The sequence below is a fragment of the Strix aluco genome, chromosome 24, assembly GCF_031877795.1.
Source record: "Strix aluco isolate bStrAlu1 chromosome 24, bStrAlu1.hap1, whole genome shotgun sequence".
NCBI lineage: Eukaryota > Metazoa > Chordata > Aves > Strigiformes > Strigidae > Strix > Strix aluco.
This window is the reverse complement of record NC_133954.1, coordinates 6,129,148-6,200,640: the sequence shown is the minus strand read 5'-3', so window position 1 is coordinate 6,200,640 and position 71,493 is coordinate 6,129,148. Positions and strand designations below refer to the sequence as shown.

Here is a 71,493-nt window from a genome sequence, read left to right as displayed (position 1 = left end):
GAATTGGTGGAAAAGGAGGTTTTCAATGCCATGCTTTCTGTCAATATGGTGGGAAACACCAAGACCAACATGCTTCTCCACCCCATGTAGTCCCCAGGAGGGAATACCAAAACATTTCCTCTGAGGACAGTTCTATTTTTTTGATAGCTCTGGTCTGAAAATGCTATGGATTGGTCTAGAAGCCGTCGTGATTTCAGGAAACCTAAGCAGGTTGGTTTTCACGCTGTTGAACTTTTTTGGAGTGAAAAAAAAATCCTTTTTTGAGCAATTCTCCTGTTTAACTTTCAGCAGATGAGAAGTCATAATGAACTAGTCTTGAGTAGGAGTTGAATATGAAAAACAGACTCTTGCAGAGGAAGGAAAGAGATGAACTTAATGAACTTACCGGCTCAATCATATAAAATTGAGCAAGAGAGCAATGCCATTGGTTAGGTGACGGTTGTGTTGCTGTTCCCAAATGTCTTTTTTTTTTTTTTAAATTTCAACTATACTAACAAGTCTAATAAAAGATATGACTTTGCTCCCCATACTTTGCCCAGTTGATTATCTACAAATGCCAAATTTTGTATCATGTCCTCAGTAGATGCAAAATTAACTGGAGTTGCCCCCATTTGCAAGTGCAAATCTGTTGGAAAGGTTTTATAGTAACACACTGGGTTGGATAACATAGCATGGGGGAAAATGCTTTAAAAAAATCGTGTAGACTCACTCCCACAGAATGAAAATCCTTGCCCTCCTTGTTCCATTTACATTTTTACACTGTTATACTGATGCTGGTATTTTTGATATATTTTGCAGGATCTACTGAAGTGCTTTTTAATATACTCAGATGTTTAAGAACACTGAACATTTTCAGTTTTTTTCTTTTCTTTACTCAAACCTTTAGACATTATTAAAACAAAACAATGTGATATTTCTGAGGCAAATGCCAGGAATTTCAAAATTCCAGAAATGTAATTTCAATTTAGGGTGAAAAGTCAGAGCAGAGATTTGAGACTTTCACACCAGAAGACCCCTCTGGTCTGACTGTGACCATGGGAATTGCCCATAATTTGCTATAACGGCATTTGTGGTTGCTGGTCTGCTCAGAAGCAAACATGAGTGCTTTCCTCCATTTCTTCCACATGCTTGCATTTTCCCTGCATCCCAGCATTTGTTTAAAGAGAAGGGAAACAAGCTGGTTAAATGCATCAGCTGAGCTGTTTATGAGATGCTCAGATCCAGAATCATGTTAATACCCATTTATGCTCATGAAAACTCCAGCCCAATACAAGCTCTGGTCTTTTCCAGGCCTTCCCAGGTGACTGTTTTTGGGAACAGGATGAAGATGTCCATCCAGTTCCATCGTTGGGGGCCAGGAACATCAGGTATGAACCCCCCATTCTATCCACTTCTTCTACCCCATCTCTGTGGGGCAGCACACCATGGCACAGTGGGTCAGGATTAAATGAGCAGCTTGCAAAGAAAATTGATATGTTTTGTTATTTTTTCTTTCATTTCTGCCCTCACCAGAGGCCCTAGAGCTGTAGACAATGACACAGAGTTAAGAATAGAAACTTTTTAAACTCAGTTTTGGCCTTCACAGGAAAAAAAGATGGAAATATGGGGTGTCTGGGATCTCTTTATAGGAAAACATGTGGCAAAGATGACAGTAAAATATTGTTCACCAGGTGAATTATTAATGTTGACACGGGAGGGGATATTACATGGGAATTGGATATTACTGAAATAACTCCTGTTTCTTCCCCCACCCCATACCACAGCTCTCAGACGGTGGGGTTAGGCTGAGAGGCAGCAATATTTGCTGTTGGACAGTGACTCCAGAGCAAATAAGCTCATGATTTACAAGAGAATTTCCCCTTTCATTAACTCCCATCTCCAAAAGCTCAGCCTGTGCTGCCGGAGTCCAGCCGCTCTCTTCCTTTGTGAATCACGGCTGGTGACAGAAGTTTGCAAGGTTCGTGCTGGCCTGTGTGACAGCACTGATACCCCTGTGTCTTCAGCAGAGGATGGATAGATGTACCTGGGTCTCCTGTAATTGGATTTGGAGAAAACAGCAACACAACCCAGAGAGTGCCACTAAGTAAAGCCAGCTGAATTTTTCCATCTGCGGCTTTGTCATCATCTCTGTCTCCTGGGACACAGAAGATCATCATTTCATTGCCAGGGAAGTAATCTGGGGTAAGATATCCCTCTGACCTCGGCTGTATCTTCCTTCTTCATTTGTACAACAAAGCTCATGCTGCTGTGGTTATTTGTGAAGACCTAAGAGGTTTACTGCTGAAAGGTGTGTACTTTCAGCTAGGGATGATTATTTCTTGGTTGTTCATTACTATGTGGGCTGAAGATTTTTTTCTTAGAAGGTTTCTTTTGCCTTCTCCTTAGATGCACAGTGCCATTTGCTTTCTGACCGATGCTGGCAAAACTGTCTGTAGAATCATAGAATGAATCATAGAATGGTTTGGGTTGGAAGGGATCTTAATGCCCATCCAGTCCCACCCCCTGCCACGGGCAGGGACACCTTCCACTAGAACAGGTTGCTCAAAGTCCCGTCCAACCTGGCCTTAAACCCTTCTGGGGAGGGGGCAGCCACAGCTTCTCTGGACAACCTGAAACTATAGCAGTACAGAACCAGAAAGGGCCAAATCCTGTCCCCTTGCACAGTGGGGGAATGTGCCTCTCTTGCATACCTCATCCTAAATTTGGGGCAGTGGCCTGGAGGTGCACAGATGTGCTGCCCAGTGCTGAGCATCCCGGAGAGATGCACTTGGAATTTTTTCTTTGCAGGCACCACCATCTAGTGCAGCGCGCTGGAACTTCACGTTTCACTTTGGATTTTATTCTGCAATTGCAATCAATCATTGGAGCTGGTGGAATGATTGGTGCTTAATAACTGAGGCACTGTGCGAAGCTGTTTATTCTTAACCATTGCAAACATTTCCCAAAGTGGGCATGATTTCTACAGCTGTGATCTACACTTGCTGCTGGATTCATTGTCTCTAAAAGGGATGGAGTTTGAAGTTGATCCTGTCTGCATGATGTAGGCAGACAGGATAGCCGTGAGCAAGGGTGAGGGAAAGGAAAAATCATCACCTCTTGGGAGGCTTGTGTGCAAACTGCACACCAAGAAAGTCAAAGGTGTGGACATTTCTCAAGAGAGTTGGTGAGAGGTGCACTGAGTCAGAACCTTCCACCTGGACAAGCCCTCTCCTTTGATGTTTGGTACTCTATTTACTCTTAAAAGCTCTCCATATTTCTACAATCTGGCTCATCTTTCATATGAATTGTTACAAGAAAGATGCAACACTGGCACGGTGATGCAGGAGGTCTTTGCTGCTGAGCCACCGCTGACTCCTTCTGTTCCTAGAGCCCTGTCACTGGATCAGTTGCAGGAAGTGAAACTGGAAGGTGCAAATGGAGACGTTCGTTAGAGCCTTTTCCTTTTTTGAGAAGTGTCTCAGTGTTTCAGTGGATCATGCCATGACTTTAACTAGGCAACATGACTTCAACCTTCAGATCTAATACCTGCAAGGGCTACAGACTAAGCTGGAGGACATGCTTTTCCTCCCAGAGTGCTGGCACTTCCCCCAAAATTAGGTAAAAAGGGAGCAAAGTTACCCGCCTACAGCTTAAGTAGTTTTATATTTTTGTTTGCTCTGTGATACTCCTCAAACACTGGATTGAAATGTAAGATCATTTTCCCAAATAAGAAGACAGAGAGGCTCCCAACCCCAGAGTTTGGGGAGAATTGTCCTGTAAAGCATGACCTAAAGCTGTGGCATGTGCCCTGTTCCTCTCCATCCCACAGCAGCCCGCTCATGGGCATGACCTGAGCATGGGGCAGCGATGGGCTGACAGGCTTTGGGGGAGTGAGCCATGGGGAGGAACACTCAAAGCCTGTTTACAGCATTGGTCCTTCGCTGTCGGGGGCAGCCCTCAACCCCTGCCATTTGCTCACCATCAAGCAGAAGTTTCAAGCAGTGGAAATAAAATGACATTATTCCAGGCAGAGCTGATTTCATGAAAAATGCATTTTCTTTCCACAGCTTCAGTGAAAAGATATTGGTTTCTGCCAGCTTTAATTAGAAGCCATCTATTCTCAAAACTTGGGGAGAACTGGCACGAGAGGGGAGTGAACATGAAAGGTTTGAGAGACTTCAAATCTCTTCCAGGGACTGAATTAACAGACTTTAAGTCTTTGCCTGCAAATGGAACTAAAGTAATGTTTCCTCCTCCTGAACATGCACTGAAAATAATCATATGAAAACAGGAAAATATTAATTTATTTATGATCTGAGCTCAGGAATTACTGCTTTGCTTTGCTTTTGCTTGAAATGCACAATTTTGTCCTGAAAGGTGAACTAAAGGAAATATGACTAAAACTATTACCCACCTTAAAAATAGGAGTAATGGTAACTGAAACAGAAAGTTGCATTCAACAAAAAAATAAATCTATTTACTTCAAAAGGCCTTCAAATTCTGTTTTTATCTGGTTTTCCCAATATTGTGTTGTGGCAGTCTTTGAAATGAAAGCACTGCAATGAGAAATCAAGACATTTCATTTTGTAAGCGTCAAGATGAAGAGTCTTGACTTTTCCAAAGTCTTTCTACCTGTTTTCTTTTGAGCTGAACTCAGCAAGTCTGCAAAAAGCTATGGGGCTCTCAGAAAGGACCTGACTTCTCTTTTTAAACCTTCCATTCAGCAGATGACTAAAGCCCCGTTTGCTGAAAGGTGGTGTGTTGATCACAGACCAAAGACTTACATAATTTTGATGGCATTGTCTTTGCTACCAAACAGCCCCAAATATATCTTTCTGAAAAATAAATGGTCTTGGAATAACTCAGTTTGGGTGCTCTTGAACTGCAATGAAGAGTCTGGTTCAACCTTTGAAACCAAATTAACCTTCCCCAGAGCAAGGCATTTATATTCTGGAATAGATATACTCACACACAGAGTTATTCTGCAATTACTACACACCTTAAATTTGGTCTCATTGTAACATGAACAAGTGCACAGAGGCAACAGGGTGTGCTGACTAACGAATACCAAGAGCATCCCCTGCTGCCTGGCCAAGACATGCACTCTGTGCACTGATCTTCATTCATTTCTGAATTTGATATTTCTCAAATAAAAATCAATCCCTGAATGAATGAGTGACAAAACAACATGACTGCCCAAAGGTTTTGTGCCTTGGGAACCCCAGTGAAAGCCCTATCAGGGGTTTTTACACCTGGTCTCTGCAGGAAGACAATGATTTAACAGAGGGGATGTGAATCATCATCAGAGGGCTTTACAAAAACTCTGAGTTTGCTTTTGAGTGGTTTTGTGTCAATTCCTTTTAAACTGGTTTGGAACAAGGTAAATGGAAATGTGCTGTTCAGACAGATTCATCCAGACAGCAGATCACACTGCGTGAACTAGACTGGTTTTGTAAAATTTGGGCAGAGGATAGAACATAGAAATGCTTTAGCTTCCTAAATACCCGAGTTACACCACCACGGAGCAGCCCGCCTGTGGAAAGTCAGCCAAAAATGAGGACATGCTGAAGATGAATTCCCCCACTGCCTGGGGCCATCCCTGTGTCAGGCAGTCCCTGGGTGCTGTAAATGATGATGTGTAATGATGAGTAAATGTAAATGTTGACAGGTCGAGCTCTGGAAGAGGATGGGTTGCATTGCTGTGTCCTGGTTTTGATTAATGGGTGTCAGCCCTGCATCTATCCTGCAGTTATCAGCAATTTTCCCCAAGAGGAGGAAACAAAGCAATCTTTGCCAAGGTTTGCTCAACCAAATCACACTTTTCTGTTTAAGGGTTTTTGCTGCTTGCAAACTTGTCTTTCTTGCATTTACAGCTCCTTCCCCACCAGGCCTCTGGGGATGGGAGTTGGTGCCCCAGCAGAAATGATAATTGCAAGGGTGGGTCTCCGAAGGGTTGGACTGATGCCATCATGGGAGATGCTTTCAGGAAGATGTTTTTAGGAGATGCTTGAGCCTTCTGTGCTGCCTCCATCTCCTGTGCTGCTTCTCCAGGTCAGCTGCGGCGGCTGCAGTGAGGATCGTGCCTGCTTGCTGGGCTCTGCTCTGCTGGTGCTGACCTTCACTAAGCCCTGGGTAAGTGAGGGCTTTCCTGGCCACTTTGTTAGAGACAAGAGCCTTGAAATGCTCTTCCATTCTTAAAAGGGTGAGCTGCCGCTGGGGGTATAACTGCTATCACATCTGGCTTCCAAGTGAAAATGAACAATGGCAAAGTTTTAGCTGGTTTGGGATTTGCTTCTGACCTTTCTCATGTGCCCTGGAGAGCTGCTTCCTCACTACCCTGACCAGCTTATGGGATCTGAGTCCTGGCTCGTTTTAGGCTAGCCACAAACCTCCCATCATCACATCCTGCCTGGCCAAAATCATGGCTAGATGCAGAGCCACGGCAGTGAAATGAGCAGTGCTTGTTTTGTTCTTCCATTAAAAGTTGATTTGTTGCTGTATTAAAACATGAATAACCGAGAAAGCAAAGATGGGACTCTTTCTCACTCGCTGTTATTAAAACTCTAAATCAGGTTGCTTATGGAGCCATCCCTGTTAACTTCGCAAAGGAAAGAGGGGAATTGGCCTCTTTTGTCTCTGATGGAGGATGCAAGCACTCTCAGCCATGCTAATAAAGCACCTGGATTTTCCTGAACCTGCCAGTTTGCAGTTTGCAATGTTCAAAGCCAGCACAACAGAGTAGAAAGAAGACTCAGAGACCCTCCTTCTAAGGGGCAGCTCTGCTGTAATTCAGACCAGCAGAGAGAAGGCAGTGGATAGGAAACCGGGCTGCGCCTTTGCCTTGCTGTGCTGCCCAGGGCTCCTTTACCTGTAAAACAAGTGATGGGCTTCTTAAGTGCAGATCTTTGTACTGCAGAAACCCACATTCAGGTTAGTTTTCTCTACCCATAAAAACCTAACCCAGAAATGTTGCTCTTGCTGAGACATGGCTGGAAGGACCTCAGGGAAGGTGGTGGGAGAAATGGGATCTTAATCTTCTATTTTGATTAGCTTGATCTAATTTTAAGTTTTTGTTTCAAATAAAAACAAACAAAAAATCCCAATGTTTTGCTTTTGCTTGCACTTTTTGTTGTAATTACACAAGGTTTATGTTTCTTCATTTGATTCTTCTAGCAGCCTTTTTTTTTTTTTCCCAGATATCACTCGCCAGCTTTGCTACAAATAGCTCTGGCTGACCTGAAAATGCTTTTCCACTGATCAGATAATTCATCTTAAATGCTCTGCCAAGTGAGAGCAGTGAGTCACTCATGTCTCTACAAACCTGGTACCAGCCTGCTTTGCCAGCTAGGCCAGCAAAACTCACACCCACAGACAGAGAGTGCTCAGCAGGTTTTTTTTTTTCCCCTCTGTGTCGTGGATGGAGTGACACACTTCACTCATAAGAGAGAAGTAGCAATATGTCTATTGATCTGAAACAGCGATTTAACAAAGTTTGATAGTAAATGCGACAGTGCTTTAACAAGATTCAATGGCAAGGTTCGCTTGATATTTACTGCATAGAGGACAGAGTCAGACAGAACTGTCAGGGACACCCTGCCATTGAGCCACGAGGTTCAAGAGTGGACCCCCTTGCTTTCTAAACTCCTTCTCAGAGAGGGGTCTAGGTGCAGCTGGATCCACTCCAAGTCCCAGACTTGGTCAACGGTTTATGTCTAAAGGATTATATATGTGCACAACCAATCCTTTATATCACTTAATTAGGATTTCAAAGTTTAGTATGCTATTAATCTCTTACTGAGAATCTGTTGTGGCGATGACTCTCTCTCGACCTCGAGCAGTAACCTTGAGAGGCGTCCCTACTCAAGGGGAGATCCTGGCGTGCAGCCCGCTGCCGTGCAGGAGAGCTCAGCGGGCCCTGGGCTGTCCACTATTTATGGATTAAGAGAACTGACTTCTAGTCATATCTATATACCAACTACAGAAGTTAATTTCTTCCAAATTTGGCTTGAGTGGGACATTGACCAGCATCGTGGTTAGGTGGGCATATTGTCCAACTTAGCCCTTGGCTATTGTATTGTTTTCTGTTTCCCCTGAATCCACTTTGAGTGGATGCAGCCATCACAACCAGACGCATCCATTATGACCCCCACTGGTGGTTATCATGAGGACAGGGCTATGGGAAGTACTGGTCAGGTTGAGGGTGAGGGGGGAGCACATCACCACACTCTCATGCCATTAAACCAGGGGAAACAGATCCCTTCTTCATCTTCTTGAATGAACTTTCTGTCCTTCTGTAGACAGAAGACCAGCAAAGACACCAGAGTAGAGAACTGGTGATGCATTCATTTGCAGATGGGAATGAGCAAGGATGTGCTTGCAGGGAACGTCTTCGTGCATGCGTACAGCTATGGCTCTGCCTTTCCTTTTGCAAACCAAAATAAGGTGGGGAGAGGATGGCAGGAGCTTCAGATGCTGTCAAGAGATCAGCTTCTTCAGCCCTGCTTCCCACTGCGCTTGGCAGGTCCTGGGGTCTGGGGAAGCAGAGAGGGAGGATCCCGTCTGGATGAGCCTGTGAGAACGATCATCACAGCACGCAGTCAGTAAGTGATGTCAGTAATGGGCTCATCACGGCAAGGGTGAGCGTTACTGTCCGGTCAGCTAAGAGTAAACTCTCAAAGCCTTTTCCTGCTGGGTCACGAAGCCCAGATTGCACAAATAGAGTTATTAATAACTGGTGCCAAAGAGAGTTGTTTTTCACTTCTTTGGGAAGTCTGACTACCAAGTAGGAAGGGTCAACTGCAGATGGAACAGAGCATTTCAATTTAGGTCTTGGGTCCTTCTCCTTCGGGTTTTAATTTGTAAAGGGTTTTTTGTAAATTTGCACACACAGTATTTGAAAAGACAGAGATGAGCTTGGAAAAAAGATCTATTGAGCCCAGTCTGCACTTTTTCCGCACTGAAAGCAGGCAAAACTCTCCTTCAGCTTTTCTGGGCCTTCCTTCTCACACAACATCTCAGGTATCATCTCAGGGAACCTGTTATGTCTTGCCACAGGAGCAAAGGGTTCATGGTAAGATCCTTTTCTGTCACATCTTAGACAATTTGAAAGGATCTGTTTAGCTTGGGCAGCTCCATAGAGAAACAATGCCTGTGCTGCTCAAGTCTGCCAAGGGAAAACTTTGTGCAGTTATTACTGTGTCGCTTTGCACTGACTTAAATTATATCCAAAAGGAATACAGAAATTTTATGTATTCTTCCCCCTCAGAAAGGGCAAGGATTTAAGATGAGGCTTGTTCTATCAGTGCAGGAACAGCTCCTCTCTGGAGTGGATATAATCTTACTGAAGAGTAAATACCATAATATGGTTGAGTTCCTGTCCCTGCTGCTTCTCAGACCGTTGAATAAACATTAACTAACTCATCCAACGTCCCTGAGGAGGGGAAAGGATTAGGCCCATTCAGCACACCAGGGAGCACAAACAAATTAAATGATGTGTTTCCAGCCACCATTCACCTCAGCTGGCCTCCAGAAAACTTCATCCCTTCCTTATCCATGGCTCTGATTTCCGAAAGGTCTAATGATGTCACAGGACACAGCCTTGGTATATCAATCTGTCCCCACAAAATACAGTGTTTCAAGGGAGCTTTACAGGTCTTCTTTAAGTCAAGTCACTTCATATCAGCTGCAGTTCCCTAAAATCCCACTGAGGAGATCTCTGCTGATTTGTGGAAATGGAAGTAAACAATTTTAGTCAAATGTAGTTGAAACAGGCGTGGTCTTGGGTTCACACTTGTCCTGCAGCTAACTTAACCCAAGATTCAGAGACATCTGGAAGAGCAGAGGCTGAGCACAACTCATGCCATAATGTTGGCTCAGCTCCCATTTGTGCATGGGTTGGGACTGAGCCTTGTCACGCCACCAGCACTGCCAGTGTCACAGCCTGGGGCAACCCGGCACTGGGGACAGGAAGCGGATGGGAGTGCAGCCCCTGTGACAGAGCTGTGAGATCACACCTCTGTGACGACAGCCCCAGGCAGCCTCATTATTGCACTCTAATTAATTCAAGCTGGGATTTGCTCTTGATACAAATGCAAACAAAAGTTTTCTACCTTCTGGCTTTGCAAAGTTAATCAGGGCTGGGAAATCCTGCTATGTCCTCATAGCATTTCAGGGGGGTTAGAGTTGGCTTTGCAAGCTGCTTGGGACTGTGGTGTGCCAGGAGCAGAGATGAGTCCCTCTCTCTGCCCAAACTATCTCATTTTCAGGCTGGAAATCTCCTAAGGATAAGCTTTTCCATGAGGGTAGCAGCATGTTCTCTTCCCCCTTCCCTTCCCTTCCCTTCCCTTCCCTTCCCTTCCCTTCCCTTCCCTTCCCTTCCCTTCCCTTCCCTTCCCTTCCCTTCCCTTCCCTTCCCTTCCCTTCCCTTCCCTTCCCTTCCCTTCCCTTCCCTTCCCTTCCCTTCCCTTCCCTTCCCTTCCCTTCCCTTCCCTTCCCTTCCCTTCCCTTCCCTTCCCTTCCCTTCCCTTCCCCCTTCTCTTCCCTTCCCTCTTCTCTTCTCTTCTCTTCTCTTCTCTTCTCTTCTCTTCTCTTCTCTTCTCTTCTCTTCTCTTCTCTTCTCTTCTCTTCTCTTCTCTTCTCTTCTCTTCTCTTCTCTTCTCTTCTCTTCTCTTCTCTTCTCTTCTCTTCTCTTCTCTTCTCTTCTCTTCTCTTCTCTTCTCTTCTCTTCTCTTCTCTTCTCTTCTCTTCTCTTCTCTTCTCTTCTCTTCTCTTCTCTTCTCTTCTCTTCTCTTCTCTTCTCAGCATGTCCATGGTGTAAATCCCTCTTTTCTTGACCTGCTCATTGTGCCCAAGAGGTTTTGAGTTTCCTGTGAATAGTATTTCCCTAAGAAAATGCTCCATCAGCATGGGGGATATCCCGATGGGACATGTCCTCATCAGTACACCCCAAACGTGACACTGTTCCCATGTGTCTCTGCTGCCTCTGCAGTCGTTGGTCAACCCAACCTGGGGAGCCCAGAGGGGAACTCAGCTCATCCTGAAGCAGACTCTTGCCACCAGGTCTTTATCCCTTGCTTGTGAGAGCTAAAAGAAATATCTTGTACCATGCTGAGGTCAAATAGAAATGGCACAGAGAGGTCCCCCCTGGGGAGCACCGAGGACAGTCTGTCCCATCTCACCTCCCCGTTTTGCGCCTTTGGCAGCAGGATAGCAATTATCTTTTAGATTGTTTTTTTTCTTGTTTTTTCAGTTCAGGCACTTGAGGAAGGACAATCAGGGTTGCCATAGCAATGAAAGGATGACTTCTTAATTTGTGGGATTCTTTCTCTTAATTGTTCCAAGAATTGTAATCCCATGAAAACTGCCTTATTTGGAGATTTCAGTTGGGAGCTGCACTGGCACTGAAGGAGAAGTTAAAAAGAAAGAAAGGTTGATGAAGACGTTTTTGGGCAAAAGAATGAAAAAATATATATTTCGGTGATTTTCCTGGCCTGTTTCATGTGCTGACAAGAACAAATGCCTGGTGTTATCCAGAAACAAGGGCCTGGATTGGGTCCTAAACTTGAATTATTCATGAGTAATTCAAAGTGCTTTCATAGACGTTCTCAGGAACAAGAGTATCAGGCAGAACTAATGCATGTAAGTCAAAATAAAATCGTGTAAAACTTAAGAGAGAACAAGTGTGATTTCAAGGGCTATTTAAATGGGGAGGTGCCAAAGGAAAATGTCGTTCTTCCATTGCATTTTTCATCCCCAAATCTCTAAGACTAAGACACAGGACAGAAGCACCATTTAATTTTGCATAGAATGAAAAAACACTGTGTCTTGCTCGGGGTCATGCAGCAAAGCAATGGCACACGGGGACAGAGCCGGAGGCCACTGCAATCCCTCCAGCTCGCTTTGCACGCCGAGCAGGTGCCATGCGAGTCACCGCTAATGCGAACATCTTCGAACCCCGGCTGATAAACACAGCCCCGCAGAGACGGCTGATAAATCTAACTTATTGCAGAGAAGCTGGGAATGTCAGAGCGAGCAGGACAGGCTCCGACTGCTGAAAAACACTACTGCAAATCCAATATTCCCTTTCTGTAATAAAATCTGTAGATGTAACTCGGTCTGCAGACTCTGGGCTGATTTGGGCTGAGAGTAATCTCTATGCCCCAGGGAAGCCTCTCCCCCCGTCACCATCCAGATTTGGAGGCTGGAGGCTTGGCTCTGCCACCACTGAGCTATTAATGTGCTATAACATTTCTGCAGGCAGAGGAGGAGGAGGAAGGCATCCTGAAGCATCCTTTCTGCTACTGGGGGATGCCAGGCACGGCTGGTGGAGAGATCTTCCCCCCAAAATAGTTCTTCCAGTGGAAAATGTTGATTCAACTCTTTGTCAATTTGATGTTTTTACCAGCACCTTTCTTTGGGGGCAGAGGTATCAAAATGGAGCATTTCATTGTCTTCCAACACCTTCCTTCAGAAGGTGATTCCTAATATGCAGCTATTCGAATATTTTTGGTTTTCTTTCAAGGACACTTTTTTCCTCTTTAATTGTTTTCATTGCTTTCATTTTATACCCCATTATAAATCCAAGCATAATATTAAATACATTGAAATCCAATCAAAATTTCAATTTTCTATATATATTAAAAAGCCATTTAACGGAGCCAAAGCTACTTTGGAAGGGATCGGATTTAATTTCAGGGGAAACATCAGCATTCAGCGTTATGTTCCCATTTGGAAAGGCAGACTCATTTAAGTAGCTGAGCTCTCTCTGCTCAGTGGAGCTCTGGATCCCCAACAGTTTGAAGATACTGGCAATAAGCAGTTAGGTGACAAGAGGGTCCAAAAAAGGTCAGGGAAAGGCTGAGAAATGGTGGGGCACTTGATGGACCATGGTCATCTTAAGCAAAGTCCTTTTTCCAGGTGTCATCATCATGGGCCAAGTGCTCCCCGCCTTCCTCTCCAAGTGCCTTCAGTTCTGCAAAGCCTACGGAGATGCAGCAAAATCAGTGTCCTGTGGAACAAAACACAGGGGGACACCAGTGGGGACATTTACCTGGTGCTCAATGCAACCACACAAATGATGTGCAGCTGGGCCGGGGAAGATGAACCACTCTCCCAGTTTGCAACCGTCATTGCTTTTTCTTTTCTTCTTTTTTCTTTTCCTGGTCAAGCCCAGAGGGAAAGATAAAAACAACAAATTGGCAGAAAATGGAGCAAACTCCAGTGCTAAGGAGAGCGCTCTGGCCCAGGGCAGTGGGGGCCGTGTGCTAAACCATACAAGGGGCCAAAGAATCCCCTTTTATTTCTAAAACAACCCATTGCTCTGCCTCTAAGGCCACTCCTGACTATCCCAGTGCAAACCCTTCGCCTGGGAAATGCTTCTGGGAGGGCTCGGGTGGGGCTGTGGAAGCAGAGGGGTTCACACAGGTTGGGGGGACCCCTCTCCATCTCTTCTCCCTCCCCGAATTAATCCGTTTCCCACGTGTTTCGGGGCTGGGATCCCTCACCCGGAGCGGTGCAGAGTGGCTTTGGGACACAAGAGGGCAGACACAGGCTGTGCAAACGGGAGAGGCTCCGGCTCGGCTCCCACTGGCCCTCAGCCACTGGCCCTGCCGCCCCCCGCCCCCGTTCCATCCCTGTAAGAGGGGGGGAAAGGGGCTTTCCTGGGGGACATATCTTCTGGGCTTGCCTGGCTCCTCTGCCCTTGTTTCTGAAGGAGATTTGAAGCAGCAAATCTGTGGGGGATATTCAGGGGCTGAGGTTGGGCTACGAGCTCCCAAAGCAGCTAATTCACCCCCCAGGGATGCAGTGCCCTGCCCTGGGTGACCCCAAGGATGGGGAGTGCAGGTCTCCTTAGCTGGGGTCTGCCATCTCGGGGACTTTTATTGCTCTGCCCAGGCTGCTTTGTCCTTACCAGGCACATCCACCTGCAGAGAGGCCGTTTACGTGGATGGTGAGAGGTGCCAACACCCCTTACCATCTGTTACAACCCGCCTCCCCCATCCTCACTGGTGTCACCCCATAGTGCAGCCCCAGGCACGACCAGAGCTCCTGTCCTCTGCTCCCGGGACACCCCGGTCGATGCCAGCTCCTGGGCACAACCTGAGCCACAGGCACTTGCTGGAGAGCATTTGTCCCCTTAGTTTGTCCCCAACCCCATGAGCAGTGGAGCAGAGCCTGGCAAGGCGCCGCCAGTGCCAGGCAGCACTGCTGGGCACGGCGTTTTTTTCTCCAGACTGCAGCCAAAGCACTCTACATAGTTAAATAATAAAAGGCAGCAGATGGTATATGGTATGAATTACCGAAAACAGGATTGTAAAGGCAGTGCGTGTGGTGAACAAATGAAAGCATTAACGCACCAGGCCAAATAACGCAGATGGGGGAAGAGGAGGGAGATTTGCAGATGGGTTGGTGATGGGTGGGAAAGGGAGCCCATTCCTGCCAGAAAATTTTAGGGGAGAATGGTCTTGCCTCTGCCCTGGGGAGATGGTGAGCGTGAGAGTAGACAGGCAGTCAGGTCTGGAGCCCAGGAACAAGGGTGCTGTGGCCACTGTCCTCAGCTGCTTTAATTCTGGTTGGGTCTGCTCAGTGCTGTCTTTTCACCCCTCCTGGAAAGGGCATGCCAACATGCAGGAGGTTTGTAAGACTCCACCTTGGCTGAATTTCTGCTTAATAAAGAAGGGACACAGCTCTGTTTAGCCCCAAGTGGGCTTGCATTGAGAGCCTGGCTTTCAGTCATGAGCAGAGACTCAGGAGGGACCATTTTTTGCATTCCAGGGCTGATGTGGAGTTGTACAGAGAGGAAAGCAGCCTCACATGGCAGTGCCTGCTCCCTCTCCACCCACCTCAGCTGTCCATGAAGACTAGCCGTGGTCTTGGTACAATCCTGAAGCCTTCTGGCTATGGAAGAAGAGTTGAGCTTTAGGGCAGCAACCTGATACACCAAAAGACCTACTGGTAAATTCAACACATGGCTGTACTGCAAGCTTTCTGGGTGACTGCTCTTGAGTCCCTTGGCCTCTCTCTGCCTCAGTTTCCCTAGTGTAAAATGGAGAGAATAGTGTTGAGCTGCACATAGTGGTGCTGGGATGAGTGGCTCAGCCTGAGAGCTGCTCCCACAGGATGCTCTAGGTTGGAGGATGCCACAGCTGGGCCAAATGTGCCTTTGGAAGTAGCACAAGCTGAAACTATCTTAGCTCTGGGTAAAAATCATCAGGGGATGGACAGGGTGGCTCATGGCTAGGGGATAAGGGACTCAGGGGTCTGTCAGTGGAGTTGAAGCACGTGAAGAGCTGAAGGGGCCAAACGGTGCAAAGGCTCTTTCAGGGTCTGCTCTCATGATAACAGCACTTGGGGTTTTAAAGACAAAAAACAGGCTCAAAGTCCTGGATAATCTTTGGGTTTGTCCTTGAGGTAACTTCACGGGTGGCTAAGAGTAGTTGGACATCGCACTGCAGACTGTGACAGGCTCTGTCCGTGCTTTGACCCTTTGCTTCCACCTTATTCAAGCTGGGAAGTCACCTCCTGGGTGCTGTTATGGTCCCTGGGACCCTCACCTACCGTAGTACAGAGACACAAACTATGTTTTTCTTCTGGATCTGAACAAAAGCAGGCAAATATACTGCTATGCACTGAGACAATACAGCGGGGAGTTACCCCAGTTCCTGCTCAGACTCCAGCACCTTTCATCGCCGGGCTGAACTCTGCTCATTCCCACCTCCTGCAGCGTGCAATAAGGATGTGCTCATGTATGGAGGCATCCTTACAGGATTTTGCAGTACCTCTTGGGTAGAAAACCTTTCCCAGTTTGTCTCCCCGCCCCCCTCCTCCTTCCAAACCTCCCGGCTGAATGCACATCTGGGAGCATCTTCCCCAAAGACATCCATCACAGATGCCTTTCAGCAGCAAATAAAACATCTGGAGATCCTGCTGGCTGAAAGTCTTCCGAGTCCTCGGTGGGTTGAGCCTGGAGCTGTTCGGCACAGCCCTCCCCGGCCCTCACCATGGCACGGCCGCTTACAGACTCACCCCCCAGGCAGGAGCCGGGGGTCTCCAGCTGCAGCCCCCTCTCCCTGCCCTCCCCTGGGCTCTCGCCCTGCTGCGGGCTCGGGATCGATATGTGACTCACGGCTCCCAGCGCTTCGCCCTGTTGAGAGTCCTGAAGGGAAGGGAAGCTCTGAGACAGGGGTAGAAGAGATGAGAGATGCTGCAGTCCCTCTCCTCCCGCTGCCTCTCCCCACCGAGTCTTGCCCTGTCTGATTTTTTGCTCTGAGCTGCTGTGTGACAGAAGAGGCTTCATGCTCTTGCTTTCTCCCCTGCTCGGTCTGCGTGTACGTGTGTGCATAGAGCTGAGCAGCAAATTTCCCCCCCTTTTCTTTTTTTTTTAGCCTTTCCCTTTCCCTCCCCCTTTTCTTCTCGTACTTCTCCTGCTGAATTAGCTGCCCACCTTTCTCTGAGAGAAGCCCTTGGAAATAACACTGGCAGCACAGGGTGGGTTTTTGGGGTGGTATTTCTTGGAGCCCTGCCCAAAATGGAGGGGTGAGGAGGAAGAGAGATGCCTGAACCCAGCAGCTCGCATCCCCGGAGCACAGGGAGCGTTGCCCGATCGGTCTGAAAGCCCCGCTGCTCCGCAAGGCATCAGCTCTGTGAAGCAGCATCCTTGGGCTTTACGCACTAGTTAACAGGCTGCGATCTGCCTCGACTTGTTTTAAGCTTGCTCTCTTGCTTAATCTCATCTCCGTTCAGCGCGTGTGTGTGTGCATGTGTGTGTGTGTAGGGGGAGGACTTTATTTCCATTGGCTCAGCTTTCGCTGCCCACCCACATCTCTTCCACATCACCTTGGTGTCTCCCTAAATAAAACCAGCCCTTCTTATCGCACCGAGGAAATCAAGAGCGAGAGTTTGAATGGATTTTATATAAATATTTACCCCTACGAAGCTACTGCTGAGCTTGTGGGATAAACTCGCAGCAGCTGGCCTGAGAGTCTTCTTTTCTCCCCGGCCTCTAAAAGGGTTTAATTACTTTCGAGAGGGGAGGGGAGAGATCTGGATCCCAGTTCCAGCTACAGACTGACCCAAAAAGCAGTGCCAGGATTTAACTAACGATCCCTCATGGATCTGAAGGACAGCACCAGCGAGGGCAGCATGGGCAGCCTGCAGCCTTCCAGCATCCAGATTTTTGCCAACACCTCCACGCTCCACGGGATCCGTCACGTCTTCGTCTACGGGCCAGTGACCATCCGGCGCCTGCTCTGGACCTTGGCCTTTGTGGGCTCGCTGGGTCTCCTCCTGGTTGAGAGTTCAGACCGGGTGGCTTTCTACTTCTCCTACCAGCACGTGACCAAAGTGGACGAGGTCGTGGCAAACAGCCTGGTCTTCCCTGCTGTCACCATCTGTAACCTCAACGAGTTTCGCTTTTCCCGGCTCACCACCAACGACCTGTACCACGCTGGGGAGCTCCTGGCTCTGCTTGACGTCAACCTGCAGATCCCCAACCCTCACCTGGCTGACCCGGCTGTCTTGGCCATCCTCCAAGAAAAGACCAACTTTAAGCAGTATAAACCAAAAGTTTTCAACATGCAGGAGTTCCTGGCACGGGTTGGCCACGACCTGAAGGATATGATGCTGTACTGCAAATTCAAAGGCCAAGAGTGCAACCATGAGGACTTCAAAACTGTGAGTATGAGCAGACACTCTGCTTTTCTCTTCTCTGGGTGTGTGGACGGTGGTGGTGTTCCAGGACCAGGACAGCATTGGAGGTCACTGGCCAACCTGTGTGGGCACGGTGTGATAAGTGAATGGTGTCTGCTGGGATCTGCCACGGCAGAAGAGGAGGAAGCAGCCTGTTGAGTTGAAGTTTGTTTGCTGGATGGAGTCCTAACAGGGGGTTATGCAGGGCCAGCCCTGCAAAGAGCTTGCAGCAGGTCCAGCCTCCAGCCTGCATAAGGCCCATGGCTCCCAGGTGGCTGCTTGGTGTCAGACCAGGGTGGCAGATGGGTCCTGCTGAGCATCAGAGGGGTCTTGGGAATCTCTTGCTATGGCCAGTGAATGTTAGCCAGCTGAAGAAAGTAGAGAGGGCTGGAAAGAGGCCAGCAAGAAAGGCAGGCGTTCGGGGATGGTCTGAGTGATGTCCATTAGCCAGTTGTATTTCCCCGGGTGTTTGTAGAATTGCTGAAATCGTGGAAGGGAAAATTTTTCTGCTTGTTCCTGGTGGTCATGGCTCATAAATCCTAGTTTGCTGCGTAGTGTGGGCAGCAGCTGGGTACCTTCCTAGTGCTGTGTTAGAGAGAAGGGGGGGGAAAAGAGGAGAAGAGGAAAAGAAATGAGGTTCAGCTCTGATCCCAGTCTGCTTTGAGGCTGGTGGGGAGGTGGAGCGAGCTGGGTAGCCTGAGGATGCTGAAGGAAGGAGATGCTGCTCAGTTTACAGTTTCTGGATGACACCCTGATGGCAGTGCAGGCTGGCCTGGGTAGTTTGGCTGGCAAAAAGTATCAGCTTAAAATAAAAATATAAAGTAGGTTACCTTGAAGAAGTGATGCCCCTGTGTGCTGCTGGGCCAGGTGAGGGTGCTGGGTTGGGCAAGGGGCTGCAGAGGCGTCTGTCGCCCAGGCTGGTGGTTTGAGTCATTCCCTGGCAGAGATGTGGGTGTGCGGGCTGGGGCCTGGGCTAGGTTGTACTTTGCTCTCAGGCCATGCTGGCCAGTCCCTTTGCACCGATTGAGCTGGCTGGGGGGTCGTGAATCCTGGAGCCAGTAACGCTACAGCTTTCAGATGGTTTCTCTGGGAGCGATGCTGCTTGTTCTACTCATGACTATATGTCCTGCAGATAGGCAGGTGTCATAACAGGTTTTGTGATAGTCTGGTTTGTCAGCAGGATCTTTGTCTATTTTTAGGAGAAGCAAATATTTTCTGTCTCTGCTGCTTTTGAATCGCCCAGCAAATGAATCCAACTGATTCATGTTACAAAGTCATTGCCATCAACTGGACTATGCTCTCTTTAAACGTCTGAGCAGGAACATATAATTTTATGTGTCTGTTATTGCCTGTGCATAACTCTGATGCCTTGCCCATTTCAAACTAGATATCCAGGCAAACTGCTCCTTTGCTTCCACTCCTTGGGCAGATCTGAGCAGCAATTGGGTCATGCGAGTTGTAGAAAGGTATCAAGAAAGTCACTAGAAGAGCTTGCTAAAGAAGAGCCACGTGTGACTAAGTCTGGAGAATGGGAAAGAAAAGGAGAAACAGATGCAAAAGTCTAGGGGACATAAGAGCTGGGGAGTGAGGACAGATCCCAACAGGATGGAGAGACTTCCCCTAACTGTAGCGAGGGTGTGGAGAGAGGGAGGTATTCTGCCCATGGGCTTCCCAATAATGCAATAAACACCAGTCCACAGCAAAAGCCTTAAAGCCAGCAAGCAAACAGCACATTCAAAATATCTGCAGGACTTAAAAAAGCAGGTCCTGTTCTCAGATAAGACAGGAGCTCTTGGCAGCTTTCCTGGGACATGGTGGACTGTCACCTCCCTGGTCATCTAGTTTTTCGAGGTAGCTGCTTCTGAAACAATGATTTTTAATTTTCCCCATGGGGGATACAGTAGTTTCCAGAAAGACCAAGCATTTCCTGTCTGCCAAATAAATCCTTGCTCTGCTAAAACAGGTTAGGGCCATCTAAAAACACATAGGATATTATGGACTGACAGTGCTTGTCCTTGTCAAAGTACTGTAGAGATTCAGAAACAGGGCAGTGAACTGCTTCAGTCCATTCTGCTAAACAGCTCCTACATGATCCAGGAGACAACATCTTCCCAGCATTGTCTGCTGTGCCTTTCTAACAGAGACAGGTGTTTCAGTCTCAGTGACTCCAGGTAATCCCTCAGGTTATGGAAATCCGGGGAGCAGCACTCAAAAGGGACACAACCACCCTGTTTTCCTTCCGGACTTCACCTCCAGAGATAAAAGGCAGCAAAAAGTGTCTGCTTGAAAGCTGAGTAGTTCTTTCCACGGGGAGCATGCTGTAACAGTCTTTGAATTGCCTCTGGGCTGAATCAGAACCTCATGTCCTGGATGAATTTTGTATTTAATCACCAACGACCTGTTGCAACTGCATATGGGCTCTGTGACAGCCCATCCATTCTGCTGTGTTACCAGTTGGAAAAAGAGGAGAGGCATCATCACTGAAGCCTGATTCCTTTCCTGTTGGGAAACAGAGGGTGTAAATCCCAGAGCAATTTTGTAATACGTCATCATGGTGAAGAACTCTGGCTCTTTTTCTGTACTCCCCAAATTAATGCATCTGGGAGGAGAAAAGGCAGGAGTTTTGCAGTAGGAGGCTGCATCAAAGCAGTTCACTCTGCAATAAGGTATTGCCAAAGAAGTTAGCGCAGTATTGCCAGCGGGTCAGCCATCCCTTTTGATGCATGATGTGTTGTGTGCAGTGTGTCCCCTGAAGAAAGCGCACGTTGCTTTTGCCACATGGGAAAGCAGGAGTTGGCATGGCAGTGTCTTGACACTTTGAAAACCTGACTTTACCCTCCTTCCTCCTCCACTTCCCTCTTTCAATTCTGTGTCGCTGCTTTATTAACAGGATTTGAGCTGTGCTTTCCTCACACTCTGTTCCTTCTCCCCAGGATAATGTCTAATGCCTCTCAGACAACATTTCCCTGTATTGTGGTCTGCTTAGAGGAGTGAGTCCCCTAAGCTTTTCTGCAGAGATACATCCAGAGGGAACAGCAAGGTCTTAGTATATGTGCTGATTCCTGATCTGGCATCGCAATGCACGGAGCAGCAGATAAGATAATGCAGACCTCTGCTGTAGGCAAAGCAATGAAGAATAGAAAATTGGCAGAACACGCTTTAGCAAACCCATTCCCTTAGAGTATTTGGAGGAGGGAAACCTGATAACAGCAGCAGCTGAGGAAATCCCCTCCTTTTTTTCTGCATTGCTCCTCCCAGGAGGTCTCGGTTGAAAATGACCTCACATATGGCGTTTTTCTGGAGGAGCTGTGTTCATGGTGCTCGACATGACATTAAGGTCTTCCCAAACTGCTGCTGCAGAGCGTGGTAAAGCTGTGGCTCATCAGCCCCAGACACACCGCTGTGATTTTCTGGGTAGCTCTGTGGGTGTGCTGGAGCAAAGCCTCTTTCCTGGGCCTGTTGGTGTTGCTCGTGGTCCTTTGCTGTTCTAGCATGGGGTGAACTGGACAACGGCAGGGGAGCCTTGCAGGAGTTTTTTGTGTGTGGTGCAGCAAACCTATGGGGCAACGGGGGAGAAAAGGCTGTGAAAACCCTTTCAGCCCATGGGACAAATTGCAGAATGACTGATGGGATGACCTGGGAGTAGACACCGAGAGTATGAGCAGCAGGGGGAATGGCCTATCTCAGTCTCACCTTGATGAAAAAATTAGCCCCAGCAGCCAAGCCCTGCCAGACATATTCAGACAATGGCAGCGGGTGTGTGTTGTGGTGTGTGAGCATGTTTTTCAGTCAGGTCATTTGCTAAATGGAATGTGTAGTGTGTGCTTCCTCACACATCCAATTCATTTCAGAGGTAACACAATAACTTAGCTTGTGCCTGCTATGCCTTCATTGCTGGATGTCTATTTATTTTCAGTGGCCATGACAATTGAAGGATATAACTAATTTATTTTCAATACACATTCTTACTGACAGGCGGTGTCCGCATAATGGAGAGTATCTCACGTGAATATTTCTATTTTGAGACACAAGTTTCAGTCAATCTATCTGTCTTTCTCCATGCATATTTTTTCTCCCATTTGTTCTAGTGTGCCCATGAGGCCAGTATTTAGTAAATAGCTTTTGCTTTTTAGACTAATTAGTCCATTCTCATCTCCTATTATACAACTCCCACTTTCCTCAAGAAAAAAGTATCAGGATGTGGCTGCTTGTTTTGGAAAAACATTACTTTTTTCTATTTAACAATTTTTCTGGAAAATCCTGACTTTTTCCAAAGTTTGCTTCAGAATCTGAGATGCCATAATGAGATCTGCAATTCTGTGATACCTTTTACACAAATAGATATTTCCTCCACTAGGAGACCAAATCTCTGTGCAGCCTTCCCAGTCTGCATTATAACATTTTGAGTTTGTATGTGCTGTTGAGTCTCAGTGCATGGGCGTAGGCACAGGAGGGAGTGCAGGGTTATCATGTCGCTGTTGGTGGTGTCTCAGTTGGGGGTCTAAAATGGGGTGGATTGTTGCTGGGTCATGTATCTGGCTGACATGCAAACCATGCCCTTGAGAAATGCAGACCCTCATTCTACCTAATGTTTGCCTGGACTAAGTTTCTCTGTCTCTTAAGAATTTAGCTGTAAAATGAGTGTGGTAGTGTGTCCCCATGGTGCTGATGGGGTTTGTATTTCCTTTATTTATTACAAAATGGTAGGGTAACGCTTTAAAATTCACCAGAAAGTTTCATGGGAAGATGCCAGTCGGAATGAACATCTGTTCATGAAAAGTGCTTCCTGGGTCTTGGAACAGTTACTGGAGTTAAAATCTAATGAAGAGAAGGCTGTAGAACCTCAGTGGGGGTCCTTTCAAGGCAAATCCAATTTTGAGTCCTTTAATACTGAAAATATTCACACTGGGTGAAACAATTCCCATAGGACAGAAACTTCAGAAGTGTGGCTGTTGGTCATTTACTTGGGACATCAGTGCTCCACATCTGAGACACTGGCCTGACTCAAGACATGAGCAGCACTGTGATAAAATCTTCCTTCTTTTAAAAGGTCTGTGTTTGGTTCTGGTTCAAGCTGTTTCTTGACCAGGCACACTCCCCTCCCTCGCTAGGGATTTGAGAAGGGAAATAATCTAAAGATCTGAGATATCTCAGAAATGAGCACAGCCAAAGTATCAGATACAGCTGGAGATCAGCGGGTATTGAGTGCAAAGGGAGATGAGGCACGGGGAGGGACCTGGAGGAGGAAAGACAAAGCACTTCTGTGCGTAAGAGCCAGATGTGGGCTCAGCCTTTCTTTACCCAGGGCCTCAGCTTACACCGTGCACCCGGCTGCTTCATTTGAAGGCAAGCAAGAACCACTCTCATCACGGTTATTCATCAGGAGGCCAAGCAGGAGCTCCTCTGTCCCCTAATCCATACCACACCTGCTGAGGGATTTGCACTCAAAACAGCATCTGGAGCTGAAGCAAAATGCAAATGCTGTCCTTGAGATGAGGAAGAAATGCTGAGCAAGAAGGATGTCATTAGAGTTGCAAAGACAGAGGAGATGTTTGAGGGCTGCAAGGCTTTATCAGAATTTTCTTGGGAATTGCATGAGGCTTTCCTTTGCATTGGAAATACCTCTGAGTCCAGCTTCTCACACCTCAGGTCTCCTACCCGTGAATGTCTCAGAGACACTGAGAACTAAAGTGCTAGAAAGCTGTGGAGAGGCAAGGTTGTAAACAACAGAGAACAAGGATGATAAATGTCTTTCAGTCACCATGTCCTGGTGTTTCCTTAGCCCGTGGCTCTCTGCATCAAACACATTTCATCTCACAGGGTGTCTCTGACAACTGGTCTTGGACAGAGGTCTCCTGGGTACAGCTTGCTGTCTGCAGTGAATGAAGGGTGAAACCACAGGAAGCATTCAAATCTACTCGTGCTCTTTCTGCATGAACCAGACTTAAATCTAGTCATGCCCAAAACTGTATGTGAAGGCCAGGTAAGACAAGGGACATATGAAAAAAACAGCATGGTTTCCATCTGGAGAGGTAAATTGGAACAGCATAGCTTGTCCTGACCTTCCATACACCTCATGCAAGTGCCCCTTAGAGACTTCTTGACAAATAGTAAATAACCTCCCAGATGTTCCCTCTTGCAGAATCTTTGTGCTTATCTGACTAAGTGCAGTGATGCCCTGTGAAAAACCATGATATGACTGCTGTAAACCACTCTGTGGGTTTAATCTAAACACTCCTTGCAAGGTCCTGACCACTACGGTTCAATGTCCATGATACCCATGGAAGGAAATGGGCAAAAATCGAATCCGGCAGTGATAAAGCGAAACAGGAGATATTCTCACTTGATTAAAAGAGAAAACAAGTCTGACTTCAGTGATGGCCCGAGCGGCCTCTTGAGGTCCCCTCCAACCTGAATTATTTTATGATTCTATAATAAAAAGCAGGTGCATACCTGCTAGCTCTTATCCCTTTTTGATGTTTTTTGGGAGTCTCATTTTTTCATGCTCAATTCACTGTCAGTCTTCAATGCAAGCATGAAAAATGAGACCCAATTTTGGAAGATGGTTACCTTCCCCTCTGTGAGCCTTGCATACAAGTTTGAGTTTGCATTACTGACCTAAGGAAAAAAACTGGCCTAAAATGCACAGCTGTTGACAACTCTGTCTGCACTGAGCATCTGAGGCATTCACAGCTCTGATTCCTTAAAGAGCCAGTCACAGCTTCTCTGAGCAAGCCCCTGTCCTTTTCTGTCTCCTGAAACCATTCCCATTTGCTTTAGTAGGAGACAACAGAGATTCCCTGAAAAAAAAAAATCTCAAATCCATCATTCGACTCCTCTTGTCTGAGAAAATGTGCCTCGCAGCTCGAGGAGCGCAGCCGGCTGCACAGCAGCGGGGACAGTGAGGTCATCTGAGGCATCTCCATCTCCTCTGGCAGAGCCTGGCGTCTGCAAGTCCCTCCTACGCCTTCACAAAAGCATTTGTTAAAGGAATTTATACCTGGGGTGCCAGCCAGGCTCAGCTTGGCTGGTGAAGCAGAATTATGCATTAATTGGCTGTCAGGGGGACGCATGGTCAGGGTGGGGGCAATAAAAGGCAATATATAGCTCAGATACCATGATAAGGTGGGCCCGAGCAGAGTGCCAGAGGGGTGTTTTGCTGCCACAGTTACACCAACTGTATACAGAACTCAAAAGAGATAGAAAGTGTTTTGCCTACTGGGCTGATGTGACCTTCATGCAGCTTTCCATAGGAAGAGCTCTGGAAAAACAGATCCATGAAAAACTTTCTTGCCTACAGGATGAGTACAGCTATGAGAGAGCTGGGGCTAGGGAGAGAACACAGGTCTTCCAAAGGGAGGAAAATGAACTGTGGCTATATTTGCAAGTTTCAGAAGTCAGTGGCTATTTTGTCACCTGCATCTGCTGAGACATTAAGAAAAAAAAGTCTTAAATGTATTCACTTTATTGGCGGATGAGCATAACCTGAACGGTCTTCTAGAAGCTCCTTGGGATTTCCAGACCTGCAAATAGTTGTGAGAAAACCTCTTAGGGATCACAAGCTCAACAAGCTAAGATGGAGAATGAGCTAGATGAGGTGGACATGTCTGACTCCATCTGCCATGGATTAATCTATGAGAGTGGCACCAGAAAAAAAAATTGCCCCTTGGAGGTAAATGAGACTGTGAGTCATTTAAACAGATTGACACCAGTATGCTCAGGGCCCATCAAGAAACAATTTCCATCTAGCCATGAATATTTACAACTGAAGCACATTCCATTATTTGAAGAAAAGCTGAATTGTTTTGATCATTTGTTATTGTTGCTGTTGAAGAAAGGATTTAGTCTGTGTGTTAAGTCAGGGACCGTGAAGTGAAGAAGTTTACAGTAATGGAAAATGCACATATATTTGCTCAGGGTGAGATAGATGAAAGGAGGTTTAATCTGCACTTGGTTAGATTTCCAAAGAGGAGCCCATTGCAGAGGAACCTGGGCCATGGGGGCTTTTTCACATGCAATAGAAGTTGCTCAGTTGTCTGCTCCTGTCAGATGAACCAGTCTTGCGCTCTGATTTCCTCAGAGACTGGAATTTGAAAAGAAAATCAGAAGTGAAAAAGACTGAGCCAAATTTAATCTACTCATCAGGTGCTTCTTCAGATCAGTTTAGTCCTGCACAAGAAGGTGATTCCAGGCTCCGCCCAAGTGGTGGGAGCTTCACACCAAGCCTTTGGGCTTCCCTTTCAGTCAGTCCAGAGGTTGCTCAGATCTCACTTCCAGTGTGAGTTTGTTGGGAAATGCTTTGTACTGAGGGAAACCAATAGTTCTGAGTCTGTCCTCCTTCCATATCTGAAAAAAAACCCCAGAAAACAGGTTGAGGGCCAAAAATTTTAGGGGGATGCAGGTTTAGCTGCTTTATAGATCTGAATCTTCATGATGCTGTTTCAACAATGTTGAAGACTGATATATAAATTAATGTAATGTAAAGATGGGCATGAAATTAAAAGAAGTAAAAATGTGTTTGCCTTTTTAAAGGTTTTGACATTACTGGAGGAGAAAATCAGAACAACCCATTTAGACATTTTCTTGTTTCATCCTTCATCCATGTTCTTTCCAAGCTTTCTGAAATCCCATGCTCATGCAGTGGAGGACAGTCATGCAAGGACTTCACTTTATGGGGCTGAGTCCCATAACAGTGATTCAAACTGTTTGTTCACCTGAATGTTTGAGGGAAATTAATCTTAGGCCAGGAGAAGAGAATAAATAAACCCAAGCAAATGCTCTCTGGTGACTTAACTGCATGTACTGTGAGCTGGATAATTTAAGGGCTCAAATCTCTGCCACCGTGACAGGTGACTTACTTCCCCCAGTGCAAGTAGAAAATGATGAGCTGAAACCCTGGTACAGAGGGAAGAGAGTGTAATTGTCATGTGGGATCACTCAGTGGCAGGCAAGTAAACATCATTGCAGTATGCCATAGGCAGGACTAAAAATAAAGGGCTAAACTAATCACAGAGGAGAGTTAATGACCAGTAGGAGGAATTAATGTAAGCTTAACCCTTAATTAGCTAAACTTTCAACACCACACTCCGCTGCTCCCTGGCACTAAAATGGATGGTATATATAGAGCCATCCATTAGAGGCTCTGCATTTCTCCCGCCGCCACCTGCTATGCTTTGGAAGAGCAGCATGTGTGATCCGTCTTTGCCTACCCTGCATGAAACGGCAGCGTCAGGAGCGCTGTTAACTCATCAGCAGTTTTCCAGTGATGGAGAAACCTGTGAGAGCTGAACAAGGATATCAGAGAGGCTTCGGTTTGACCTCAAATGCGTGATAACATTACATTTTGGGAGATGGGAGGGACTGTAAGCCATCTGGGAAGTGATGATTTATTTGAGGGGGGCCTTGGATTAGAACAGAATTTTTGTCACCAGATTTCTTGCTTTTTCTCTGAAAATATGAACGAGAAATGTTACTGTGAATTCTGCTAGGAACTGCAGTTTCTGTTCATCATAGTACTACTTTTCTCTGGACACACTGGTTGGATTATATCTCACAGAACGTAACATGTTGTCTCCTCTTTTGCTAGGGAGGTGATGGCTGGTTACAGCAGTCACACAGTCCTCATGTATTAATTTTTTTCTTTGAAGCATTTAATGTTTGGGGATTCTTCCTTTTTTGAATGGAAAGAAACATTTTTTTCCCAAAAGGTTTTGTGAAAACTGCTGCTGTGGTAGCTTCTCAAATAATATTCCCATCTATACCAATCTTTATGTAAAGTTTTCATGAGTAGCATGATGAGACAGGGTGTGGATTTCATGTCCTCATTAAGAGAAGGAGTTGCTGTGCCAGATGTTAAGCTTCATACTTGTTGATCCAACTGCATTTTTCATACTCCACCCTGGCAATGAATCCCACAGCCACCATCCCTTCTACAGATGCTCCAGGAACACTCTAAGTGGCCATTAACTAACGCTAAATTATGATGGAGCATCTCCTGAAATACATGCGACAACCACATGAATAACAAATTAATTTGTTTCTGTCAAGGCAATGACAACGGATTGCAGCTGAATTAACATGAGTGCTGTTTGCTGCTCTACACTAACTGCAACAAGTTCCTTGTAGGGTGCATGTAATTACAGGGACACAAATGACAGCGGAGGGATGCCGTGAGTGAGAAGATGCCATGGTATAGTTGGCTGTTAAGGATGAGCTGTGGGAGAAAGCAAGTCCTAGGCTGACAAACCAATCCTATTTCTATTGAACCCCAGTGGAGTTTGCCTCCTAAAAACATTAATGAGAGTGAGATGATGCTGTTAGTCCCCACAATTGCATCCATTCCTGGAAAAATCATTCTCTCTGCATTATCATTTGGTAGCACAAAAAGACTCTTAGAGGTCAGTCCTATGATGATGTCTCTGTACATCTGCATCTCTCCAGGGAAAAACAGATCAAGAGGGAAAGGATTTTTCTATGGTGTTCATGCATGATACTAGAAAAATGTGCAAGGGTCTCCTGTAGTGCATACAGGACTCTGAAGTTTCTAAAAACTGTTTCTTTGCTGGGTACGTTAGTGTTCAGAAACTCATGTTACATCTCTGCTTCTGTCAGCGCATCATGTCAGGTTGAGCTGTGGCTCCCAGCTCCTTGTTCTCAATCTGCATTGTGTAGCTTGAGGTGCTGTACAGGCTGTGAAGTGGATGGTTAAATGAGGCAGGAACAAAGAATAGGGGAGAGCAATAAAGGAAGAGGGAAGGTGAAACAGAAATGGGAGAAAACTGTGTTTATTGCATAAGGAAGCAGAGCCCTGAGGTTGGCTCAAAATAAAAACAAATTCAGAGCAGAAGCAAGTATGGGTTTTTGAAACACAGGTTGATGAGCCTGGAACTGGTCTGAACATTGCCATTGAAAACTTTCCATCAGAAAATGCTTTCTGAATGCAAAAAATTGCTTTCTTAAAGTTACACTGACTGGGATGAGATTTCCCATGAGGAAAATTAAAGCCTTTTGTCTTAAAGCATTTCTATTTTCCATGAAATTAATTAAAAAAAAATAAACTCAGAGCAAAATAACATCTTGAAACGCTGGGATGTCTTATTAAATGGATGTTCTGATTTTTAGCTAGTTCTCAATTAAGTAATGGAAAAAGTTACTCAGAGATGGGGAACTTTCCACCAAGTGCAGTCTCTACATCTTGCACTTGTAGGCCCGGTGCACCCCAGGCTCTATTTTACACAGGTTTTGAGGTAAAACCTGGCATGATCTGATGTTAGTAAGGGTGAACCCTGGGCTCAACCCATATCTGGCTTTCCCTGAATAGAGGGATTTCATACACTGCTTTCAAATGAGTCTGCTCTTTCAAAGGGCAGGTGTCAGAACAAGATGCTTTCTGATAGACCATGTTCTGAACTTTTTGGAGATGGTTCGGTTTTAGCCTTATTTCCTGATAACAGAAGGGTTCAGCAATTTTGTCTCCATTTGAAAGAACAGGAGAAGTCTCAAAAACATTTGGTTTCTACAAGTTTCAGGAAAACTGGAAGCTGGGAGAGAACCAAACTCAAGTCCACCAAGGAAAAGCAGAGCTGATGATGGTATGATACATTTTGTCTGACAGAGACCAACAGTCCAACAAACATATGTGCCCCACTTTCTCCAAAAGCAGCATGGCAATAAGACAGCTTACACTTTTCTGGCAGTACAGACAGCACAATGAAGAAAAAGTCGGCATGCATAGGGCTGTGCTACCCATGGGACATAGAGAAACCACCCAGAGGTAGATCTCTGTGTGTGTGAAGGTAGGTACATGGATGTGGATGTTAGATACTCCTGGATTATTCTGCTTTTGCCTGCTGGGAGTCCTAAGGGGCCTAGGGCAGAGCAGGGGGAGGTTAGAAGACAAACACCCCCATCCTTAGGAAAACAATCTCCATTAATTCTTCTGTTTCAACAACAACTTGTTTTATAGTGGATTTGCTTTTTCACAGACTATGTAAAGCATTCATTTCCCTCCTTGTGTTTGCTGAAGAAGTTCTCCTACTGAATGCGCGGGTCACTGAACACCCACACGTGTGTGTCTACCTATATACGCATGAATTGACCTGCTCGGCTGTCACTGCAGGTCCTGCTGGGAACACAGGTGTTGCACCTGGATCTTTTAACCACCACCTTGTCCAGAAAGTCAGAGATGCTCATGCTGGTTTATTATTGAGCCATGGCTTTGGAATACAGTGCTGTATATACAATATGGGCTACACAGAGAGGATGTGGGGTGGACCAGAGCCTCATGGTGCTAGGTGGTTTATGCAGTAAATTCCCACATCCCATCTCTCAGAAGGAAAGTGGAAATGTGGAAAAGGGACTGGGAGAGTGGAGACATCCTTTTATTTTTAAGTTAAGACCTAGACAAATGACATGAATCTGATTCTTCCCTCCTGACTTTGGGCAAGAGCAGGAAAAGTATGAGTTTAAACCATTTTTACACCTTCTCTTGCTGGGCTCTGCCATTCTGAATAGTCCCCAACCATCTTGGTGTGATTTCTTTTGCACTTGTGACTCATGGCTCTCCAGAAGAGGTGGGAAAAGGCAAAGAGCTCCTGTACAGAGCCCTCCAGCCTTACTTCTGCTGTGCCCTCTGCTCCACCTCGTGAAAGGCTGTGAGCAGAAATACTGCCATTTCCCTTCAATGCCCTGGTTACTCATTTGGCCCCATTACATCCATGGTGGTTACCTCCTGGACTCCCACCTGAAGTGAGCCAGCAGCTAATTTCCTTGGGTTGAAAACGGGCACTGGTACCTTGCACGGCATTCACAGGGACAGGGGGTATGGATGGGAGCTGCCCTGCACGCCTTCTCCCAGGGACCAGACCACTTGCCATGCTGTTCATCACCAAAGACGATACACGTGTGACCACGCCGAGGAGGACTAGGAGAAGACCCCAAAACCCATATAGGGGTGATGCTACTTTGTCTCACTCGAATCCACTCCCAGCTTAACTCCATGGACAACAGCTTTCCCCCTCCAACAAACTAGCTCTGAGCCTGCCTAGTTCCTGGCAGTGGGAGTGGGCCCATGGTGCTGCTGTGAACCTGCGCTGCAGGACTCAGGATGCACAAGCTGACTGCAACTTCATATCACTCTCCTCAGGGCATGGGTAGGAACTGTCACCCGCCCAGCTCCGAGCCTCCATAATACGCGTCGGTACAGCGTTCGCATGCTTCCGTTCGGATTGACAATAAAATTGGCAGCTCCTTGGGGCAAGGACTGTCTTTTTGGTTTATGGTTATTATTAAACATTTATTTTAAAAAATGATTAAAAATTAAATAAGGGAGGGGATTTGTTTTAGCCTGCCTCAGAGAATGGCGTGGGTTGTGATTTTGTGCAGAGACAAGAATATCCATCATTCCAGTTTGAAAGGAATTAAAACCAAACAGATTTTTCTATGAATGCCTTCACTCCAAATGCATTTTTATAGCCTTGCTTACTATATTTGCAAATCAGGTACACAGTGTACCTGAGCATTCACAGCTATTCCCAGCTCTGCAAACCCCAGATAGCTTCTGCAAGCGCCTGCAGGATAAACAGTATCCCTAAGTAAAACGTCTGCTTCCCTTCCACTTTGGAATGCTGCTAAATGTGGAAGGATATTTCGAAGACTAAGACTACTCCTCCATTTCCTGTGCTGTTGGCTGTTTCTTGGTACAATTAATTGCAGCATATTTTCCTCCTATGTTTCAAAATCTGTAATGGCACCCCTTGCAGGGGGTTAAAGTAAAGTACAGCTACCATAAGTAAATTCATGTGACAAATGATTTCTAGAGATCAAGCAAGGACAGTTTAGTCACCAGGGATAGGGAAATGTGTTGTGCATTTATTTTATTGCAAATCAGATAGGTACATACACAGTCCACATTTGCAAAGTAATCTCAGAAGCTGCGGAAGAGGTGTAAGTGAGTGAGTTGTTAATGCTGTTATTGTTAACCCTTTTAGCTTGTGTATTCTGACCCTTCCATGCTTTTATCTATCAGGAGGAGGAATAAATATATGTCAGGTGTGTTCTTGTAACTGCACTTCTCTTTCAAAAAAGACATACACACTTTCATTAAACACAGTAAAACCAGAAAACAGCATGCGACTTCTTTACTAAGAAAATCTTTGTTCTGCCCCTCCTCTAAGCTGTATACCCAGCCAGGTCCATCCCCCTGCAGTGTTTCATGGTCCCACCTGGAATAATTTCTCTTCGCTTTCTGTCCAGGCACATCCAGGCTTGAGATTTTCCAGCTACTGGGTGTGTGACCAGGGGTCCCCCTCAGGCCACATCAATGAGATGTTTTTCACTCAAGATGTTGGCTCCTGTCTTACTGGATCATTAAGGATGGCAATGATTCAGTGATGCAGATGATGATTTTTTATCATCTGTTACAGCAGTGATGCACTAAACCCCAGTTTTATGCATATGATGCTTGCCACTTGCAGAGAAACCATGTTCCTGAGATACCCATCTGGGCAGCCCCACCGGGGAGGTTTTATGCGTCTTGCTCCTGAGTTGAGAGACAGTTTCCAGTACCTCCACACTGGGTTCTTCTACCTACCCAATGCAAGCTGGGAGAGGAAGGGAAGGCCAGGGTAAGTGGAGCAGGCTGTTCAGAGCAGTGCCCAGGCTGGTGGGGATGAGGGAAGCTGCAGCAGAGGATGTCCCCTAGGAACCATGCTGGCATGTTCAGCTCATTTCTTGCAGGCACCAGGGAGTTGTCAGCTGTGCCTTTGGTCCTTTGGACCAACTTGCACTGGGTTTCACAGCAGCACGCTGGTGGCTGTGAGCTGGGCAGACTTTCTACTAGTAGCAGCAATGTGCAGGTCTTTGGCTGAGTCCAAGGATGAAGAGGAAATGTGTGTTCCTCTGCTCCACACAGCGAGAGCAAGACACAGAGTAGTAGCATCAACATCAAGCTTTTGCTTGAGTTACCACATTTTCCAGGGATGCAGAATCACATGGATGTACTTCCGGGGACCTGCGCTCTGCTCTTCGATGCCAGTTCATTTTGGGGTCTCTGCAAACTGTATCACTTCGTGCAGCACAGATGGCCATGGCAAAGCACAAGCAGAAGCATGTCTAATGGTGTCAGCTGATATTCTCCCAACCCTGTGGTCAACTGCCTGCTCTGCTGCCTGTGTGATCTTGTATGAGCCTCCATTGCTGGAAATAATGCTTAGCTCTATTCTTTCCCCATATTTTTCATGCCAGACTGTCATAAAAAAAACCACTTCCATGCTGAATTTCATAGCTTTCCTTCCTCCTTTACTAGTAACACAGAATTATCTTTCTATTTCTTTAAAATTCTGAAGTTTAGCAAGTAGATAAATTGCACTTCTTAAAAACCCAGCCCCAACTGTGAAGCAAATATTCCTTTCCTCTCAGGGAACCATTCCTCTGACTTGTTATTTTGAGCTCCATCATGGTTGCTCCCATGCAATGACAACTTTGTGGAAAAGGAGGTTAAGTGCTAAGGTTAAAACAGGTTCAAGCATAATCCAGAGTGCCCTTGGCAAAGACAGAAGTGTTTTATTTGGTCTCATTCATCATTGCCTGACTGCTTAAAGTGGTGGAGTGGCTCATTATTGTTTATATACGCCTTTATGAGAGCTGCAAAAGAGCCAAAGAGAAAAGTACCACTATTTTCCTCCCTTAACCCACACTCAGTGGGGAACAACAATATTTAAGACCTCAGAGTGCAATGCAAAAGGTTTCCTCTTCAAAAACCAGATTCCCTTGCATGAGCCATGTGGAGCAGCTCAGGCTCAGCTCCAAAGAGGAGGTTTCTGTTGGTTTGTGGAGTTACGTCTACGACAGCATTTTGGAGCTGATAGCAGGGAGCTGCTATTGCCAGCTGGTATTGCCAGACCTGCCTTCATAAAACCACCGTCTGCCCCTAAGCCAGCTGGTGGTTTTTCTCCTCATCGATCTCGCCAAAGCTTTGTCCTCCCTGTGGGTTGGATAAACCTTCAGCAGAGGCTGTGGACTCTGCAATGTAAGGAAAGATTGCACCATCGTGGAGCATTAAAAAAAAAATGTTTTGAAGATCACAGATCTCAACCATCACTGAGCAAAGACCTTAATGCTCCATCCTTGCCTATTTGTTTTGCACGTCGATGCCAGCTGATACATGCAGTGGCTCAGAGTAGTCCACACCTGAGAATTTTTGTAAACTACCAGAATGATAAGGCAGAGGTCCTGACTAGTTGTTTTTTTTTTTTTCTTTACAAAGCTATTCCTTATGGAGGTCAGGATATATTAATGCCACTGGAGAAAGCAGTGGTAAATGCTAGTGCAGAGTGAATGGTTCATCGGATGTGTTCAAAAGCAGCTGAACCCAAACTGGAACAGGTACAGAGAGCAACTACGAGGAGGATTAAGGAAAAGAGGCACCTGTTCTAGGAGGGAAGATTATGAGAATTTAGCTTGTTTAAGATAACAAGGCAAAGGCTGTGTGAAGGGCTGTGATTATTCTGTAGAAAATACGTCAAGGGGATAAGCACTGAGAAGGAAACGGAGCTATTTCAGCTAAATGATGATGGCTGTGGAGCAAAAGGTATAAATTGGTCATAGATAACTTTATGCTGGGAGTTAGAAAGGTGGGTTTTTTTAATGCTTGAAGGAATGAAATCCTGAAGTAACTGCTCAGTGGGAATAATGGGGATAAAAGGCCTAGCAGGTTTTAAAACAGGATCATCCCTTGTGGATGGGATTATATGATGTGGTTGCCAGTAACAGGAGGCTGCATTCAAGAACCTCTCCAATTTGATGCACACTAAAATTTTCCTTTTCTGAAGGAACGGATTGGGTGTACACGTGGATTGTGGGTGTTAGGTGATGTGCCTGAACCCATCTGGGTTCAGCAAGGTGGTGACCTGGGAAACCTGGAAAAACAGTCATGTCCTGGAAAGCTCTTTCCCCTCAGTTCCTGGAGACACACAGTGTGAGTTCTGTGTTGCTTGATCATAGGAAGATTTTAATACACAACTTGTCAGATCTGGATATTTGATTAACTCAGGCTCTGTCTATGTCTGAATGGAGACAATAATATTTAGTCCATGAGGGTGCAGGTCCTTTGGGTGTTTAACCCTGTCCAGTGCTGTGTGAAGATCCCATGTGGAGGCTGAAGCAGCTTCTGTGGTTGAGGGTGTTCATGTTGCCTGCTACGACCATCCACCCAAAACATGAGTGCAAGACACCTGAAGGTGGAGGCAATCTCCAGTCTGACAGTCTCTCAAACTTACATGTTAATGTGAAGTTGAGGATATCCCTGAGTGTTATTCAATGTTTTCACCTTCAAGGGGTGGTAAAGAACATCCTCAGGGCTTTGCTAATGGCCAATCCGACTGAAATCAAGGCTCTACATGTGGTGGGATTTTTGTTTATCATCTGTATTGACATAGCATCTGTGAGCCCCTGGAATGCTGTTGTTTTAGATGTTGTACAAAAATGGATCAGAAAGATGGTCTGTCCTCTCTATTGCTTAAAAATAATATAATGTTCTCTCTGATTTAAGGGAGTGTCTGAGCAGCAAGGGAGAAAAAGAGGGGAAACCATCTGCTAGATTGATTCTGACCAATAGCTTTCTAGCACTCATAATACAACAGAGAGAAATGTAAACCCTATTTGAAAAGACAATAATACACTCCCTGTGCAGAAATGAGTTAGTTGGTCTTGATTTTACCCACCTAGGAACTCTGATTATTGTCTCATGAAACAGAGCACCTGGTCTATTATCCCATAAATAAGTGAGAGCAAACGCACTGTGTTTTCATTACAAAGCACGGCTCCCCCGCAGGGCTGCCGCACGCACTGGAATATACTGCAGAAGAGGAAAGAAATTTGGAAGTTTGCCCTCAGGTTTCCTAGAGAGACAAGGCTGTGGTAGCAGTTAGAGAAATATTCGTTCTGCCCACCGAGGTTTCCCTCCCATGGCTAAAAAGCGATTGTTGTTGCTATTAATTAGAGCTGTATGGAAACATTCATAGGCAAACCTGGAGCCACGTCAAACATGCCTTGCAGGGTTGTGTTACAAGCTCAAACTGCAAATCAACTCCCTTGAAAGATGCACTGTGATGCCTGAAGGGAGGGAGGGAGACAGAGAGATCTGGCATCAAGTGATGCGCGAATGCATTTAGGACAAACCAAGGTCCAGATGTGGACTAATTAAGACTCACTTTCTGTTGACTTAGGGGATATTATCTAACAAATCTGCGACTGGCATTCCAGCTTTGTGCTGAATGTGCAGTTCAACCTCCTTTCTTCTTGATTTTCATGCCAGCACTGGGATTTTGCTCTGAGTCCATTTTGTCCCCTTTTGAATCCTAAATTCTGTGCTCAAAAGCTCCACTCAAAGTGAGGCCAGCAATGACCCTGCTAACACCACTCTACACTGCAGTCAGAGCTAGTACTATTGAAACCCTTCAGTGCTTTGCCAGATTCACCTACAACCCATCTCCAGAGGGAGTACCCCGAAGTAAAGGAGAACTACGGATCAGGCCCGCTAGATCTTGGCTGGTCCTGCTGCAAAAGGAGGGATGCTCTGCTTAACCAATGCAGCCAGCAAGGAGAGAGACTAAAAAGTAAATCCGTACTGGCTGTTTGGTACAAAGTGCAATAAAGGTATTTGAATGGGTGGGGGTGGCTTTGCCGGATCTCCCTTGGACATTGATATCGCCTCTCCTGGTCAGCAGTAAAAGGTTCGTGCTGGTGAAAATGCAGCAGGACAGAAGTGTGAAGGATCTGCCCTAGCTAGCAGCTCAGCATCACCCCCGAGATACGTGTCAGACTGAGATGTGAGAGTTTTCCATCTCTCGTTGTTGTGTTCCAGATCATTTGCTTTGACTGTGTGCATATGTTGTCAATTCACCAGCACCTTTATGCAGTCAGTTATAATTCACATTTGCTGTTTTTTAATGAATGTTTGTTCACTGGAGCATTTTCCAGGGAGTGTGTGTGGTTTGTAGAGCCAGCCCACATCCCAGCAGCCTCCAACACAATCTAAGGCGAGGAATCAAGCTCGGAAACAAATCAAGAATATATTATGTGACACACGCCGCCTGCGGTGTGAGACAGAGGGGGACTCTGTGAATGGAAGTCTTGCAAGAAAGTCCTAGCAGCCGTGCAGATTGAATACTTCTTGCCAATGCAGTGGAAAATTCTATGGATAATCATGGCCCTGCTGAAATTCCCTTAAAATACAAATATAGGCTCAGTCACTGCCACACTGGAGGACCTCACCGTCTTCTGTTCCCACCACAAGGTTTGTTATCTGGGTTGCTATTCCCATCACCAGCTGGAGAATGGAAGCAAACCAGGGTCTATTGATTGCATGGTGATGAGTGGCCTTTGAGAAACAGCCCAGGAGCCCCAGATCTTCAGGGGGGTACTGAGAGACAGAAAAGATATAGACAGAGCCAGGACTGAACGTGATTCTTTTAAAGATCCAGGACTCATGCAAAAAAGGGAATGCATGGACTATGTGAATACATCAGAGAGTGTTGGGAGCCCAATCCACTTTGTTGATAGAGCAATGCAAATTCGTAATTACTGTAGATAAACATGTTCGAGTTAATTACTTCTCCCATTTGATGGCTGTGCAAATGATGCAATGACTAATAGAGACTGCTTTTCTTTCTTCTTTGCTGTGAAAGCCGAGGCTACAACATGTGCTTGGGAAGGACGTGTCAGGAAAGCCAAGGAGCAGACAGAGGAACAGACGCCAATGTCGAGCAGCTCTGAATCCTGCTGAGGTCATGAGCCTCTGACCAGCAAACTGGACTCGGATTTCAGAAGCTTTTACTTCTACCTCTTTGCCCTCAAATGCAGCTGCTCCTGGACAAAATCAGCCTGGCTTTAAAGTAGGTCAGATTCTGTAGAACTGAAGTTATCTCAGGACGCTTTGTAGAAGAAGAAATACATGTCAGTGTGACACCACTCCATGCAGTGGCTTTTAATAGACTTGCTCTCCATTTACTGGTCCATGTTATTCAGACAGTGGCTATAACACAGAAGAAATGCTGCATTCAGCTGGGACAACCCATGGGTCATGAATCCCACCTGAAGGGATGGGCTCAAGCAGAGACAAGGACAGCATAAGAGAAACATGGGAGTGGAGGTCCAAATTCTCAAGCTGCTTCCAAAATAAAGGACTTTGAGAAGCACCAGGGTGCTGAGCACCTTTTTTAGTAGATTTGGGGTCCCAAAAACCTCAGACTCTAGTGTCTCATTAAGTAATCCCAGATTTTTTTGGATAGTCTGTCAGAAATTAAGTCTGGACTATTTTAATAGTAAGAAGGCATCCTGGACACTCCTTCTAGTTCTCAGACTCATAATTAGCAGTTTAGGGTTCTGAACAGCTTGTTAGCATTTTGGGAGTCAGAAGGACAACACCAATGAATCATGATTTCAGGCACCTGCTCAGCAGCTGTGAGTTTTGGATCTCCCTGTTAGCAGAGGAGTTTCAAACCTGTTTTCAGGGAAGCGTTTCCATTAGCCTGGAGAGAAATTCACGTTTTGCCTCCTGTCATTCCCCAGCAGCCAAATCCTTCTGCTTCATTTTCCTGGGAGGCAGCAGTCCCAGGCACCGCAACTGCTGAGCTGCAATTTGCCCTGTTTGCTACGTGCTCTAAAATCTGCGTTTAGTTTAACACATTAAGCCAATCTGTTTCCCAAACCCAGCTACAACTACAAGCCTCCGGGGGAGCTTGGCAGCGCTGCCAATCTGACACCGCTCGCCGGCAGCGTGCGGGTACGCGGGCTTTTTGGGAAGGCAGTGAAGAGGAGCGGAAAGGAGGAGGAAGATGTTAAAGTGGATCAGCACAACACCTCTGAGAGACTTTCCCTTCTCCCAGAGCCACCCACCATTCAACAGAAACACAAAAGAGAATAAAAAAATAATATTTGCTGACTCTCTGAGGAACACAAGTCTGAAGCAACCTCCACGTGAGGGACCTATACATTATTTATGGCTCTCTGTGCTGGATGCTATCCCCCACTGGATGAGCAAGTTTTGTTGTTCAGAGAGATGCTCTTAACAGACAGTTTAAACCCCAGTCCCTCTTTTCTCCACTGAACTGAGACTGTAAGACACAAAGGCAGAGCTGCATTCCCTTCACCTTCCCAGGTGAGAGCTGCCAGAAGTATTTGTCAGACCAGCCATGCGTGTGATGTGGACCCACAGCCCCGGAGAGCACATCTTGCCTGGGCAGCGTTTGCTGTTGATGCCCTCACCCGCTCGATTTGAGCCAGCAGAGCTCTGCTAAGCCAGGCAGCAATTAGCCCTGTATTCTCCCTGTCTAGACAGGCCTTGGAAATGGTACTTCTGAGTCGAGATCTTCCAGCTGGGGTAGGTTTGTTTCACAGCCTCGCCTGATGGCTTCCCTTGGAAACGCTGCTGCTTTGTGATGGGTTCCTGTCCTGCTGGACCAGAGCCCAGTCAAACCTGCTTTTCAAAGTGCGCTGGGACCAATTCCTGTTGTTTTTCTCCATGATGCACACAAAATAAATCAAAATAAAAATCAGAGCAACATGAAGGTAATGCTGATGTGGGCTTGTTTGCATTTTACTTCTTTCTTACCATAAAATATGAAACTATATTATAACATGACAGGTTTTTATATTGTGTTATACTAGGCTTCATATATTATAAAGAGTTTATATTAAATATGATATTAAATGGGTTTCTATGCACATATATTAAGTGGATATTTAGTATAAATTATGTGGTTTTGTTAATAAAATATGTCATCAATATTTCAGTACAGGAGCATGTTAAGAATAAAAGGGATTAAAGTGTTAAGTTGGAACTGTCTGGTTTACCTACCTAAAATAAAATACTTCAGCATTTCTGAAACTAAACAAGAAAGTCTAAGTGATTCATTTAGACTTTTGTCCTGAAGTGGATTTCACTGAATCAAATTGACACTTTGCTGTGAAATGTTGGAAAGGAGATGAGACCACATTTTCCTCTCAAGTGTTTTCTGATCATTTCTCCACTCAGCGCCTGCCTCATCCCAGCCCTGGGAGAAGCAGCCTTCAAGCCAGGGCCACGTGGGCTCTGGGAGGCTGGTGGGAAAACAGGAGCCACCAGAGCAAGGTTTTTGAGTGTTTGCAGAGTAAAATGTTCAGCACCTTGGGAAAAATGGCAAGATGAGGGATTATTCCTCTGCCTCCGCTAGCGTAGGCTTACCTCTTGGGCTTTTGGTGCTATTGGCATTGCCCAGGCAGCAGCTGGAGAGCAGCAGGGGTGTGTGTGTGAGTGTGCAAGTGTGTGCATTTGTGTATGCACGTGTAGGTAGAGAAGGGCTCTCCATGAGTACAGAGGTCCTGAAAGACACTCCATTAGCTGGTGGCCACCTGAGCCTCCTGATACACAGCCACTGCAGGCACACAGTGGAAAAACATGCCATAAAATACACAAACATACCTATAGACCCTGTGGTATTAGTGACTAATCCCTTCTTTGTTGGTATAAACCACTCAGAGTGACAGCCTGGGACAGGAGGAATTTATTTTTCTTAGCTTTGTCTCTGGATGTTTGATTTCAGAAGAGCTGAGGGATTTTGCTGAACTTTGGAGAGCCTGAGTAAATGGAGCAGAGAGAAACTCAGCGAGGCAAGCAGCTATTTTGCCTCCCCAGAAAAACTTCCACAAGGCTTATCTGGCCTGATTCAGCTACCACAAAACTCTTTGAAGCAGCTTTGGGTTGAGATGTGGTCGCCAATGCCACAGTGGTGAGGGCTGCCTCTGCCAGCTGAAGGCGAGAGCCATATGGAAACCCCTGCACAATCTGCTCTGCTGTCCCTGGTGTCTGCAGGGCTGCTGCTGATGTCTCTGTTTGTCCGGCAAGGCACGGCCCCAGGGGAAGCCTAAGGAAAAATTAGCAACACAGCAAGGAGTGTGAAATACTGAGAGGCAACAGATACCTCTTCGTGCTGCGATGGCTTCCAGCAGGAGGAAGAGGAGGGTTGCTGAAGGAGCCATGAAGACTTTCCTAGACAGATCATGGCAGGTTTGGGCTCAGACAGCCCAGAAGTTCTTCCAAATGTGTCCTTCAAGTGATGCAGTAAAATGGCACCACAAACCTCTCCAGTTTGTTTGCTGCTGGTGCCCACCTCCTGGGCTAGAAATTGTGCCAGGTTCATCAGAGAGGGATGTGGGCTGCGGCGGGGACTCATGCCTGCCCATGGATCCCTGCCCAAGCCCTGCTGGGGAGCAGGCAGTGCCCGGGGTCCTTTTCTCTTCCAGCATCCCTGCTCTGGGCTCCGGGACTGGGAGGTCCTGAAGTTTCTCAGCCTATCCGGAGGGATGGCCAAAGCTACAGGAGGAGTGAGGGGGGAGCAAAGCAGGAGCTCTGGGGTCTGAGTCTCACACTCAGGCAGGTGCATCTGTGCTGTAAAAGCAGTTGAAAGCAGCATCACCTCTTCTCATCCCCTTCTTTGCATGGAGGAAGGGACATCCTGCATTCTCCCCCTCTTTTAATTTGCCTTAAGCAGTTCTGAAAACCCAGCAGGGTTTTTTCAGGGGGCTGCAGAAAACAGAAGTTTCCTGGAGAGCAGCAGGATGCAACCACCCATTAACATCAAACCCACTCCATAAACCGAGCTGGTAAATTAGCACAGAAAGAAGCTAACAGCTGGTTCCACAGGGTACAACTTTCGTTTTGTTCTCCCCTGCTCCATGCCACAGCTGGGGAGCAGGAAGAAGCTTAAGTCTTGTGTGGAAATGACTGGGGATCTCCAAGTTCTCCTGCTACAATTTATTGCTGCTTATTACCAGGCTGGTGGGGGAAACCTGCAGAAATACCCAGCTCCATCCAAAGACTAAGGAGTGTCGACGCCTTTGTGCCTGTTCCCCAAATCTCCCTCTTTCACCAGTTCTGTGAATTAGCCTTACAAGTCCATTACCATCCAAAAAGCTGAGTTCTTCACATTCAAGAATAGCATTTCTGAAGTTGTTCTTTAAAGGCAGGTGTTTTCTAGAAAAGATTTTTAGGCCTTTTTTAGGAGCCGAGATGCTCTCATGAGAGGAGCCAGCTAAGCATTGCTAAAGACATTCTTTTAGCTCTTGTGAAGTTAAATATCAAATAGCTTCTCTCTTACAATCTTGCATATTAAAAAAAAAAAAAAGAAAAAAAAAAGAAAAAAACCTTGTTTCGAGTATGCTTCAGCTAGTTTTAAAGACTAACTTGCCATGAGATATAGCATCGTGTTTCCCAGCTCACAGATGCAAAGACACAATGAATTGCTCTCCCATAAAACAGATGCATGTGAGCTTGATTCTCTTTCAGGTCATATCCCTGTGCAGAAAATGGGCTCTTTTTTCAAAAATGCAGAGTTTTCAGCTGAACAGATCCTAATCCCAGCTGCATGTGCATACAGACGGGTGAGCATGCTCCTGGATGGAAGGCACTATCGAGAGGCCACAAGGTTCAGGAGCCTTTAAGTGCCTGGGGCCTCTCATACTTTGGTTAGTTGGGCAGCGGGTCTCTGCAATGACATACACACATGGTGCAAGGAGGAACTGTGAATGCTCTTGAAGGTGTCCAGGCAGAAAGCCCAAGCAAGAACACCCACAAGTCAAGAGCAATTGCCAAAAGCTTCCTTTTTCTTGTACACCAACACTATTCATCCTGCCCACAGACCAGTGTTCACAGTTGGGTTCATCTGGTAGTTACACGTGACCAGGTGTCGCATACATCCGGGCTCCACTCTTTGGCTCCTCTAGTGACAAGCATTTGTGGAAGCAGACAAGCCAGCATGAGAAGCAATTTTGGGCCAGCAGGTCTGAGACGGCTTCAAGGAAGTGCTTGATTTCTGAGCTCCTCACATTAAAGTGGAGGTTCCTCAAATGGAAGGGAAAACTCTGAACCTTTATTGTCATTATTAAAGTAGGATTAATGTGAACATGAGTTCTTAATCAGTGGGCCATAAAACTCCCTCTGCCTCAAGGGCTGATTTATCTTTTTTTTTTTTTTTTTTTTTTATCAGTGGGGAAAGTATGAAAGAGAGAACAGGTTTCTTTTGGCTCTGCAAGCCATCTGTGATAGAGCGAACTGTTCCCTGAATCCCAGCCTGATGGTTTAACCACTGCAAAAGCCCCTGGTTATGAGCTACCATGGGGGTGTACAACCAAAGAAACCACTGGGCTTCCAACACAGAGACAAACCCCTGGCTGGAAGGGATATACTGGCATGTATGAGGGGTAAAGTAGGTGTCAGAGCTCGGTCCAAGTACCCAGAGGGCACCTCTCCTGAACTGCTGGTGGCTTCTCAACCACAGGTACCCCTGTGGCTTTGGAGCTGTGGAGGAATTAATTTTCCTGGGTGCATTCGTTAAGGGCTCCATGGCGCTGTAATGAAAAACACTGCAGATTTGTCAGCATGGCCCTGGGAAGACATCTCATAGGAAAACACTTTTTTCCTCTCCCTTCAAGGATCTCACACTTTTATTCCTTCCATATCCACAGAGGCAAGGGTCAGACTTATGATGAAGAAGAAACACCTTCCTCACCCCTTCTAGAAGGCTTTCATCAAAAAAGATGCACTGTAAATAACTCTTGTTTCCAGTCGCAGCTGTGGGTTTTATGTTCTGGGCTGGAGAGATAAACTAACTCCCTACTCACAACAGAGAGCGTTTGTAGCATTTATTTCCAATTCTCTCCCCCCACACACCCACCTTGGCATGACAAATAAGAGATTGTAATTCTCTGGGAGGCATGCTTTATGGGAAGCAATGCATTTTCCTGTCCAAGCAGCTAAATATTATGTAGCTCAGCAGTTGATACGAGGTTTGGGCAGTATATTCTCTGGCAGACTTGCCACAATTTTCCGATTCACTGAGCTAATACGGGATGATTAAGAGAAGTCTTCCTTACTGGCTATTACTGTAATTTTTCCCCTGCACCATGTAATTGTTTCACAATTTACTTTTGCACAAATGGGGCTGTTTCTCCCTTCTCCATACAGGTCTAAGGTTTAAATTTTCTTTCTCTCTTGTGCACCCATGTTGACCATGTCCCATGGAGAAGGTTCAGGGAGCACTTTTGTGCTGTGTCTCAGTCCTGTTTAAGTTCACTGTTCTCAGAGCTGGGAAACTTGGAGAATACAGTCCACGTCTGCTGTGACCTGTAACTCTTTTAAGCCATTTCTGCATCAAAACACAGACTGTCCAGAAGAGGAGGATATGCTGCAGATGACCCCTGGTATCTGAGACACAATTCTTACTTATGTTGAGGACAGTTAGCCTTGTATTGAGGTTAGTCAGCTACTGAGTGGTGATCTGCATTGCCCACACTACACTGTTTTGTTCAAAATATACCCATGTCCCATCAGCCCTTCACCTCTGTAATCGTTAATACTGTTCCAGTGGGATTTATTGGCATGTTTGGCTCTTTCTGTATCCTCATACAATCTCTGTTGCTGATACTGGCATTTAACTAGCTAATATCATTGTCTTGACCTAACTTGGATGCTGTCCTGCAGTTAACAGGTTATAATACAGCTATTTTGCAGTGCAGATACAGTCCTCTCCTTCACCCTGGGAAATTACGTGTGCCAGCTCCTCCAGACACTGCGTAACAGCCCATCTCAAGAGTAGCTTGCTCTGCTCTTCGTCTTCACGCTCCCTTGGTGGTGGTACTCGTGTCACTGACCCCGCATGAGCTGCTTACAGTTTTGCTTCTAGTCTCAGCAGGGCATAAAGAACAAAACAGATGTATAAGCATGTCAAAGAACAAGGAAATTGTTAATAGGGTTTTGGTTTTTTTTGCTCATGAGAGAGGAAGCATGAGAGAGAGACATTGTACTGAGTTCCAGAAAAGTTAAGATTAACAAGGCTACTTTCTGCTTTCATTTTGGAGCACAGCATAGATACATCATGCAGGGGAATCAGGTACCTTGATTCTCCTGTGTTTTCTATTCACTTGCTGAATTTACTAGAGGATGCAGAGTGCAAGTAACTGAAGGGCAGGCTATGTACACATTGTAAATTGATGTGGTAGCACAGGTCTAGGTATAAATTCCCTTCTGTACTACAGGAGCGGGATAATATTCAACACCAGAGGTAATAGCAGCTACATAACAATTGAGATACAGAACACCATAATATTACCAATATAGTCTTGATGACTATCACTGAATTCAGAAATTGCATTATCCTCTTCATTTGTATTTTATGACTGTGCTTATGTGTTTATGTTATTTCTGCTATGTGATGAGAACACCGGTTAGAAAAGAGAGAAGGAAGAAACAGGGGTTATCACTGGCCTAGAGACAAATGTAGGACACCATTTGTTATTGAGCAAGGATAAAGGCAAAGGCAGACCAAAGCAAAGCATTTCAAATAGGGATAGAAGAATATTAATGCACTTGTACATGGAGAAATTCTGGTCATACGAACAAGACATCATAGGGGAAATGGATTTCCCTTGACCTTCCTTAGGCTGCCTGCTGCCTGTTCCTCTGGCAACATCCACAATACACTGTCCTGGCAGTAGCAGTAAATCTTTAGCAATGGCAACACAAGACCAGTGAGCAAAATGACCATTTTCCTGGTAGGGGTTGTTTGCCCATGAATGGATAATTCAGCAGATAACTCAGCAGATACTTTGCACACAGCTGGTTGCTACTGGGACAAACTGGCCAAAGTCAAAGGTGCTGGGAGGGAAGCATAATCTTAAATAGGAAAGTTAGGAGAGCCCTTAAGCATATAAATCACTTGTAACTGTGTAAATGTGTCCCAATAAAACTACTGGGATGAAAGCTGGGACAGCTACTAAAGAAACATGTTAGACAGATGACCCTGCTGCTCACCACAGTTTGGAAGGTCCCCAAAGTCCAAGAAGAGAATAATCCCAGCAGACGATTAATTTACGTGTGGGCAGAGAGGGAAGATGGACGAGGTGTTTGAAGTTGCTGAGTGAGCAGCAGGGGCCTGTTTGGGAAGATCTCAGCGGTGCTTACAAGTCATTTCTGGCTGGGGCTGCTCCATGCTGGGTGGGAGCTCAGCTGATGGATGGCACCTCATGCAGACTCAGAGGTGACAGTGCTTAAGGGGCCTTGAGCAGGGCCCTGGCAGCTGTCCCATGCAATGAACAGCCACGACAGCCTATTCAGTGATTTTGCTTCAGGGCCTTAGCTAATGTAAGAGCACTTTATCTGTGCTATATTCTGTCCTTGCAAATATAGGGTCATCTGCCCCTGCTATAAGCATGAGAGTGGCGACAAGGTCTTTTAAGTCAAGGTCTTAAATCTAGATACAAGCCAAAGTGAATCCCTGGTTGTTCCATGAGAGGCCCTGGCCTTTCAGTAGTAAATAATTTAGTTGTAGGCTGTTCCATGTTCTTGGCTGTGAGGATGCAAATGGCGCGTGTTCATTGAATTTGTAGCTCTACCTCCCTGCTAGCCCCGAGACAGGATCATCACCTGTCCTTATTTATTAGCGAACAGTATCTTTCTCCTCTCCAAAGGCATTGCACCAGCTAGACAGACTGTGGTTCTGTAATCAAAGCAGTTTGTGATGGGAGATGAAGGTTGAGCTGGAGCTGCAGGCACCATGGAGGAAGGCTCAGTGTTTTTGCTCCACATTTACACAGGCCTTTAATTCCTGAATATAGTCAAGTCTTTGGGTTTGCATCCCACAAAACAGGTGGGGTGGTGGTTTTGTTCCGTTTTGGGGTTATAACTTGAAATTTAACACAGGTGACACATAGTGAGCCAGTACAAAGGAATCTGTTATACTGGAAAAAAGAAATCAGTCTTCTAATACACAGAGAACATACCCAGTTTCCTCTAGAATAAAGAGAATTGCTGCGTTTTTGCCAGTATCCTGATCGCAGAGCTAAGCAGCTCATTACTGTCAACTAGAAGCCATGAGAAAGCAGAGGGAAGAAGACAAAAAGAGACAACAAGCCACTATTGTAGGGATTAAAAAAAAAAGAGGGAGAAAAGTGTCTTCTGTCCTTGGTGTCGTGCCATGTTAGCAGCATCATAGCTCTAACAGGATTCGGGAAGGTATAAGATAAAGATAGCAGAAGAAATGAATCCCAGTCAAGACAGGCTACGATCATTAAGGGAATTTTAACCTAGCCTGAAGCTATACACTGCAAACATCTTAAAACATAACCTCCCTGTGACCTTGAAAAAGATTTTTCCCTGTTTGAAAATAAAATTCAGAAGGGGAGAAAGGAGAAAATTGATAGAATAAGCACTCCAGACTTTAAACACAGACATTATTGAACACAGCTTACATAAAGCTTTCTCAATCCCCGTGCACTTTCTCATGAAAAACCTTACCTATTGTTCCATTTTATTTGCATTTGGGAGAGTGGCTGACAGACAATTAGGGCACTAGATTAAGCACCAAGGTTTGCAATCCTTGGTACAGATGGAATGAAATGAAGGCCCAGGATTAGGGGCTGTGCTGTCACCTGACTGTTTGTAATGCAGATCCATACACTGCATTTCTTGCCAACACCTCAAAGCTAAAAATAGAAACTTTTCTTTCACAGTCAGCATGCAGGAAGAATCTGAGTCCGGGGAGTGGGGACGTTACGAAGTTTTGTGGGAAAATCTCTCATTTGGTTAGTTGCAAATGACCAACTGGCATCAATGACAGAAGCAATGAGCAGCATCAGCTACTTTGGAGCATCATGAAGACCAGAGTCGGCCCAAAGCCTACACAGATATTTGCATGCAAGATCTGAGAGGACAAATTGAACCTCAGAGGTGCTCCTGTTGGGCGAATAATGTTAGGCAGGAATCACATGGCCTCTGCTCCCCATGGGGAAAGAAGCACTTTAGCTACCGCCTCCATCCTTTCTGATTCACCTGAGCAACATGAGGCACCCAGACAGAGGAGCTGTGCCACACAGTTTTCACTGCAGTTAAAATCTGCAGCAGGGTCCCTGTAGTGTCACAGGTTGGGGAGCTTCATGGTGGCCATAGCTGGTGCAGCTGAGTGGGCCATAGCCATCTTGTGTCAGTTTTGGTGACCAGTCATTGAGACTGCTGTCTGTAGAATGAGCATGAGAAGATATTCAAATTACTCACCCATGTCACTAGCTATGACCAGATTTTGGTTTAGGGTAAGCACCTGACAAGCCTGCCCAAGGAAAGGTTGCCTGGAGAGGGCAAAGGGATTCATACCTATCATGATTACTGAAGGGAAGGGAAGGTGACAAACATGTCACACTTCAGACAACTTTTATACCTTATTCCATGACCAATCCATTCCGCTCCACCCACTTCCAACTCTTCAGTCTGGCACCCATCTGACTTGCCACCAATGTCATGTTTCCAGATGAGGTGACGGATGGGCCGTTATGTTCTTGAGACAAGACTCTGCTCTCGGCAATGATAGCCACTGATATTTTGACTGTCTTCCCACCCTCTCCATCTCACTGTCCACAGCCATATCAACATCTGGATTACCTGATCCTCAGCAGAGAAGGATGCCTCAGGGCTCTGGACACATTTGGGAGTCTTTCACCCTCTTTGGGACCTCTGCCACATAATGACAAACTGGATGATGTCAGCAGCCTGCCAGGAAGAACAGGAAGGCAGCTTCACAGACTCTGAAGCTAATGAGCTATAGAAAAACAACGACAGCTTTTTGGCCTTATTTCAATCGGCCACAAACACTGATCATGGCTGATGCTCCAAGAGCGTTCATACTGCTCTCCTCCTCTCTGATATCATAGTGACCACAAGCACAGGTGGTGGGAACTAGGAACCTTTCAAGGGGTGTCACAACAGGTCTTTGTCAGCTTTGTTGAAGTAACTGCAGCAGTGGAGGATACAACCTGCTGCCTCAGAGATGGCTGTCAGGCTCTACTCTGAGCTTTGTTGGTAGGACCTTCTCATTGAAGTAACACTGGTTTGGATTGTTCTTGATGTAGTACACACTGTTACAGCTTCACTATCTTGCCATGTTCATTTGGGGCAAATAACTGATTGGGAATAAGTTTTATCCCTTTTGGGTTTTCATTAGGATAGTTCTTTCTGCATGTGCGTTGATGAGAAGTCACCTCTCCTCAATTACATTTGTAAGCGCGATCATGGTGAAATGCCTATTTACAGCCAGACTTACTCTTTTTTAACAGGTCCAGGCAGAGCAGCTTTTGCTTCTGGCAGGAACAGCCAAACACCCCCTCAGCAAATGCTAGAGCCAGTAGGCAGCCAACCTCTCCACTTCCTTCTGAAGGTTCTGCTATTCTGCAGCTTGAGGTCCATAAGTGAGGTCCTGACGCCCACTGAGGAGGTGAAAGGCAGAGTGCGTGTGGTAACGTATATCCTAGGAGGAGTTAAGTCTCGATGCGTTTGACGTTCTCTCGATGACGCATCTCAGGGACGCGGTTGCAGTCTGTCCTTGATGTGTTAGACCAGAACGCTGTTGTAGTGTCAAAGCGCTAATAAGATCAGCCTGAATCTTTTGAATGTTGTCTGCTCTGGAGGGAAAGGGGGCGGTGAGGTAGAAGAGATGGAAGGGAAGAGTGCTGAAGCTCTTTATGCCAAAGGGAAAGGAGATCATGACCGTTTAACTATGGATACCCCCCCAAGCCAGGCAGAATGGGATGTTGGCATGGGAGGAGCAAGGATTATGTTAGTGTCATGTGTTTCCTTTCTCCACAGCTGCCACTGGATGGGAGTAACATGAATCACCAAACACCACAGCTATGTGGTGTGGCCATGCAGGGAGAAGGAGAAGCATTGAACCTGATACTTGTCACCATCCCAAGCTTGGACCAGCCATCCCAAAGAGGGATGTCAATATGTGTATCTCTACCATAGGCATTTCCCAGGAGGTGCCACCTACCCAGTCAGTGCCCATAAGAAGAGGACAGTGGTTCAGGAGTGACAGCATGAGGAGAGCACCCACACCACTGAATACCTCATGGTCTTGTGAAGAATCATTTCACAGTCTCTGTTTTAAGGAGATAATGTTAGACCCAATTTTGGATTTCAGACAGCCTTTGGATGTCATCGTTCCCTATTCCCTGAAAGAGTTGTCATCTCTAGCTTAAGAAATACCTAAAAAAAATACAATGTCAAAAGCAAGACCTCCTCCACCATTTTCCAGAAGACCAACCTCTACACGACAGACTTAAATCTTCATTTGAATACTCTTCCCAAACACAGCTCCTCAGTATCATTTTTTCTGTCCCACGTGGCCTCCAAATTGCAGATGCTGAAATACTCCTGAATGCATCCCTCTGTTCCTCATTTCAATGGTTGTAGTAGGATCTCTCACATTGTTATTGTACGTTGGGTTGATGATGTCATAGCGTGTGTGCTTCAGGTGCAGTGTGCATAGGAGAAACTGGTCTCCCATGAGACATCTCCCATGTTTCTTCTAGATGGTGATATTTGACTGATGGTTGCGGGTGTATTTGGTTCTTGTTCAGGTTCTCCAGTTCGGACTGTCCTCTTACTCTGTAGCACCATGTTCCTGCCTGGGTTGAGTACATAGCCTGCAGAATTAGCTAGTAAAGGTGGCTGAGATTCATCTTTAGAAATGCCAGGGTACAATCTGCTTTCATTTGTGCTCAGACACCTGTGGTATGTGCTAAAAGGGAGCAATTTAGTTTCCCCTGCTTCAATACAAAATGGGCTGGAAACAGAATATTTATCTAGGTCTTTTGCAAATGATACTTGCTGTGAATGAACACTGATGATAACTGCAGAGGACTTCACTAAAAATTCTCTCTCCTGGATGGTGCTTGTGTTTCTTCCCACTAGACATAAGCAGCTTTTTCACTGTCAGCAACAAATTGGTTCCTACAGTCTGTTGTCACTTGCAGCACCATCTGGAAATGGGGAGCATGGTGTCTCTTCAGATCCAGAAGTCTGCCCTTCATGAGTCTTTGGAAACGTCCCTCCAACTGCCGGACACAGAAACGAAGAAGGACAGATCTTTGATGTCAGGATGGGGAAAAACTGAGGATATTTGTCATTACCACCTAATATTTTAGGAAGCTATGGAAATCAGGAGCATGGTTCTCTTGTCCCATGATCACCTGGAGGGATTCTGCTGCAGAGGACAGACATTTCCCAACCCTGCTATTTGTCAGTGCGGTATTAGAGGGGATGTTGCAGGCTCTGAAGCTCATTGCAATCCATCCCAGAGGATACATATCTCAGGGGTCTGTTTTCCTTCTTGAGTTACGTCATATGGATCCAACCAGCCAGGCCAGGCTTCGCATGGTCCCAGGCCAAGGACTACACTTGTTAAAAGGTGCTGCAGAGGTTTCATGTTCCCATAGAAATGGAGGCATCATCCAAGCACTCTGTGCCTAGCTCTGGAAGAGAAAGATACTGCTCTGCTTTACATCCAAATTATTTTAGTAACTACACAGAACTCATATCAAAAAAGATGTCCTGCCATGGTCTTTGCTGGACTGGATCTGGGAATTGAGCCGAAAAGAGCCATAAACTCTTGCTACCAAGTCCTGGTTCCACAGTACTCGCAGCTAGCGCAGCCAGGAGACGTGAACACTGCAAATTGTTATGCTTGGTGGGATGCTGAGCTGTCACTCAGTCATTGAAATGCACTACCCCGATCCCGGTTCCTTGGCAAACTTCCCAGGGAAGCAGGTCCGCTGGGTAACAAGGGCCCATTAAGTGGGTTTGCAAGCTGCCCTGCTAAACCAGATTTGTTTGGTACTTGAAGCATTGCAAAGCTTTGCGTGCAACGGGCAGGAGAGTTGGAGGGAGGCAGCGGGTCACGTCAGCAGATGGAGGCGAGTGTTAACATCCTACGACACCAACAAACACGTGCCCATCTCCTCCTGGGGCAGCTTGCCAGAGACGACATGGGACAGGCAGCCCCAGGAAGGCCCTGGGGAAGGGATATGCCTCTGCTCTCAGATGAGACCATATTAACGTTGCAGAACAAAAACTAGCGGTCCTGGGATTCATAGATTATCATGTGCCAGTAGAGAAAAACATATGAGCTATTTGGGCTCTGGAGCTGTCATCCTGCACAGCTTTCATTGGCAAAGTCCTCTGGTTCACAAGCAGAGATGGCTCAGAGGTTTCCAGCTTGATTAGTTTTTGTCTGATTTTTTGGGATTTGCGGATAAACAGTAATATATTGTTGTTTGAGAAAAGTCTTCTTTAGAAAACAAGTTTAAGAGTAGGAATATTCTATGTGCAATTGGTAGAGCAAAACCTTGATGGCTTTGGTTTACTGTGAGGTTAAGTGAGCTTTTTTCTTTTTTTAACCTCCATTTTATTTTAAGAAAGGCCCCACTCAGAATAAAGCATCTAAAACAAAAAAATTCCATCTCAAAGAATCCTCTCTCTCCTTCTCCCCCCCGCCGCCCCCCCTTTTTTTTTTTTAATTTGAGTTTGGTTTTACTTTGTTCAGGCTCAGCAAAGAGCAACTGGTAAAATGCTGAGATTTTTCAGAGAGGGGGTGGTAAGGTTTTAGAAGCCAAAATGCGGCAGCTCTCTGCAAGTTCAGGCAGCGAGTCAGCCCTGCCCGGCCTCAACTCTCCTGCTCCCCCCTTTGCCAGGGGCTGAAATTCCCTTTCAACAAACACCTGCATTGATCTGAGTAAAGCAGCAATTGGATGGTAGGCTGGTGATTCTAGAGGAAGAGGGGAATAAAACCTGACCTTCAAAGTATTAATGGATTGAAAAAATAATTTTAAAAATACTTTAGAAATGAACCGAATACATCTCTTACAATTCTAGCATTTCTCGAGTGACTTTCAGTTAATAAGAAGTCCAACTGAAGGAAGTTTTGAAATGAAACATCACTTCAAATGAAAAATAATCAAAGCTTGCTTTTTCTCAAAGTGCCAGATTGACACAAACACTAAAAAGACTGAAATGATGATGTTCTCATTTTTTCCCAGTTAGCAGCTTGAATTTACAACATGTATTAGTATCAAACTATTTTTTTTTTAAACTGGAAAAAATGATTATATTTACGTTTCTCCAAACTAACAAAGCTTTACCTTCTACTTGTTACAGTCGTATGCTCCTGCCCAAGTTCAAACATAACGCAAACTTAAAAAGTAATCAAAAGGAAGGAGCAACCAATACACGCTGTTTGCTCTGATGAAGTGAGACAGTTGCTTTGCACATGAAAGACAGCATTATAAGTAAACTTGAAATTTTTTTTTCCTGAGACATGCCTCAAAATTGATATTTCACCTAGGGATGCCTCTCCCACACATGGTGCTCGCTGCCACAATGCTGTTGTGTTTGCACCCTTTCAATAGACCCCCTTCTTCACCCTCGTTAGTAGTGATGGATACTATGGGGCTACAGAAACTGAGACATGTTTTGGAAAACAGCACAAATAGTCCTATCCTGAAATTTTTTTTTTTTTTTTTTTTTTTTTTGTGATGGCAAAGCTAAAGATCACAGCACTAGAGCGGTGGGATTGAGGGGTGGCATGGGGAAGCCCTTTCAGGCTAGACCCAGCTGGAGAAGTCTGTGCCAGATACAACAGCGAGCATCACACAACTAGTTTAGACTTCTAACTTCTGGATATCTAAAATTAAGCAAGAACCCCCAACCTTAGCTCCTCTGCTCCCATCTGTTTGCTAGAGATAATGGCAATGCTCTATTTTCCAGAGATGTTGTAAAGATAAATAAAGCCTTCAGGTGCATGAGAGAGAACTGCGAAGAGGAAGCCAATAAGGAGTTCTCCTTGTCCATGGGGGATAACATGAGAAATAACAGGTTTAAATTGTAGGAAGAAAGATTTAGGTTAGACATTAAGAAAAGATTCTTAATGGAAAGGAATATTAAATCCTGAAATAAGTTGCCTGGGAAGTGGAGTCTCCATCACTTCAGGTTTTTAACAGTATGTTAGACAAACATCTAAAGTGGTTTTGGGGAGAACTGAGCCTACCGGAGGGTAAGATTGCTTAGGTGACCTCGTGAATGCTACGGGCTCTGCTTTCACATTTTTATATGAAAGACTGAGGCACTTGGTAACAGGCGTCTGGTAAGTGCCTTCAATTAAGTCTTGCTTTGAAATAGCTGAGGATGATGTTTCAGCCCGCTCTTCCTCTGCCTTTTCCCACTCTTTCACTGAAAACCACTTAGAGGCTTAGAAAGAAGTGGCAATGCAGAGGAATTGCAGATGTTCCCTCATCCCAGCTCTGAAGGCATTGTGTCAAGAGGAGAGCGATAGAGAGGAACCGAGCAAAACTGGCGTCAGCACGTGTGGGATCTCAACAAGATGTATGCAAAACATACTCACAGTCTGGGCGTGGAGCAGAGTTTATAATACCTGTAGCCATGCCCTATTGCTCCAAGTTCATGCTTGCCTGGAGATCACTTTTTCAAAGCCTTTGAAGTCTGAGTCCCTCTGGATTCCTGGGGATTTATTTTGACTTTAAATCCCTTCAGAAATAGCAGGTGTCCAAGAAACAACACAGCCCACAGACGTGGGCATACAGAGCTCCCTGGTCAGACCCAATGGCTCAGAGGTGCCCTCAGAGAGACTAAGGCAGGGCAGGGAAGGAGTGAAATGCTGAGGAGCTCTGGCTGGCTGGACCCTGCCCAGCCCTGCAGAGCTCCGGCAGTGCTGGAGGGCAGCAAGCAGGCTGTGCTTTGAACCCTACCCCCTCATGGGGAAAAAACAGGGAAGTAGCCCCAGAGGCTGCTCATCTGGAGCTTGCTCACCTCCTTGCCAAGCAGCAGTGCGTTTACAAGGAGCTGAGCAAAATGTCACTTTAGTCCAAGTTTCATCAACACCGAATCCCAGCAGGAGAGGGCAGAGACAAGGGTGAAGGCAGAGATGGGTTTTTCACTACACCTGCAAATTTCTGGTAATGTTTTGGCTTCCCTGGTTCAGCCCAGGGCATGGGCTCAAGCAAAGCTCAGACAAATAGGTATGTGTGTGTGTGTATGCCTATTAGCCATTTCCCTAGTTTTGCGTGAGAAACGGGTTAAAATTCAGAGCAGAAAGGTGTCTTGCTCCTGAAAAGCAAGCAGAGGAGAGGAAGGGCTAACCCACTGCGTTGCAGAGGCTGCAGTGTGTAGGTACCTGTGCAAAAACATCTAGCAACCTTGTGTGTACAATCTGAGCCAGAGCAAGCAACACACAGACCACCAGATCCTGCACAAGCCCCCAGCCACTCCACACACCCACGGGCATGACAAGGGGCACATCCATATGAAAACACCCATCTCCACATGAGCAAGGTTTTCTGGAGAGCTCAGAGCTGCCTGTGCCAAATTTCTGGCTGAAGGTGCTCATCAGCTAGCGGCAGCTTGTTTGTTTATCAAATGACGGAGTTAATTCCACCTTCGGAGGTTAATAGGAGCTGCTTTGCCCTGCCAAGGGGTCCGTGCTGTCACCCAGATGGCACTGGTGACCAGGAGGTGCTGAGCTACTCTGGGTGTAAGCAAGTGATGCCTCTGATGGCTGTTGAGCGGGCCAGCTCTGAAGGAGTTAAATGATACTGAAATCCTGGGCTGCTGTATTTTATTTCTGTTTCCCTTCAGTGGAAAGCTCGACCCTGGAATCATTTATTGGACATTGACAGAACATTTCTTTTCCTCCTTAACATGAAAAGATTTGGGAGGTAAGGATTAATCTCACGTATAAGTCACAAGTTTGGCACGAAAGCAATCTAGCTAACTTTGTGCTCAAAGTGCCTTTCTCAGCATTAGTCCTTGAGCTGGAAAGCCGCGTGCAGGCAGGAGTGCCAGTTTTGAGCAAACACAGGAAATCTCTCTGGGCCTGATCCCTCTTTCTCATTGCAGCAAGAATAGGCAGAGGCAGCGCTGAACCCTCCGATTTGGTGCCTTTGGAAAGCTTGAAAGAGGAAGGACTGTTCAAGGAAATGAAAAACCTGGTATCTCAGAGTTACGGGACTCTGGTCTGATGATATTGCTCAGTCATCTTGGTATGAGGGGTCTGCCAGGTAAAGAAATACTCAGAGAATATAGTCTTTGAAACGTTTACCAAAAAAACCAGCATGGGCAATGGCCTCCAGGGATGCAGTAAAGAGAAACTGCCTCTGGCCCCATCCTCAAGCTCATCTCTGCACCCACGTGAGCCACGAACCCCGAGCAGGACTGGAGCCGTTTGCAGCCTTTAATAGATCTAATCCTGTCAGCACCTCCTCGCATGGCAGCAGAGTGCTGACACCCCCACTTTACAGCTGGCGTAATCAGACCCAAGAGAGCTTGGCTGAACTTGTGGGCCCTCACTCTCATCCCAGGTCCACTTAAGCTTCATTAATCATTGCACGAGCAACGCAGCCACCCTTAGCTGGCAGGAAGGTGCTGAGCTACTGCAGCAGAGCCCAACCTCAGCCATCAGCACTGTGTTAAAAGCAGAACAGTCTCACCTATAAATAGAGAGTTGTGTCTCAGTGGGGTCCAAGTTTAGCCGGAAAGTTTTTAATTGAGAACTGGTGAATGCACAGGCACTATCCTGAAGGCTTATGAATTTGTGGGGCTGTCTCATAATTGATCCCCATTTTGATGTAGCATGAGAGTCTCTCAATGCAGGTGAAGGCCTTTTGCTGTGAAGGGAAACAGGGATTCGGTAGAAATGTTCCAGTGCAATTGCCTTATTCTGAAAAGAGCTGAGGCGCGTGTGGATGTGACTAGGCTTGCAAGTGTTTAAGCTCTTTAGAGAAATTGCATGTCATTCTTGGCTGGTTTACAGCTGTAAACATCATAAAGACAAAAGCGTTGTAGTACTGAACTCAGACTGTACCTGCTCATGCTAATATTTAAGAGTAGATGGACTGCAAAAGAAATAAAAGCAGAATTCACTACTTTACTCTTCTTTCTCACCTCTGACGGGCAGTGAAATGCTTCGCTATCTACCATACCCACTGCTTTTAGTCTAAGGCTAAGCACTGCAACAAAATTGATGGAAACAGAGAATAGCCTTTGTGAGCCAGTATTAGGAGTGATTGCAGATCTAATTAAAGATTCCCTGATATTTGCATTAAAACCTTTGGAAGTCCTGTTGAAGGGCAGAACACAGCTGTATTAAATACGGACCACAGCAGTCTCTTGCCCAACATCTTTCAGGTAGCTGTAGAGGTCGCAGAGAACTGGGGATGAGTCTCTTTAACCAAGTAACAAGCAATAGGACAAGAGGGAATGGACTCAAGTTGCACCAGGGAAGGTTTAGACTAGATATTAGGAAGCGTTTCTTTCCAGAAGGGGTTGTTGGGCGTTGGAATGGGCTGCCCAGGGAGGTGGTGGAGTCCCCATTCCTGGAGGGGTTTAAGAGTAGGGTCGACATAGCCCTGAGGGATCTGGTGGAGTTGGGAACTGTCAGTGTTGGGTTGATGGTTGGACTGGAGGATCTTCAAGGTCTTTTCCAACCTAGACGATTCTGTGATTCTGTGATTCTGTGATCTTGCAGCCTAAGTAGAGAAGGCAAGAAAAAGGTGAGGGTTGACTACCTGCTACCAACCATGTGCTGCAGAGGAGAATGGAGACAGGGGGAGTTCAGACAAGCTGCGCGAGGCTGTACCACGAGTCCATGATACAGCCAAGAGGAGAGCCCAGCTGGAAGGCTTAAGTGGATTGCTCTGTCTAATCACTTGATACCATATTCTTTCCAGTGTCCCCAGCATGTCAAGAGAGGGAATTTATTAAAGACAATTGAAATCACGTTGTTGTTAGCTGTTAAGATGCATAATTTTTATACTTCCCTATTTTCCTATTCAAAGCATTTACTACTCCTCTTCTCTAAAGATTGTGTAGAATCAGGAACTGTCTCAGGATGATATAAAGGCACTGGGAAAGGCAATAAGCAGCTCTACACCAGACACTTTTCCTCCTTTGCAGATCCTCTGGAAGACCTTGGATCTTTGCTTGGCTGGAAGCATGAGAAACTCCTGAAAATCTGACTGCAGTATTTCTAGGTGTGGATCATGCTGTTCCAGATATCTCCCTCAACTTATACAAACTGAAAATCTGTCCACTTTGCACAGTAGCTGCATCCAACTGATTGCAGAGCCCATGTAGAGATAGTGTTTACATATGCAAATGAGCACGCATATATGTTAATAACTTCCATTCAGGAAGTAGAGGGCTACTTGCATCAAGGAGCTGTGGAGCTCCATGCTGCTGTCAATTATTGCCATTGCTTTGGTCCCTAGAAAAACCTGTCCTGCAAGGGGAATCTTTGTTTGCTTTATCATGGCCATAACTTGCAGCCCTTGTCATCTTGACTCAGGGAAATACTAAACACTAAGTCTGAGAAGCAGCTTAAACTGGAGTATGGTGAAACTTGGTAGAGCATCCCAGATAGCAAGGAGCGAGAATTCTGGACAGTTTAAAATGGACTAGTTCAGTTTGCCTTTACTGTTGAATTTTGACATGGGTGAAAAATTTGCAGTAAGAGGCGGTATCCCAGGAGGGGAAATAAAACGGGACCTTTTCGGGAGCACCCACCCCTCCTCTGTGCTCCCTCACTCTCTCTAAAAACACAGCAGGCCTTTGCACAAGGTCCCAGAGCTCAGGGATGTGTGAAAACAGGGAATCACACCTGGTACTGAAGAAAAGTGACAGCAGAGGCAGGGAAGGACAAATGAAGAATAGAGGAGCCAGAGGGAGCTGCTAAGGGAATCCCTCTGCTAAAAATCAGCAGATAATCAGCACATCTAATCATGCATGATGGGCTTCTATCTCCTCAGCACTTCAGAGCCAGCAAATCTCTGCACTCCTACTGATTTTCTGTCTGGATCCTTAGGGGATGGTGCTCACTGAAGATAAGGGTTTCCCCCCTTGGGCTGCAGGCTGAACAAGGCAGGGTGCTGGTGGCTGAAGCAGAAGCACCTCCTGCTCAGAGCTTGCTGCAGAAAGAGGAACCATGTGCAAAAACCTCCTTGTCTGGGGAGTTTGTGTCTACCAAGCAATGCAGAAGAAAAGACTGACCCTGGCCTTGAGCATTGTGTTGCAGGGACAGCTGGTCTTGGAGCATGGATTTGAGAGACCTGGAGCTGGCTGGACTGGGATTGCAGGTGCCACCATTACACCTTTGATGTAATCATTCACTTAAGCTAAATAAAAAGTTACTCTGATTCAAAAGGAAAAAAAGGATATGTTTCTTGTTTATAAAGCTTGAAAAAAATTGCTTCAATTTAAAAAAAATCCTCACTTGTGCACCAGACACTGTCCTTATGATGTTAAAAACCTTGGGTTTGATGATTTGACACTTTTTTAATGGGAAAAAACTTGTTGTCAAAAGAACTGCACTGTATTTTACTCCCCTTCAGCAAGTCCTTGTCACTTCTTGTGAGTTTGTTTTACACTTGGCAGGAGAAGGAGACCGAGGCACCAGGAGTGCTGGCCGTTACCCTTGTCCTCCCTTGGCTTTGCCCTGTCGGGGTGGGAAGGTGGTTGACAGGAGTCAGCAAATAAACCACTGTCAAGCGATCAGGCAACACCCCGGTGCTCGCAGGCAGAGCCACCTCCGCAGGCAGCACTCTCGGTCCTAAGGATGCTGGCGCCCAGAGCTGGTCACACCCATGTGCTTTGGGGCCCATCTCCTCAGGTATCATTTCATGTAGTCCATGACCCAGCTTTTAAAAGGTTAATAGACAAAAAATTGGTTTTGCTGCCTTTATTCCTCCCAATAAGAAGCCTTGAGTAACCTCACCAAGTGCTGAGAGCTACAACAAGAAGGCTCAGTGATGTATTAACAGGCTGAAGGAGGATTTTCCACCCTGAACATCTGAACTCTGAAGTGGAAAGCTTTGGAAAAGCAGGCAGGAGTAGAGGGGTTGCCAGTACACGGTGGCAACACCCGTCTGCTATCCCAGAGGCAACTGGGTCAATCCCTCGGTGCATCACGGGAATGCCTTGCTGCGGGATGTTTTTGCTGGGAAATAAACACCATCCTCGGGATGTTTGTAGAAAGAAGAGGCAGTCCTCTCTTCCCCCTTCAGCAAAATGTGAGAGAGCAATGTAGAAAATTTGTGTGATTAGTAGAAATTGCCTTCCCTTTAATCTTTCATGAGAAAATACAGGAATGCCTTGGGGAGGTGCATATTAATGACATATTAAAGCAATATATAATGGGCCATGCAACAGGTATTAAGCTTCGGCCCCACTCCCTGGCCTCCCATGTGATTCAGCTCATCAGAAGCTATTTACAACAGCATCTTGTCCTATTATGCAAATAGCCTTTTTCTCCCCCATTTGGGTATATGCAATGTTCCCGAGGTACAAGGCATTGGCAGGAAGGCTGCCCTACACTGAAAGAACCAGGGTAAAACATGAGGTGAAAGTCCCATGCCATTAAAATGGAAAAAAACCTCAGTCATGTTGCTTTTCTTGCAGACCTAATCCGCTTTCTATCATATGATTGAAAGCACAAATTGTGTTTAATCCTACCACCAGAATTACTCGTATCTCTATGCTCTAAGCATGCCAGGAATATCAAACTTAGAGTCATCCTTTTGAGTTCAGCTTTTTTGGATTAGTGACTTGTTTGTGGATTCTCTCCTGAAGTACTTGCGTGTATTTGTTAAATAATCTGGACAAACTTTACCTTTGGCAGTGAGTTATCAGCTTGACAGCTGTCTTTGCCAGGGAAAAGGACTGGAAATGTACACTTCAGATTACATGGTTGCCAGCTCTAGCAATTTTATTATGAATCTTGCAAAATTTAATGTTTTCCTTATAGTATCAGCTCTTCTGATGAAATCTGAACGTACACACTGATGTCATTACAAAGCACAGCTCTGGGCTCCCAGTTGCAGAGGAAAGGTTGCAAGTGTGACTAAAAAGGCTGAAAAGCCAGGCAGTAAATGAAAGGTAGTCATGTTCTTTCATTTAAATCTCCTTACTTTAAAGCAAAATCTCATTGTTTTGTGGATAACTAGCTAGCTCAGTTAGAGCAGGGCTTCTGGAGAGGCAGATTGCTCAGTACCTACCCAGATAAATGCAGACATACATACGTACACACGCACCTGCAAATGCGTGAGCATACTGAGCTATCAGCAGGGGAGAGGGGCAGGGGGAGCATGCTGCCTGCCCACAAAACCCTTATAGCATGCCAAATCCTCCCCTGGTCCTCAGGCCCTCGCTTGAGAGCTGCTCACCCCTCCACTCCCTGCAAGCAGCTCCTGAGTCCCTGCAGTGCTGAGATCAGTTCTCCGAGCAAAATCCTCATTGCGATGTTTCTGCCTCCAGATGTCCTAAACTTTAAATGATGCAAAACCTGATGTTCATCCCTAGAAATCTTGTTGTCCTGGGGTTCTCTTTTCACTCTGTCCCAGAAATTTGGAGAGCCAGACAGAGCAAATATTTGGCAAAATATAATGCAAACACCTGCAAAACCCACTACCTCAACCTCTGCCAAGCACTGCAGCCCTCTCTAAATCATCTATGGTGCTATTTAGAGAAACTGTGAGGGCTGCATGAGATGATGGGAGGATAAGTAACAATTTGTGCTTTAATGCAAGCTAGTAATCACAGGATGTCTTCTGAATGTGTTCTGTATGTCAGCAAAGCAAGGGTCCCCTGCCCTGTGCTTTCCTAAGCTGTTTCCCCAGCCCCTCTGAGAGAGCTTTCGTAAGCAGAGAAAAAGTATAAGCACTGTGTTTTTGATGTGTCACATCCATCACTGGTTCAATCAGGAGAGATTGTGTAGATGCTGACAAGATGTTTTGTCTGTGAAACTGTTTAGACTGATTTAAAGCGCTGGGACTTGTGCTTCCAGGATGCACGACTGCCTGGAAACGGTTGTTATGGCAAATGGGCAGGCAGTGGTGACTGTCAGAAGTGATGAGTGTTGGGAAGTCAGTGGGCTTGGGGGGCAGTTTCCTTCCCAATGCTGAATTCAGCAGTGTCAGAGGCTGCATGTGGCCGGGGAGAGGCAGGGATGCTCCCTGTCCAGTCTGCATCCAATGCCAGTGCACCAGGCGTGGACACATCAGGGTATTTTCTGTCAGGCTTTCATGCAAAAGAGGTGCAAAGATGCACTTGGGCCAGACCCCAAAGTCCTTCAGACTTTTCCTGGTGACTGGATTAGATGGTGAACAAACCTGAGCTGCCACATGGGTACGCGACTGGCCAGGATGAGAGATCTTCAGCCCATGGTCTCACCAAGCACTGGAGAACTATGGAAGTAGCTCCTGGGTTTTGCCTTCTGGGAGCTGGGGGCTCTTCATGGTTCAGGTTTCCAGTGCTTGTGTCCTGTGACAGCTTTTTGAATTTAGCTGCTGCTTTAACCTGTAGCAAAGCAGCTGTCAAGCTGGAGCAAGGGAGAGCCCTTGATCTGGTAGGTCAATGAGCAAACAGCCCATCCAAAGGGGAGAGCTGGTCAGGAAGAAATTAGCTGCTTGAGTCTCTTCCACTGGAGGAAGGAGCAGATATTTTTAAAAGCAGCTGGGTTTCCATAGAAACCCCAGGAAAGGGTCCTGTAATCGTATGGGGGAAGGGTGTTTTTTTATTCAGTCCAAACAGCTGCCAAGAAGTTAAATGCTGAAGGTGATGCAAAACCCTTATCCCACAGCTGAGCTGGGAGGGGAAGTTGCTTGTCTCTTATTAGTGCTTTTATAGCTGCATTCAAGTTGCTGCACTTTTCTTTGAGAGTTTTAGATGCTTTCCATTGCCCAGTTCCCTTCCAAAAGAAAATAACCCCCAAATGCTCTGCTGTGCCTGGTGAGATGGAGGCCATCGGCACACGAGACTCCACTATGCAGCCCAAGCTGGGTTAGATGGTGCTTCATCTCCAGATCATCTGCATAATTTGGGATCAGTTTAATCCATAATTGAGTGAGCTGAGTTGCAACCTCACCTGACCGAGAGGATGGGAAAGCCAGAGCTGGGAGGGAGAGAGCAGACGGCAATGGAGCATTGACAGCGGAGCGGGTAGGTAGAGCTGAAGGGTTTTCCTCCATGCAACATGCTCCAGGCAATGTTGTGGCTTGCATGGTGTCCATGTGCTGTTTTGTGGGCAGAAGTAAGCTCAGTCTATATAGCAAACTGATGCCAGTCTCCTCTGCTCATCCTCAGAACTGGGTGCTGGGTTAGGACCAAGAAACATCCTATAGCTGCTGGGTTTAGATGAAGGTTTCCAGGCTCATTAGATCTGCCCCATCCTCAAGGAGAACCACTCCTCACTTGCCCCGAGCACACAAGGATGTCTGTGCAAGTTCAGATCTTGGCACTATCTAGACCAATCATCAATGACAACTGCTAGTCCTCCTCTCTCTGCTTCCACCCCTCATTCCCATACGTGTCTTCCTTTTTCCAGGTGTTGTCACCTGTAGTTATGTGGATCCTTCCTATTTTTGTTAGGTCATCAGCATGGGCAGGACTTGTACACTTGCAAGCCGTGAGCTTTTTGGGGTAGAGCACAAGGAGTAGGTGGTCTGTCATCCCCCCAGCACCCCAGCTCAGACAGGTTTGCTGGAGCTGTCACTAGACTATTGCTCAGTTCCATCCAGGAGCCTCTGAGCTTGTCTAATCCCCATCCCGAGACAACTCTGGACCTTTCAGATCCTGTCTCAATGAGCGCTTGCAGCTTGATTATATAATGGATGAAAGGGTTGCCACTGTCTTAGGTCTCTGGGACCATTCCCTGGCACCTCTGATGTTGCATTTGGGAAGCAGGTGCCCTGGTCATATCTAGCTAATGAGTTTTAGCATATTCCACTTCCATTAATTCTTAGGGTTTTTTTCTGAAGCCCACCTCCATGCTTTCCTGCGCTGACAGCAGCCCTGGGCCTCAGTGAGCATGGCCACAACCTTTCCAGGTCTCAATGCCCCTTTGTGAGAGGGCACACTCTCCTTTAATCTCCAACTCTAAGCATTTTAAACCATGATTACCAGAAGAATTTGAGGCATAGCACATCCTGGAAAGGGAATCAAAGCATTTGCTCAGCCAGGCTGAGAGCCAGTAATTACAGAGTGGGAAGCTCAGTGTTTTCCACCAAGCCCAGCTGCATGGAGGGGAGCTGACCTCCAAAAACACCTGGGGAGCTTCATCACTAGAGAAGGAGGGAAATGAGGATGGTGCACAGAGGGGATAGATCTTAAACTTTGGCTGCCAAGTGAGGTAGATCCAGATGGTATTTGTAGACAATTGCTTTTAGATCTTTGCCCACTGGTGCTGTACCCTCCAGGCACAACTTGTTCAAGTTGGCTTTGGCAACTGGGACTGGGAGAAGTTTCAGCAATCCTGTGATTCCAAAGTTAAAAATCATAACACTCAACCTAAGTATAAGTGTCATGAAAATGCTCTGGAAGTATACTGTTTCAGGGTTTTCTTCTGCGTTTTATGACATAAAGAAGAATAAAAGAACATTCCAGCTTTGGTAAACTTGAAGCAACGAGCTACAGTTGGATGTAGTCCTTTCCCCCTGCTACCCAAACTGAGAAGCTTCCTAAGAAAACCTTGATTACACAAGAATGTATTTTACCTGATGGCAAAAGTTTTGCTCTTAGTAGAAGTGGTAGAAATATTTGGCTCTCCATGGCCAGAACAATAACCTTGAGGATCCCCAGGAGCCATTACATCTTGGTGTTCCTCCTGTGTTTAAGAGATGAGGTTACCATGGGCTATCCTTGTGCTTATAAAAGGTCTTTGCACCTTCATTAGCTCCATGGAGCTCAAAAATAACAAACCACTATCCTGGGTGCCTCAAAACCTTTCATATCCATTAGCTAACCAACATTTTTAAGACCCCATTGAGTTGCTAAATGTGAGTATAGCTCCTTTACAGGTCTGCAAATGTATGCTGCAGCCTTGGGAAACAGGAGCTTCTGCTCTGGCTTGGTCAGACATGAGAACAAGGTGACTTTCTGAAAATTAAAAAGAAACACTTAAGAAAACCCAGATGTGCATACTACTGTGTTTTCAGCCTTCCGAACAACAGACATGTGCCAGGAGCAGAGATGAGGGATTGGACTAGCAGCATTTGTCAAGGTTAGATACTTCTGAAATTCCTAGAAATGCTTCAGCTGAAGCTCAGAGGTAGTAAATAACTCGCCTGTAGACAAACATAGCTGGTGACAGTGTGGAAAAATCATATTTCTTCTAGAATCAGATGACTTCGTGCTTCTGCTGTTTGTGGGCCGTAGCTAATAGTGCTGCTTTCCAACCAGGCCAGACAATCTTTTCAGGCTTAAGTGGAAAATGTCATCAGCCCTAAAATCAGCATCAGCATTATCACTTTAAATTTGTCACGAGGCCAATCCATTTTTGCTGTCACTCTTTAGCATCATGAAGGCCACAGCAGGGCAGGGATGGATAATGAACTGCACTGTACTTGACCCTAATAACTCAGTTTTTTGCCTTAGTGATGCATAAGAGCCATATTTTGAAAAACTCGTTATAATCAAGCTACCTTTGCTCTGGGAGACCACGACTAGATACATAAAGTGGAACTGTCCTAAAAAGGTAAAACCCATTGGTCCTACATGACTGATTATAGAACATAAATGGTTTGCACCCAAGCTCCTTGCTGGATGTAGAAACAGTTTTTGCTAGAGAGATCAAATACTTTTCTCATTCAGAGCAGACAAGAAAACATGAAAATCAACATTCTTCATGAAATTAACTTTCTCTTCATCCACAGTGAAACTTATTGCTTAAATCACTGTGAAGCTTTCACTTTCAACTTGAAATGAAGAGGAAGATGGAAGGATTTAGTTCAAATATGCAGACGTCGAGAGCACCTTGATCTGGGTGGAAATTATATTTCATTTCCAAAATGCTTCATAGAAAAGTCCTTTTAAGTGTGAAATGAAACATTTTGATTTAAAAGGAATGTTGCAAATATTCCATTTCAGCAGTTTCTGCATCCCCGCTTTGTTTTCACCATAACTGCTTCATATATGAAAGTAATTTTGAGTTCTGCACTTGACCACTTTTTGACCAAGTATTTCATTGAATTCCCAGACAGGTCCCATAATTGTAAAACAGCTTTACAAGGAAGGTGCATTTGCATTACAGCACATTGCACAGGTTTGACACTGGCAATGGTGAATAAAATCCTTTAAACACTTGTTAACTCTAGGAGAAGAAACGAGTTAAGCTCATTTGTCTCTTTCGCTGGATGAATTTTTCATTTTCTCTTTCAAGCCCACTGACGTTTGCAAAATGATTTTCTGGCATATGTTCAGTCAATAACAACTGCTGCTGGATTTCAAGTCACCACAAAGTGATGCCTGGCATTAGACATGCAGAGGGGTATGTGCATGCATTGGGTTATAACAAAAATCCTTGATTTTTATCTCATTTGGATACACTTCAGGTATTGGCTTTTTGTGTCTATCATCTTCAGAGCTGTCAGAGTGGTTGGGAACTGTGGCTGATAAATTCCACTTGTCTCCACCTCTGGAAAATGCAACGGAGAGCACCTTTAGAGATGTAATGAAATCATCATTGAGCAAAAAAAAAAAAACCCTCACCTCAGTTTAAACTCACAGCCACTAATTTATGCAAACCTTATATTTCACACAGTTTGAAATCACAGCCTGAGGCACCATGGCCTGGAAAATGTTTGGGTTGACTGGATTCAAAACACTTTTTAAGATTTGAAAGTTTAGTTGCCACTTTGTAAAAAGGGGGAAAAAAAAATCTGCTGTGACATCTCAAGCATCCTTTTGAATGGGGAAGTCATTTCCTTCTTCTCTGTGCATCTCTATCAGATACCATGCAGCCTGAGATGATAACTTCTTTTCCAGTAAACCTTGGACTTTTCCTGTGAATTGAGTAAAGCAGATATTTGATGGAGAAATAAGGCTTTATATTGGCTCATGCTGTCAAACAGTGGGATGAATTAAAATGAAACATGTTCCTTTAAACAGCCCAGTCCTGAGAAAAAGTAGAATTTCCTCTGTGGACTTTGAACAGGGGAGTGGGGGAGGCAAGAGGGAAAATCTTATAATGACCAGCCAAACACTGTAAGAATTAATAAGTATGGATCATTTTTATTGGCCTGACACGAAGTGCCATGGAAGTCATTGCGAGTCTCATCACTGATTTCCGAGTATGTCAGGTTAGGTAGAAGAGGCATAAATTGACTTTGCAAAGTCAATGGGGATATATCGACTTGTACTGCTAAATACCTGGCTCTATCTTTACTGCTTCAGGATCGTGAGGCTGTGAAGTGAGCAGTCTTTAATTAGGAAGTAAGGCAGTTTGGAACTCTATACTTCTATCTCCCTCCTAATTAATCCCAGGATTAATTTTAAAGCTTATTTCCCTCTTTCAGAAAGTTTTTATTCCAGAGATACCCTACTCTGCAGCCAAGGAGACCCGTACAACAAGCTGACTGCAAAAGGCTGTTTGGAGAAAGACAGCAGGCAGCAAAGAGCTCAAATTTTGATTTTTAAAAATTGTTAGATAACTAAATAAATTTTACTTCAAATCACCAGCCTGTGAAGGGATGTTTCAGTGTGTATGTGGAGAGCATTCAGGTGTTTGGGGACATATCTGTGATTAGAATAAGTAAAGCTTGCCATCTGGAGAGAAAATCTGCTTCCTCCTCGATATGGCTGGGGTCGCAGGCAGTTCCACATATGCTATCAACAGAGAATTTTCTTCCTCAGATACCACCTGCTTGGTAATCTGTGTTTATCAATGAATAAGGACTTAATTTGAGTCCCTGGTATCAATCTGTTATGGCTTAGGTGAGGGGTTTGCTTTTCATAGAATCATAGAATCATTCAGGTTGGAAAAGACCCTTGGGATCATCGAGTCCAACCCTCAGCCCGACTCTACAAAGTTCTCCCCTACCCCACATCCCCCAACAGCTCATCCAAACGACCCTTAAACACACCCAGGGATGGGGACTCCACCCCCTCCCTGGGCAGCCTATTCCACTCTCTGACCACTCTTTCTGGGAAACATTTGTTCCTCATGTCCAGTCTGAACCTCCCCTGTTGCAGTTTAAAGCCGTTCCCTCTTGTTCTGTCACTAATCACCTGTGAGAAGAGACCAGCACCAACCTCTCCACAACGTCCTTTCAGGGAGCTGTAGAGTGATGAGGTCTCCCCTCACCTTCTCCTCCTCACACTGAACAGTCCCAGCTCCTTCAATCTCTCCTCACAGGATTTATGCTCCAGGCCCTTCCCCAGCCTCGTTGCCCTCCTCTGCACTCGCTCCAGCACCTCGAGATCTCTCTCGTATTGAAGTGCCCAAAACTGGACACAACACTCCAGGTGTGGCCTCACCAGTGCAGAGCACAGGGGGACTATCACCTCCCTACTTCTGCTGGTCACGCTATTTCTAATACAAGCCAGGATGCCGTTGGCTTTCTTGGCCACCTGGGCACACTGCTGGCTCATGTTTGGTTGCTTGTCAGTTAGAACCCCCAGATCCTTTTCTTCCAGACAGCTCCAGCCACCCCTACCAAAGACTATAGCCATGCAGGGGGTTGTTGTGGCCCAAGTGCAGGACCTGGAACTTGGCCTTGTTGAAGCTCATCCCGTTAACGTTAGCCCACCAATCCAACCTATCCCAGTCCCTCTGTAGTGCCTCCCTATCTTCATGCAGATCGACACTCCCGCTTAACTTGGTGTCATCTGCGGTTTTCTTGCAGGGGAAAAATTATGGTCATTGAAAATAGTCCCCAGTGATGGGTTCCAGGCAACATCCTATGGCAGTTCTTCCCTTGCTGGCTCTCATGGTTTTATTGCCTTGTGATAATTGGTGATTTTCTGAATGCTTTTGTGAATCAGTGAGAAATGCTGCTTTTTGTTCCAACAGTGAGTTTTCCACTGACTTGGTTGCTAGGGGAAGCTTGAAACTGGGACCCAAGAATGACCTGAAAGTTCAAGCACCAGAAAACAAGGAAGAGAAGCCAATACTTATTCAACAGTCTTGTGTTCTGGGGACATGACTGTTGCTTGCTGTAGGGCCACGTCTTGACTGTCTCTTCGCCCTACGGCCCAGCGCCTTGGGAACGAGGAAGAGCTCTGCTGATCGTGCCTGCTGCAAAGGGCAGGGACTGAGCTGCCAATTGCTCAGGGCAAGGGGATCATTGGGTTTGCTATGTGACTTGCACCTGGAGGTTGCATATACATTGCTCTCCCCTCTCTGAAAAAAGAGGAATACACTAGCTGAAGATGTTACTTCCGTCAGTAAGAGATTTCACCAGGGAAAAAGAAACCTTTTTTAATGCTATAGTAAGGAGCTTTCACACTCTGGTCTTGCAAGTGTAATAGAAACTAATAATGGGATCTCCGTCTCCTTGCCAAGCTTCAGGATTTGGCGTCATCCCCTGTCATCAATATGCAACTAATGACTCAAACCATTAAATTATCCCTGGTGCCTTTTCCTGCTGAGTAGGAGGAAAATACTTGTAATGGCTATTTTGGGGGTGTACGTCTATTTGTCTAAAAGAACTTTGAGCATAGAGACATTAATGTTTCCAATGAAATTACACTTGAAATTTTCTGGGTGCGTGGTTTCCTTCTCTGTAATTGTGTCCTTGTGGCAGAGGTAAGGTGGTTCCCTGGTTGTTGTCCTTCTCTTGTCCTTACTGCCATGCAACAACCCTGACCTGCCGGGGCACTTTGTATGACTTTGCTCTTGGTGTCTCCAGTGAGCCTCTTACTGAAGATGTTAGAGATCACCACACTTGTCTCTTCAATATGAACATGTGTCCACCAGACCTGACATCCCAGAATTACTTGACAAAGACCCAAACACATCCAGGGACTGGCAAAGGCTCTCAGTTGCCACTTAACAGAGCGATGTGTTGACAGTGCAACAAAAATTCCCATATTTTTGTCAGCTGAGTTGTCCAAGTGCTTGCCTTGACTTAGGACTGGATTCTTCTTTCTTCTGTACAAGGGACACTTACCTTGGGAAGCAGATGCCACTGAGTCTCTTGCCTTTCCCTGGTTTTGGTCCCAGTGAATCACGTTTCAGATGAGAAGGTTCATCTTGGTGAGGTTGAGCCTACAGCTCTGGCACTGAGTTTTCTGACATTTCAGAGTGTATAGTGTGTGAATATACCTACATGAACTTCCGCAGATGTGAGCAGATGCGTGTTCATAAATATTCATACCTTCAAAGCTGTATGAGTACACACAGGAGATGGAGGCTGCATCACCATTTATCTAGGCAGAGTGCCCCTGGGTTTTGTTGAAGGTCTGACTGAGATATTTAAGAAGGGTACCTGAACATGTGGCTGGATGTCAGTGCTACTGCTGCTCATTCCTTCCACCTCTGCCATCTGTCTTGAAGGGTTTATTCACACACTTTTTTTCAGAGCTCTGGCCTTAGGAACACCCTCGGATGTGTTGTATCTCTTCAGGGAGATGGAGTTGGAAGCAAGCATCATTCAGGCTCTGAAAAGGTTTAAAAATGTTTTTTTACTCAGTGCAACAAGCCAGAATTCAAAACTGATCAATGCATTTCTCAACTCATAAACTCTTTTTCGATACTGCTACTGGAAAAAATAACTTGCCCTATGTGCTTTATGGAGTAATTGGTTATCATTCTGGTACTGTCTACAAAAGATAAGGAAATGCTGCTTTAAAGGTTTTTTTTTTTTTCCACAGAATGCTTAGGGGTTTGAAAATCACTTCAGAAGTATATTTCTACCCTGATCTGAAGACAAGCTCAACTTTTCATCTCTACATCTAAATATCACTCTACATCTGGTCAAAATTGTTTGCTTGTTTGTTATTTCTGGGTGTATTTGAACATAAGCAACGAATCTCTAAGTGTCTGGTCTCCAGTTCTGTTCAACTGGTGTTTAGAAAACAAGGAAAACATTTTAAGGAAGAAAATTCTTCACCTGCTTCCCTTGCAGCGTCAGGAACGGTGTTTGTGTTAACGTTGGGATTCCTTTGAAAGCTTCACCGGGAGACTCGTTTTCTCTCTGAGACTGCCTTTAATGTCTTTTTTAAGAAGCACCCAAATAGCTAAAGAATAATCCAGATCTCACTGAAGCATTCAAAATGGGCTCTTTTAGAAAAGGAGACAAAGATTTATGGCTGGTGAGTACTTGTTGCAATGAGCGTGGAGAACCGTGGCTCTAATAACAGCAAGATTTATGGCTTCCAATCCATCAGCGCCCAAGTTGCGCGAGAGATTTTTATGACTGGAACTTTGTCAAGACAATGCAGGCACCTGAAGGTTAAGTCTCTATTTTCATGAATAAAAGTTACAATGGAGGTTTTTGGTTATCAGAAAAGATTACTGAATCATCTGTAGATTAAAGGGAAAAAATAGCTCTCACAAGAGGATTTATTGGGAGGGAAGTACAGCTGAGGGCAGCAAGGCTGGTGGGGCATAATGAAATTGAAGGATGTTCTCAAGCTGTTGCATGCAAAGTTCTCCTTCATGCTTGACACCCTCGTTCAGTGGCTGCCAAGAAAGCACTGTGGTAGATCGCTTGCTTTAAGACTCTACTGACTGTCACACTGAGCCTGACAAGGGTGCCCTTGGGTGTGACAGGTGACAGCTTCCCCCACTACAGCTGGGTCTTTTTTCAATTAGTGTCATCATCACTTGCCATGGTGGTTAGTAATAAATGTCATGAGTGCTAAAGATCTGTCCCGCAGGCTCTCTGCTTGTAAGTCAACTCTGTCCATTTAACTCACTGTCCCTCAGTCTACCCATCCACAAAGGGCAGATCTATTTTTCTACTTCTACAGTGTCCAAAATAACTTCATCCTGACTCCATCTTTCCATCCATGGTGTGGTCAAGCTCCATCCTTGTTACCTTTCAGCTGAGAGGAGCTAGCTTGATCTTCACGTGCCTTTGCACAATGATGAGTTTTGTTTCTGAGCCTCCCTGGTCCGGCCAAGCCAGATCTGCTGTAATCAGCCAGGCTATAAAGGAGGCGAGTGGAACTCCTGAAAAATGCCTTCAAAA

At 45.7% G+C, this 71,493-nt stretch overlaps 1 protein-coding gene across 2 annotated transcripts; it reads left to right on the top strand.

Annotated features, from left to right (window-relative positions):
• The first annotated feature begins 16,880 nt into the window (after positions 1-16,880).
• On the top strand, positions 16,881-70,256 carry LOC141934321 (acid-sensing ion channel 2-like). Of its 2 annotated transcripts, none has more exons than XM_074849681.1 (2): positions 16,881-17,649; positions 70,172-70,256. In XM_074849681.1, exons 1-2 carry the CDS (start codon positions 17,086-17,088, stop codon positions 70,178-70,180), a joined length of 573 nt encoding a protein of 190 aa, XP_074705782.1. In that variant the 5' UTR covers positions 16,881-17,085; the 3' UTR covers positions 70,181-70,256. The 2 variants fall into 2 exon arrangements, with proteins under 2 accessions (XP_074705782.1, XP_074705781.1); XM_074849680.1 differs by lacking the exon at positions 70,172-70,256 and adding an exon at positions 49,328-49,509.
• Positions 70,257-71,493: the final 1,237 nt, after the last annotated feature.

Bases quoted from the DNA above. Each gene is read 5' to 3' on its own strand.
- LOC141934321 (XM_074849680.1), top strand. From the start codon at position 17,086: ATGGATCTGAAGGACAGCACCAGCGAGGGCAGCATGGGCAGCCTGCAG. The intron at 17,650-49,327 runs GTGAGTATGAGC...CTTTCTCCACAG, and splicing joins ACCATGAGGACTTCAAAACT to CTGCCACTGGATGGGAGTAA.